Genomic DNA, 72,089 nt, shown 5'->3' on the forward strand with positions numbered 1-72,089 from the left:
AACACATGCTAATGAACTGATCATGAAAAAGTGACGTAGTGAATAGTAAATCTGTCTGCTGAAAACAATTTTTTAATAAAACTACAGATTTGAATATAGCTTACATGATGTACGGGCATATGAAACAGCAGAAACCAAGTCCCAAAGCTCGAAAATTCTTTATTAAATGCTTTATAACCTCAAATATACATGCAACATTTTACGTGCCCATCACGGTTTAGGCCAGGAACATCTTGGCTCAAAACTTTCCACAATTTCTCAGTCAGCACCTGCAACACCAAAAGAAACAAATAAACGCTTCCTTTTACAACCACACCGCAAACGTCAAGTGAATCTAAAATCACAATTGATGGTGTATTTTGTCCCATATATAGCTACATTAATATGTACACAAAAGTTAGTTTAGCCTGCTTTTGAACTATTCTAGCTGCTTATTCTGAATTTTTTTTTCTATGTGACACCAGAGATCCTTTGCTGATGCAGTCTTGTGTCTAAAACCTGCTTTAGTCCCTTCACACCAAACGGTATTTTTGACTTTTTTGAGAATTTGTACAAGGACAAATAATGGCTTACACTAGTAGGATTAAAGTTCTGAGCTAGACTGCTTTGATCTCTGATCTCATTAACAAACTGCACTGCCTTTCCTAATAGCTAAGCAGGCGCTTACAGTGTATCTGACAGGACAGCTGTCACGCAATGGCCATACAGGACAACTGGGTCGGTTTATCAGTCAGGAATTATATGAGGGGGCACTAGGCTGAGCCCCGCTCATCGCACCACTGCTGCAAAAACAAAGATTCTATTTCGGGGGTTGTAGGTGCCGAGGCCACTCTTGGGCTATGAAGCGTGACAGTGCTAGGTTCGATTCACGTTAATCCTGACATTTGGGTATCTTAACTCGCACTGAAATCTCCACACACGGGCGTTTTCGATTTTTTTCTTTTTGCCTTCACTAAAAAAAGAAAAAAGACCTTGGGCTCAGCTGCACAATGCTTTAGGAACTGCGGCTGCTGCTCAGGCACAAGTTGGAGCCATTACTTGACTAGGCACAAATCCTCAAGAGTTGAAAACTGATTTCAGCACAAAGCGGCAAAACAGCACTTTATTAAAAACAAGAGAAGTGGGAAAGACCTTATAACAACACTCGCTAAAGAACGCCCTCTTTGAATAAACACAGTGTCACTTTGTAAATCGTCAATGCCTGGATAGCATATCCTTCATGCACAAGCATACTTAGTTGCTCCTTTAGACCAACAACGATGGCCAGAAGAAGTCAGGCTGCTGCCTTGCACGCCTTGTACTTGCTGCTTCGCCTTTATATTACCATAAGTTAGGAGCCATGTATCTGAAATACCCATCTGTTTGATGCTTTGAACGTGCCGTGTAGGTGTTGTCGTGCAGTAATCCTCATTGGACGACGAGAACGAATGCAAATTAAATGACTCGCGAGCGAAAAATGACGTTACCAAAGTTGATCAGTTCACGACTCTTTCACCGCTTTACCATTGAGCCAATGCTGTGGACTTGTTTGTAAACAACCGGGCTAGTTGGTGTAGATTCATCTTCGCAGCACACAAATAACAGGACAAAAAGGAGGATAACACCGGACAACCACTGAACCAAAACCGAATTTTTATTGAAGAGACAAATATAAAGCCATCGAAGGTATAAAACAAAGAAAAACATGACACATGAACCCACTATAAGCAACTGTACAGACAAACGCTCTCAAGTACTGCTCTCTTCAAGATACGCCAATTCTGCATCTAAAAGTGCTAAAGACGAGCGCTAACACACGAGTCAGACATTTTTCGAATTTTATGTACTTCCACTATACTTCCCTCACCTTTTGTTCATCGTGCGAGAACAGTACCGTTGTATCATGAAGGAAAAGCGTACAACCACAATCTTTGCAATGGATGGGAAGAGGGCCAGAAGGCACTCAGTGAACTGGCCAACATCAAAGCGACCACAATTGAAAGGAATGCAATAAACCACGTTTAATCTACAAGGAACAAACTGTTTCTCATGTTTCACACCACAGCTGTTTGCTCGGCCCTTATTACTAATATTCTTTTCGATGGCGGGACAGCTGCAGTTTAACTTAATTTTGGCTGGAAACACCACATTGATGTTATATCTGCTTCCCACTTCTTTCAAGCGGTGAGATACATCGTGCAAGTACGAGATTACAACTATCTTTTCCTTCACAACATCACAAGCAGGAGACAAGTTTTCTTCACCAAATCCAACAACTGAAGACAGGCCAACCCAATGACTCCAGCACCGTAGCCAGCATTTTTGGGTCCAACTAACTGTTCACCAAAGCTAGACTCAATTAGGTGAAAACAAGACTGAAAACAAAACAAGATGGCTGACCTGAGGCAGTTGACACCAATCCCATATTTTGCAATCCTAGAACGTGCTGATGAAGAGTTCAGTAAAGGCTTCTTCGATCGTGAGCTATAGAGCCAACATACATGATTGAATTTTAACAACAGGTCCAAAAACTGGATTGTTCTTTCGTTTAGCGCCTTGGACATAAAGGTCAGCCTAAATGCGTGACGTTTGAATGCTTTTAAAATGTCTACCATTCTTCTTGGAGGGTCATAGTTTCCACAAAGTACTCGGTAATGGTCAACATACATGAAAATTTTAATTGCCGAACCCTCCAAGTCACGTTCCAATACACGGTCAACATGAGCCAAGAAAATGTCACTAACAAGGTGAGGAACTTTAGAACGTCTACAGATTCCAGATCTCTGCAGAAAGACACTGTCACACCATCCTACAATAGTTGATGCTAAGTAGAAACGCGGAAGCTCCAAAAAGGATTCCACGGAAATCCTGCAACTTTGCATAAACTTAACCTCGCCGTTGTACACGGTGATACATTCTTTCACAGAGACCAAAACTTGTTCATGCGGAAGGGAGTAGAAAAGGTTTCCAGCGTCAATGCTGAAAGCAGAGCACCAGCCTGGATTACTGCCCGCACAGTAACCTCATTTGTGTGCTGTGAAGATGAGGCTTGCGCAGCGTGCCCTATGCTGGTCCTCTTGCATTGCAACATCTGCTACATCAAACACGGAGCTGCACAGTGGACACCAGGTCGGCACAGAAATTTTGGCACTCGATGGAGCCCTCTGGCCGACCGTGCCACTTATGGTCGTCTCCCATCCCTGCGACCGCAGCACCTTCTGCGGCACTGACGTTGATGACTGGATAAGCACCTACGAGAGTGCGAGCGCTCATAACAGATGGGATGCAACCTTGGGGCTGGCCAACGTAATATTTTACCTCAAGGGCCCAGCCAGACTATTGTTGGTTTGAGACACACGAAGCAGACCTGACAAGCTGGGAAACCTGCAAATTGACATTACGTGAGCTGTTCGGAAAGCTTGTTGGCCACCAACTAGCCGCGAAGGAACTTTCTTCCCATGCCAAAACCTCGATGGAGTCATCCGTCGCCTATATTCAGGATGGTGTTGCTCTGTGTCACAAGATAGATGCCGACACGTCAGAAACTGGCAAAGTAGGCCATGCGCAGAAAGGAATTGCTGATGGCGCTTTCAACCTGCTTGTTTATAAGGACTGCACCACCACAGACGGCATCATTACAGAGTGCAGACCGTTTAAACATCTTGAAAAGGGCCTCGCAGCCTCTGGAAAATGTTTCTTTGGTTATCAACGTAACTAGTTGATGCATTTCTTTTTGTTATTCCCCCCACTGTAATGCCAACAGGCGCTGTGGGTACCAAATAAATAAGAAAGAAACAAGCGAAAGCTCACTGTATTGCCCCACAGTTCACTCGACTGCCTAACACGGGTCCCACATCCTATTACGAGTATACCACTCCACTGGAATGTGCCCTTCTTTGTTCGACGACTTAATGAAAATAGTACGCCGTGAGCTGGAGGCTACGGCTACGGCTGCCCTACTAGCCCCGACCCGTGAATCAACGTTCCCTTCCATCTCCCTAATCCATGCGATATACAGCAAGAGCTCGCAAGCCACACCATTCCACGTATTTGCTCTGTAGCTCACCCGAAAAACGCTTTCACTGTTCCTCGTGTCTTAACTGGTCCCCACCAATATGCCCCACGCCATTTTCAGACACAAAATTCCGAAGAGTGGAGTACTCCTGAAAATAAGCCAATATGCTTCCACTGCTGTCACGGTGGGCATGTGGCCCGCTACAGCTTTCGACATTGCCACGCTAAGCCTTCACCTCACCACAAGACTAATCAATGCAGCTCAAGGAGGTAATACTGCATCTGTGACCTGGACGACAGATCTTCTATTAACCAAGGAGTCTAAGCCCAATTTACTAGACGTTACTGTTGATGGTGTTGCAGCCCAGGCTCTCACTGACACAAATGCTCACATCTCTGTAATCAGCTTAACCCTCCGCTGGCATCTCCGCAAAGTTCTGACGCCACCCATGCAAACATTTGTTCCAGTTGCCAATGAGAGCACACCTTCAATTGCCGGAATGCGTACCGCCTGAATATGGATTGCCGACCACGATAGTGATGCTCTCTTCACCGTCCTTGAAAAATGCCCCCATGACATTATCCTCGGCGTCGATTTTTTCTCGAACCGCTCTCATTGACTGTTCTGCGGGACTTCTCTCTTTTGAATTTCCTTCTGCCAAAAATGCTCAAAAGCACCGTTGTCGTTCCACAGATTATGTCCATGTGCTGTCAAATGCTGTAACATACATGCCCCTGTGATCAAGCCCACCTGTTTCTCAGTTATTTCTCACCAGATTGTTCGACAAGCCGAGCGGAAGCTACTACAAGCACGTATCCTTGAGTGCCGCGAGAAGCTACGAGCTTTGGAGAAGCAAACCTTCTTTGCACGCCGGCAACTTGAGTATCTTATTCCTGAGGACTTCCCAGATGTGCAGCTGCACGCAAACTTCACCGCTAGCATGGGAGAAGGCCGTCATAGAACGTTGCAAGAGAGGAAACTGCAAGCACTCCAGCCGGACGTGCCACAATGCACCCAAGAGGTCATCAACCTATCTCCGTACACACCGAACTAAGAGGAGGCCAAGGTTTTGTCCCTTGGTTTGAATTTTAACACGGAAGCACCCCCGGAGCCAGGAAAGTTGATTTGTGCGGTCGAACGCGCGGTTGGCCAGCTTCCCTCTGAAGTACGGCAAGAAGCGCACACCCATGCTGTTGGTGTGCTCTCTGGTTTGCGAAGACATTATGCAAGACTGCATTTATCGGTAGCGAAGAGGCAAGCCATCAGGAGCCTGCGGAATAACAGCAGTATCGCAATCCTTCCTGCTGACAAAGGCAATGCCATGGTCTTGCTAGATAGCACTGACTACCACAGGAAGATGTTGGCCCTTCTCGAAGACCAGCAGACATACGCTCCTCTAGCCCGTGACCCAACTAGCAGGTTACAGTCCAAGCTTCAAGAACTGCTAACCAGGCTTTTCAAGCTAGTCCCTCCGCACCACAACGGCCTCTACTACAGGTTACTGTGCATGAACGGTTCAGCCCCGGCAATTTACGGTCTGCCTAGAATCCACAAGCCTGGCGTTCCTCTTCGGCCTATCGTCGACTTCTCGAGGTCACCGCTCTACCGACTATCAGGCTACCTTCACCAAATGTTGAGCCCTCTAGCCGGTAAGACGCCCACGCACGTCGGAAACTCGTCCTCTTTTGTTTCGAAGCTGAAGGACGTAACTCTAACTGAAGACGACGTCATGGTTTCGTTCGACGTCAAGTCTCTTTTCACTAGTGTCCCAGTGGATCTGGCAGTAGCCACGTGCAAAGAAGTAAACGCGGACATTAGTTTTCCCGATCGCACTCCCTTTGACGTCCCCGAGCTCGGTGAGTTGCTTATGTTTGGTCTGAGCAACACCTATTTTTCTTACGGGGGAAGCCTCTATCAGCAGACCCATGGCACGGCAATGGGTGCATCAATATCAGTTACTACGGCCAATCTAGTTATGGAGGCTTTAGAGGGGAAGGTAGTGGCAACCTTCACACCGGCACCGAGGTTTTTTTGCCGCTATGTCGACGACTGTTTTTGTATTTTAAAAAAGCAAGATGTCCCATGTCTTCTGGACAGCCTCAACGCCCAGAATGTGCATATACAGTTCACCGTGGAGTTCGAGCAAGACAACATGCTTCCCTTTTTGGATGTTCTTGTTCACCGCGATGCGGGCGCTCTCTCCTTCTCAGTGTACAGGAAGCCCACACACACGGGTCGTTACCGCAGTTTTGAATCTTGCCACCCTCTCGGCCACAAGACATCCGTTGTGTCGTCCTTGATAAAGCTCACCGTATGCATCTGCTCAGAAGACAGTGCACTGAAACGTGAATTAGGAACGATCCGCCGCGAACTAATCGCCAATGGCTACCCTAAGCGACTTATTTGCCAAACCAAGAATAAGATACTACAGCCAAGAATGGCCAACAACAGGACATTACGAGCACGCGCAGCCATCCCCTACATCCCAGGAATAAGCAAAGCATTGTCGCGCGTCTTTTCAAAATGCGACATGCGCATTGCCCATGCGACACGCGCATTTGAAAGAGCACCAACGTGATGTAAGAAATCATAATGACATGATGAATGCCATTGCAGAGCACGCGCACAAACATTCCCACAAGATTGACTGGGAGAACACCGCAATTTTAGCTAAGGAAAACAACACATCATCTCGGCGTCTGCTAGAGTCACTTTTTATGCGATCAACGCCAGCCACAATGAACCGGATGGATGGGACTTTGCCTCCCGTCTACGCATGCTCTCTACGTCATGTGCTGCCTATATAATTGACGACGACAGCTTGTCTAACGTAGTGAACAAGGAACCCGTATGTGGTTCCGAAACGTCAATATATTTTTATTCTTGGTCAGTGTTCGCTTTTCTTTTGCTAGTTATTATATGGTCTTCCCTATTACAGACGCGCTGCTTCTGTGAAACGTCACTCTGCCACACATCATCATTACTGTGGTAGAGAACCAAACCTGCTTCCCTTTCAGTTTTTCAACTTCAGTTTCACACCTCAAGTCCTTCCCAAGGAGATTTCGCTTGCAATGCTGTGCCTATTCTGGCATGAATGCTAGCACTCCTGCAGATTTACCTCCTGCAGTGCAGGCGTCCCATCAAGCACCATCAATCAAGGCAGTGGCTGCTTCAGACCTCCCACCGGATCATACCGCCGATCTCCCTCGTCTTCTGGATTCCTGCAAGGACATCGTCGACTTAGACAGCCATCCACCAACCCAAACTTCTGCAGTCACCCATCATATCAACACCAACGATGCTTCACTAGTGTACAGTTGGCCCTACTGCGTATCACTTGCTGAACGACTCGTCATCCAAAAGGCAAAAAAAAAAAATGCTCAGTAAGGATACAGTCGAACCATCTTCCAGTCTGTGGGTGTCTCCAGTCGTGTCGGTCAGAGAAAAAGATGGGACGTAGTGCTTCTAGAGGGATTATGTAAACTTAACTAGTATGAAGGAAGGCCTTATACAGTGGGATCTCATTGATACAATTCTGCATAATACGTTTTTCTTTTCATGCCAAGCCAAAATCCCTTAGAAATAATGCATTTTCGTGCATTTGATACGATCACATTTTTGCTAAAAATTGGATGGCACGACCACGAAAGTGAACCTTGACCATTTTTAGAAACCTTACATTTATTCTTCGGTATACTAGCTCAAACCCCATGTCAACAACCTGCATGGCAGCGCCGGTTCTGCGACGAAAACACTGCTGCCGGGCATGGGCGCTCTGTTCAATGAGGATGATATGTGAGGCGAGGCACTGTGCCGTCTAGTGAAACATATCATAATCATAGAGTTTCTCACTTTTATCATAATCGAAGAAGAAGGTTCCAATGCTCTTGGCAGTCGACGACTTCCCTCCCCAACTTCTCGCCATGCTCTGTGTTTCCCGCTCCGTTCTTTGTTCTCTTTCTGCGCTGTTCCTGTGTTCGGTGGTGTTGCTTATGAGGCTATTTTTGTTCTTGTTCTATCTGACTAGTCTTGTTCTCCTTAGGCTGCCTTGTTGCTGTGCGGGGTGTGCTGCCAGGCTTGTGGCAATGTCGAGGAAACGGAAGGCACTCAGTATAAAAAGAAAAAGTGGAAATTGTACAGAAATTGGAAGAAAACCCGAAGAGGAAATGCGTGGATTTGGCACAGAAGCTCGGTGTGCCAGTGTCAACGCTCAACACTATTGCCGGTCAGCAAGAGGAACTTCAAAAGAATCTGCAAGTTTCCGGCCCTGATGCGAAACAAGCACAAGGTGCGAAGCATGACCAAATGGAAGACATCCTGCTCACATGGTGGGAGGAAGTTAGAGCGGCAGGATGAACGCCGATAGGTCAGTACTACGCGAAAACGTTGACAACACTGCGCTCTCCTGGGGCATTGAGGACTCCAAAGCGTCTGGTGGCTGGCTTCACCAATTCAAGGCACAACGTGAAGTGGCATACAGAACAGCATCCGCCCAAGTGAAAAATACCAGCAGCTTTTTTTTTTATTTTTACATTTCGGGAGAATTTTCTCCCAGACTTCGAAAAGAAAGTGCAGCACAAATTTACCAGCTACTCCACTGTTGCTCAATAAAATGGAGTTCCTGTCGGAGAATGCAGATTTTTCTCGTTTTTTTAACAAACTCTTTGGATAATACGATTTTCACATAATGCTTTTTATTTCCCGGTTCCCCTGAAAAACGTATCAACGAGATTTCACTGTACATGATACATAGACAAGATGTGGCTGGCAACTTGTGAAGGGAGGTAACTTCGTGCAACCAAAGCCTGATTAGTCATGCTAATTCCTCCTATATTTCAATATGGTCTAATACCAGCTACCCCACTTCGGCAGAGCCAGTGGGGAACATTTCAACACTACTGTCACTGTGTACTGCAGAACGAACATCCATCCCGCATTTAAAAACCCTGCATACGAAGCTGCATCGCGCAAAGTTGTTCAATGGCCACTGAATGTCCTCGCTGAATGTCAAGGAAGCGTCCTCACCGACGGGCTTTGGCGTCGTCTATCAGCGGATTCGTATGTATACAAGCGTTTACAGCAAGAACGGTAAATATATTACTACGCCCTTCAAGCACACGTCGGCAAAATGCGATTACTTCGCCGCGTTCGCAGGATTGAGCCGCACAGTAGAGAACACAGTCGTAGCATACTAGCAGGAATGAACGCATCGTACGGCTTCTTCCACGTTTCGTCACCCCGTGACTACAGTTTACCTCAACACCAATTTATAACGCACGCCCTTAAAGAGCTTACACTCTAAAAAGCGCTACAACCTTTCTGGTAACCTTGAGTGAATGTAAAAGCGTAGCCACTGCGCACATCACGTCGTAGCTAGCGCCGACTTCAATGCGAACGCGGTCGTCGACGCGGTCGTCGACGCGGCTACGTGAACGTACCGCTGACAGCCTCAAGGAAAGTGTATTTGGGGGCTCTAGAACAACGTATTTAAATTTAGCCCATGTTTGCGAATACCAAATGATTCCTTGAGTGCTTTAGTTACATTGTCATTCAGAATGTGCCTAGCCAGTTATGTCCAACATACGGAGAGCGCACGGCGTTTGCAGTACACGGACAGGTATATAATTACCCGTCCCTCTTGATACCAGCCCTTAAAAAATATCTTACCTTTCGTTTATGACGCAAAAAGATGCCGAGGAGAAAGCAGCAGGTTTCGTTATCTACAAGAAATCGATGCTGGCTTGCGCTTTGAAACTCGTACACAACAGGCAAGTGGCTTCGGCTTGACGTGGCTTCACCAGTGTTGCTTTTTCCTTGTGCAAACTTAATTCAACTAAAAAACTCTGTCACACAACCGGCTAAATACAGCCGTTCGTGATCTGTTATTTGCGGAGGTAACAGAGTATAAAAGTTGTGTAACAGAGTTTTTTAGTTGAATTAAGTTTGCACAAGGCAAAAGCAGCACTGGTCAAGCCACGTCAAGCCGAAGCCACTTGCCTGTTGTGTACGAGTTTCAAAGCGCAAGCCAGCATCGATTTCTTGTAGATAACGAAACCTGCTGCTTTCTCCTCGGCATCTTTTTGCGTCATAAACGAAAGGTAAGATATTTTTTAAGGGCTGGTATCAAGAGGGACGGGTAATTATATACCTGTCCGTGTACTGCAAACGCCGTGCGCTCTCCGTATGTTGGACATAACTGGCTAGGCACATTCTGAATGACAATGTAACTAAAGCACTCAAGGAATCATTTGGTATTCGCAAACATGGGCTAAATTTAAATACGTTGTTCTAGAGCCCCCAAATACACTTTCCTTGAGGCTGTCAGCGGTACGTTCACGTAGCCGCGTCGACGACCGCGTTCGCATTGAAGTCGGCGCTAGCTACGACGTGATGTGCGCGGTGGCTACGCTTTTACATTCACTCAAGGTTACCAGAAAGGTTGTAGCGCTTTTTAGAGTGTAAGCTCTTTAAGGGCGTGCGTTATAAATTGGTGTTGAGGTAAACTGTAGTCACGGGGTGACGAAACGTGGAAGAAGCCGTACGATGCGTTCATTCCTGCTAGTATGCTACGACTGTGTTCTCTACTGTGCGGCTCAATCCTGCGAACGCGGCGAAGTAATCGCATTTTGCCGACATGTGCTTGAAGGGCGTAGTAATATATTTACCGTTCTTGCTGTAAACGCTTGTATACATACGAATCCGCTGATAGACGACGCCAAAGCGCGTCGGTGAGGACGCTTCCTTGACATTCAGCGAGGACATTCAGTGGCCATTGAACAACTTTGCGCGATGCAGCTTCGTATTCAGGGTTTTTAAATGCGGGATGGATGTTCGTTCTGCAGTACACAGTGACAGTAGTGTTGAAATGTTCCCCACTGGCTCTGCCGAAGTGGGGTAGCTGGTGTTAGACCATATTGAAATATAGGAGGAATTAGCATGACTAATCAGGCTTTGGTTGCACGAAGTTACCTCCCTTCACAAGTTGCCAGCCACATCTTGTCTATGTATCATGTACAGTGAAATCTCGTTGATACGTTTTTCAGGGGAACCGGGAAATAAAAAGCATTATGTGAAAATCGTATTATCCAAAGAGTTTGTTAAAAAAAGGAGAAAAATCTGCATTCTCCGTCAGGAACTCAATTTTATTGAGCAACAGTGGAGTAGCTGGTAAATTTGTGCTGCACTTTCTTTTCGAAGTCTGGGAGAAAATTCTCCCGAAATGTAAAAATAAAAAAAAAAGCTGCTGGTATTTTTCACTTGGGCGGATGCTGTTCTGTATGCCACTTCACGTTGTGCCTTGAATTGGTGAAGCCAGCCACCAGACGCTTTGGAGTCCTCAATGCCCCAGGAGAGCGCAGTGTTGTCAACGTTTTCGCGTAGTACTGACCTATCGGCGTTCATCCTGCCGCTCTAACTTCCTCCCACCATGTGAGCAGGATGTCTTCCATTTGGTCATGCTTCGCACCTTGTGCTTGTTTCGCATCAGGGCCGGAAACTTGCAGATTCTTTTGAAGTTCCTCTTGCTGACCGGCAATAGTGTTGAGCGTTGACACTGGCACACCGAGCTTCTGTGCCAAATCCACGCATTTCCTCTTCGGGTTTTCTTCCAATTTCTGTACAATTTCCACTTTTTCTTTTTATACTGAGTGCCTTCCGTTTCCTCGACATTGCCACAAGTCTGGCAGCACACCCCGCACAGCAACAAGGCAGCCTAAGGAGAACAAGACTAGTCAAATAGAACAAGAACAAAAATAGCCTCATAAGCAACACCACCGAACACAGGAACAGCGCAGAAAGAGAACAAAGAACGGAGCGGGAAACACAGAGCATGGTGAGAAGTTGTGGAGGGAAGTCGTCGACTGCCAAGAGCATTGGAACCTTCTTCTTCGATTATGATAAAAGTGAGAAACTCTATGATTATAATATGTTTCACTAGACGGGTCTCGCCTCACATATCATCCTCATTGAACAGAGCGCCCACGCCCGGCAGCAGTGTTTTCGTCGCAGAACCGGCGCTGCCATGCAGGTTGTTGACATGGGGTTTGAGCTAGTATACCGAAGAATAAATGTAAGGTTTCTAAAAATGGTCAAGGTTCACTTTCGTGGTCGTGCCATCCAATTTTTAGCAAAAATGTGATCGTATCAAATGCACGAAAATGCATTATTTCGAAGGGATTTTGGCTTGGCATGAAAAGAAAAACGTATTATGCAGAATTGTATCAATGAGATCCCACTGTATAAGGCCTTCCTTCATACTAGTTAAGTTTGCATAATCCCTCTAGAAGCACTACGTCCCATCTTTTTCTCTGACCGACACGACTGGAGACACCCACAGACTGGAAGATGGTTCGACTGTATCCTTACTGAGCATTTTTTTTTTGCCTTTTGGATGACGAGTCGTTCAGCAAGTGATACGCAGTAGGGCCAACTGTACACTAGTGAAGCATCGTTGGTGTTGATATGATGGGTCACTGCAGAAGTTTGGGTTGGTGGATGGCTGTCTAAGTCGAAGATGTCCTTGCAGGAATCCAGAAGACGAGGGAGATCGGCGGTATGATCCGGTGGGAGGTCTGAAGCAGCCACTGCCTTGATTGATGGTGCTTGATGGGACGCCTGCACTGCAGGAGGTAAATCTGCAGGAGTGCTAGCATTCATGCCAGAATAGGCACAGCATTGCAAGCGAAATCTCCTTGGGAAGGACTTCAGGTGTGAAACTGAAGTTGAAAAACTGAAAGAGAAGGCAGGTTTGGTTCTCTACCACAGTAATGATGATGTGTGGCAGAGTGACGTTTCACAGAAGCAGCGCGTCTGTAATAGGGAAGACCATATAATAACTTGCAAAAGAAAAGCGAACACTGACCAAGAATAAAAATATATTGACGTTTCGGAACCACATACGGGTTCCTTGTTCACTACGTAAGACAAGCTGTCGTCGTCAATTATATAGGCAGCACATGACGTAGAGAGCATGCGTAGACGGGAGGCAAAGTCCCATCCGTCCGGTTCATTGTGGCTGGCGTTGATTGGATAAAAAGTGACTTTAGCAGACGCCAAGATGATGTGTTCTTTTCCTTAGCTAAAATTGCGTTGTTCTCCCAGTCAATCTTGTGGTAATGTTTGTGTGCGTGCTCCGCAATGGCATTCGTCATGTGATTATGATTTCTTACATCACGTTGGTGCTCTTTCAGTCGTCGCGGAGCTCGCTGGTCGGTACATGGGCAATACGCATGTCGTATTTTGAAAAGACGTGCGACAATGCTTCGCTTATTCCTGGGACGTAGGGGATGGCTGCGCGTGCTCGTAATGTCCTGTTGTTGGCCATTCTTGGCTGTAGTACCTTATTCTTGGTTCGGCAGATAAGTCGCTTAGGATAGCCATTGGCGATTAGTTCGCGGCGAATCGTTCCTAATTCACGTTTCAGTGCACTGTCATCTCAGCAGATGCCTACGGCGCGCTTTATCAAGGACGACACAACGGATGTCTTGTGGCCGAGAGGGTGGCAAGATTCAAAACTGCGGTAACGACCCGTGTGTGTGGGCTTCCTGTACACTGAGAAGGAGAGAGCGCCCGCATCGCGGCGAACAAGAACATCCAAAAAGGGAAGCATGTTGTCTTGCTCGAACTCCACGGTGAACTGTATATGCACATTCTGGACGTTGAGGCTGTCCAGATGACATGGGACATCTTGCTTTTTTAAAATACAAAAACAGTCGTCGACATAGCGGCAGAAAAACCTCGGTGCCGGTGTGAAGGTTGCCACTACCTTCCCCTCTAAAGCCTCCATAACTAGATTGGCCGTAGTAACTGATATGGATGCACCCATCGCCGTGCCATGGGTCTGCTGATAGGGGCTTCCCCCGTAAGAAAAATAGGTGTTGCTCAGACAAAACATAAGCAACTCACAGAGCTCGGGGACGTCAAAGGGAGTGTGATCGGGAAAACTAATGTCCGCGTTTAGTGCTTCTTTGCACGTGGCTACTGCCAGATCCACTGGGACACTAGTGAAAAGAGACTTGACGTCGAACGAAACCATGACGTCGTCTTCAGTTAGAGTTACGTCCTTCAGCTTCGAAACAAAAGTGGACGAGTTTCCGACGTGCGTGGGCGTCTTACCGGCTAGAGGGCTCAACATTTGGTGAAGGTAGCCTGATAGTCGGTAGAGCGGTGACCTCGAGAAGTCGACGATAGGCCGAAGAGGAACGCCAGGCTTGTGGATTCTAGGCAGACCGTAGATTGCCGGGGCTGAACCGTTCATGCACAGTAACCTGTAGTAGAGGCCGTTGTGGTGCGGAGGGACTAGCTTGAAAAGCCTGGTTAGCAGTTCTTGAAGCTTGGACTGTAACCTGCTAGTTGGGTCACGGGCTAGAGGAGCGTATGTCTGCTGGTCTTCGAGAAAGGCCAACATCTTCCTGTGGTAGTCAGTGCTATCTAGCAAGACCATGGCATTGCCTTTGTCAGCAGGAAGGATTGCGATACTGCTGTTATTCCGCAGGCTCCTGATGGCTTGCCTCTTCGCTACCGATAAATGCAGTCTTGCATAATGTCTTCGCAAACCAGAGAGCACACCAATAGCACGGGTGTGCGCTTCTTGCCGTACTTCAGAGGGAAGCTGGCCAACCGCGCGTTCGACCGCACAAATCACCTTTCCTGGCTCCGGGGGTGCTTCCGTGTTAAAATTCAAACCAAGGGACAAAACCTTAGCCTCCTCTTAGTTCGGTGTGTACGGAGATAGGTTGATGACCTCTTGGGTGCATTGTGGCACGTCCGGCTGGAGTGCTTGCAGTTTCCTCTCTTGCAACGTTCTATGACGGCCCTCTCCCATGCTAGCGGTGAAGTTTGCGTGCAGCTGCACATCTGGGAAGTCCTCAGGAATAAGATACTCAAGTTGCCGGCGTGCAAAGAAGGTTTGCTTCTCCAAAGCTCGTAGCTTCTCGCGGCACTCAAGGATACGTGCTTGTAGTAGCTTCCGCTCGGCTTGTCGAACAATCTGGTGAGAAATAACTGTGAGAAACAGGTGGGTTTGATCACAGGGGCATGTATGTTACAGCATTTGACAGCAAATGGACATAATCTGTGGAACGAGAACGGTGCTTTTGAGCATTTTTGGCAGAAGGAAATTCAAAAGAGAGAAGTCCCGCAGAACAGTCAATGAGAGCGGTTCGAGAAAAAATCGACGCCGAGGATAATGTCATGGGGGCATTTTTCAAGGACGGTGAAGAGAGCATCACTATCGTGGTCGGCAATCCATATTCAGGCGGTACGCATTCCGGCAATTGAAGGTGTGCTCTCATTGGCAACTCGAACAAATGTTTGCATGGGTGGCGTCAGAACTTTGCGGAGATGCCAGCGGAGGGTTAAGCTGATTACAGAGATGTGAGCATTTGTGTCAGTGAGAGCCTGGGCTGCAACACCATCAACAGTAACGTCTAGTAAATTGGGCTTAGACTCCTTGGTTAATAGAAGATCTGTCGTCCAGGTCACAGATGCAGTATTACCTCCTTGAGCTGCATTGATTAGTCTTGTGGTGAGGCGAAGGCTTAGCGTGGCAATGTCGAAAGCTGTAGCGGGCCACATGCCCACCGTGACAGCAGTGGAAGCATATTGGCTTATTTTCAGGAGTACTCCACTCTTCGGAATTTTGTGTCTGAAAATGGCGTGGGGCATATTGGTGGGGACCAGTTAAGACACGAGGAACAGTGAAAGCGTTTTTCGGGTGAGCTACAGAGCAAATACGTGGAATGGTGTGGCTTGCGAGCTCTTGCTGTATATCGCATGGATTAGGGAGATGGAAGGGAACGTTGATTCACGGGTCGGGGCTAGTAGGGCAGCCGTAGCCGTAGCCTCCAGCTCACGGCGTACTATTTTCATTAAGTCGTCGAACAAAGAAGGGCACATTCCAGTGGAGTGGTATACTCGTAATAGGATGTGGGACCCGTGTTAGGCAGTCGAGTGAACTGTGGGGCAATACAGTGAGCTTTCGCTTGTTTCTTTCTTATTTATTTGGTACTAACAGCGCCTGTTGGCATTACAGTGGGGGGAATAACAAAAAGAAATGCATCAACTAGTTACGTTGATAACCAAAGAAACATTTTCCAGAGGCTGCGAGGCCCTTTTCAAGATGTTTAAACGGTCTGCACTCTGTAATGATGCCGTCTGTGGTGGTGCAGTCCTTATAAACAAGCAGGTTGAAAGCGCCATCAGCAATTCCTTTCTGCGCATGGCCTACTTTGCCAGTTTCTGACGTGTCGGCATCTATCTTGTGACACAGAGCAACACCATCCTGAATATAGGCGACGGATGACTCCATCGAGGTTTTGGCATGGGAAGAAAGTTCCTTCGCGGCTAGTTGGTGGCCAACAAGCTTTCCGAACAGCTCACGTAATGTCAATTTGCAGGTTTCCCAGCTTGTCAGGTCTGCTTCGTGTGTCTCAAACCAACAATAGTCTGGCTGGGCCCTTGAGGTAAAATATTACGTTGGCCAGCCCCAAGGTTGCATCCCATCTGTTATGAGCGCTCGCACTCTCGTAGGTGCTTATCCAGTCATCAACGTCAGTGCCGCAGAAGGTGCTGCGGTCGCAGGGATGGGAGACGACCATAAGTGGCACGGTCGGCCAGAGGGCTCCATCGAGTGCCAAAATTTCTGTGCCGACCTGGTGTCCACTGTGCAGCTCCGTGTTTGATGTAGCAGATGTTGCAATGCAAGAGGACCAGCATAGGGCACGCTGCGCAAGCCTCATCTTCACAGCACACAAATGAGGTTACTGTGCGGGCAGTAATCCAGGCTGGTGCTCTGCTTTCAGCATTGACGCTGGAAACCTTTTCTACTCCCTTCCGCATGAACAAGTTTTGGTCTCTGTGAAAGAATGTATCACCGTGTACAACGGCGAGGTTAAGTTTATGCAAAGTTGCAGGATTTCCGTGGAATCCTTTTTGGAGCTTCCGCGTTTCTACTTAGCATCAACTATTGTAGGATGGTGTGACAGTGTCTTTCTGCAGAGATCTGGAATCTGTAGACGTTCTAAAGTTCCTCACCTTGTTAGTGACATTTTCTTGGCTCATGTTGACCGTGTATTGGAACGTGACTTGGAGGGTTCGGCAATTAAAATTTTCATGTATGTTGACCATTACCGAGTACTTTGTGGAAACTATGACCCTCCAAGAAGAATGGTAGACATTTTAAAAGCATTCAAACGTCACGCATTTAGGCTGACCTTTATGTCCAAGGCGCTAAACGAAAGAACAATCCAGTTTTTGGACCTGTTGTTAAAATTCAATCATGTATGTTGGCTCTATAGCTCACGATCGAAGAAGCCTTTACTGAACTCTTCATCAGCACGTTCTAGGATTGCAAAATATGGGATTGTTGTCAACTGCCTCAGGTCAGCCATCTTGTTTTGTTTTCAGTCTTGTTTTCACCTAATTGAGTCCAGCTTTGGTGAACAGTTAGTTGGACCCAAAAATGCTGGCTACGGTGCTGGAGTCATTGGGTTGGCCTGTCTTCAGTTGTTGGATTTGGTGAAGAAAACTTGTCTCCTGCTTGTGATGTTGTGAAGGAAAAGATAGTTGTAATCTCGTACTTGCACGATGTATCTCACCGCTTGAAAGAAGTGGGAAGCAGATATAACATCAATGTGGTGTTTCCAGCCAAAATTAAGTTAAACTGCAGCTGTCCCGCCATCGAAAAGAATATTAGTAATAACCCAAGCAGCACAAGCCTGTACGGCTTAAAATCAGCCGAAGAACTTCAGCCGGGTAATTTCTGCCCGGCCTTTCTCCAGTCAAAGTGTAAAGCGCGCACTCAAAGGTGGGCCTCTGCCGTGTGTTTAAAGTTAACTGCTGTACACCCAATGGCCACTCTCCTTTTACCAATTCATAGCAGAGGGGTCCACAACGGTCCCCGGCCGTACAGCTTTGCCGCAGATCAGCCATTAACGTTTGCCCGAGGCCGGCTGTTCAACTTTTGCAGAAGGTCAGCTGTTGACCTTATGCCGATGGTCGGCCGTTGAAATGTGTCTAATCAATGGCCCATAAGCTTTTGCCGAAGTACGGCTAGTCAGCTCTTCCTGGTGAGCGGCTCTTGAACATATTTTGGTGCCTGGCTGTTCAACTTTAGGTAATATACTAGCCGTTCAACCATAGTGGACATTTTGCCATTTACATCCCGGCTGTCCAACCCCAGCAGCTTTCAGTTCGAATTGCGCACATGGGTTCCTAAAAATGGGACATGCTGTAAGTTCGTACTGCATGCATAAGCATTTGTGCCCTTTTAAAGAGCACTGTTTGCCCTTTCAGGGACAAATGTAGTGATTTACAAAGCCTGTGGTGATTAGGTTTTTTGAATTAATTTATTTTGCTCAGTTCATGCTGTCCAGTGTCTTCCGGTTCGTTATTTTGCTCAGTTCATACTGCCCAGTGTCTTCCGCTTCGTGCGGCCGCCATCCCGGTCACCGGTGGAGTATAGCCATTTCTTAATAACAGCTGCCACAGCGACCTTGTTTGCGTCGGGGTACCTGGGCTGTATCGACACTGAAAGAAAATTGAAAACAGACAAATAAGTAATATACTACACTGTAAAAATATCCACAGGCTTAGCAATGCCCTTCCTGAAAAAAAATTCAATTGATTATGAGGTTTAACGCGCCAAAACTACGCAGGTTATGAGGTGTGCCGTAGCGGAGGGCTCCGGATTAATTTCGACCACCTGGGGATCTTTTACGTGTGCTGAAATCTCAACACACGGGTGTCTGTTTTTCGCCTCCGTCAGAAAAACGGCCGCCGCTGCTGGGATCGAACCCGTGACCTTCAGCACAGCAGCACAATGCCTTAGCCACTAAGCCACCGCAGCAGGTGAAAAAAAAAACGTATTACAAGCTTGCTTAATGCAATGCCTCTAGTTTTCACAACGTACAACTATTCCAGAGAGCCAATATTTATTACGCATTATCAAACAGTATCCGTATTCATTCCTGTAAACAAGAACATTAAAAATAAGCTCTAATGGTCGAACAAATACACTGAAATAAAGTAGCCCCTGAAAATAATATAATGAATTCCTCGTGCATAAAATAAAATCAGGGCAGCTTACTAAGAACAAGAGACAATCTTGTCTAGCTCACAGAAGGCCTCTTTCGCCCCCTTGGACCCTGCCCAGCTGCAGGACAATGCCACTGGCTGCCCAATCACCATGCCCAACACCGTGCGGGCAGCCGCCTTGAAGTCGTAGCTACCCATGTGGCTAAAGTACTGGGCCTAACAGGAGAAAGGAAATTTGAAATACACTTGTAAGTTGAATGCATCGAGGCTGAACATATGACGCAAAAGTATTCGCCCCGAGCGCGAACACAGTCGGCCCCTGGCGGCGGCGGGACGAACCGCACCTAGTGTGGATGGCGCTCTCGCGTCGTCTGCTTTTTCACGTTGCGTGCGGCGCAAGACGCGTGCTGCACACGACAAAACAACCAATATGTGTGCTCGTTTGGCAGTAAGCAATGCCATAGTAACCTCTGCGTGCTCGTTTCCTCTAGAAACGCAATAATCAGCGGCCGTTGCGGGTTAATGCGCTGGTGTAATTCCACGAAACATCTTCGCTGTGGTCACCGCTTGAGTGTGAAACGTGTTATAAACATTGCTTCCACACATTGCACTTTTCGTATTGTTGAGTGCAGTCGTCTGCCGTTTCGGTAACGTCGAAGGGTGCTTTTTGAAGGTGGCGTGGCGATTATTTAAAGGATAAAAGTTTAGTACGCGAAACGGGTAAGAAGCGACAAGACCTGTGCATACGCGTGCAAATTCCACACCCTTGTAAAATTGCGCTGTGTCCTTACAGAAAGAAGAAACAAACAAAAACATTTACACTGCACACGACCCGTGCGCTATCGCCCATACATTACCGGACACGTATTTTACACCCGCAAGCGTCTGTGTGATCGTGTCCTTCCCGTACCTTTGCTAAAATAAATACCATTTTGTTTCGGTAAAATTAAGCAGTTGTGAGTTTGCGTCAGTCATGTGGCATTTTGTGTGTCATTTTCATATATATATCATTTTCAAATCCGACATGAATCACCTTGTCCAGAAACGTGTCTCACTCAGCATAACCAAATGCCTAATTTTGTCACGTCTTAACCTCTTAAGGTGGACCTAAGTTTAAAGAAAGAGGAGAAAACGCGTAATATATAATGCACGTTGTTGCCCACATGTGTGTGGGGTGTGTGCCATGACTCGCTGTTTTTTTTTTTTTAATTTCTTTCCGCAATGCTTGCTTTCAATACAATTTTGAAAAAGGCGTCCCACAATTCCTGGACATTCTCGGACCAAAGGGGGGTTAGTCATTTTGGAAAATACGTGTACTGCTTTTTCACCGCTACAGAACACGACGGCTAGTGTAGTTTCGATTGTAAATAATACTGATAACCATAGTTTGGCTTTTCGCGCGCGTTATTCCCTTCTCGCTGCTCTTGCAACGTTGGCAGGACCCCCCCCCCCCCCCCCTCCCCCTTCCCGAAAAAAAATGAAATCGCAGAATTTCATTTTTTTAACCAATCCTCAAGAATTAAATGCCAAGACAAAGGCGATATTCAGTTTACAAAACAAAGTAGTTACCGGGAACCCGTTACGCTGATTTGCAACGAGAAATAAAAAGGAAATGTTTTACTACATCTGCAACAGCGCAACTTCATTCGTCTTTAGGGTTCGTAAGCGACCTTATACGCAAGAATGCAAACACATCTCGCTGTTGCAGGCACCTGTTAGATTTTAAAAGGAACGCAAATCGTCAACAGAGCAGCCGTCACAGAAAATTTGTGCTCACTGTGAGGTCCCAGAAGCTTGGTTTGCACACTGTAAATCTGCTTGTCACTTTGCGAAAACCTAGCTAAACATGAGATGTTAATTGTACTGCGTGCGTTGACAATTCAATTCGCAAGTTCACTTGCGACGAAAGCCGTAAATAAGTGATCCGACACCGTTATTCATGAAACCTTCCTTCAGAGTCGCTAAAATTTCATTTAAAAGACCCGTTAGAGCGGTTACATTTATATCTGCGCTGATCAAAATTCAGTAATTTTATGTCTTTTGAACACACAAAAAATATCGTAAGCTCTTAGAATGAATTTCGGGGCAGTTAAGTAGTGTTACCATTTCAGAGCATCCACAAATGCAAGAATGCGTCATGCTACCAGTGAAAGCGATTGAGATTGCCGTTGGAAACTGAATTGCAGAGATCGAGGCTTCCTGATTTGTTTCCATTTATGCTTTTATTGAAGGCTCAAAGCCATAGTCTGGAAAGATAGAGCTTGCTACGACCCACAGCGTACAAGTTCATTGTCACAATTATGGCCATTCTGAGATTCCCGATGAGTCGTCGCGTTTTTTGGCGTAATAATGATAACTGACTGCCGCTTCCATGCTATACATTGAACGTTGAGTAACCGAACTACAGCATACCACTCTTGTTTGCACCTGTCGTGCGCACATACGGCGAGAAAAAGGCACGAAGCGCGCCCACAGTGTGCATTCTTACGGGCCGCTCAGCGGAGCATCCACACTAGCAGCGCGACGCTGTCGCCACCTACATGTCGAGCTCGCGGCGAATACCTTTAGCGCGAGCACATGAGAAAGCAAACAATTTGTTGTCGTAGATAACACAATCAGTTCTGCTGCCTTTTGGTTATTGCACGGCACAGAGCTCTGGCCTTTTCTTTTTAACAGCAGAGCTGTCAAGCTTGCGCTCCTCGGAGGGATGTTAGCAGGACAGCACACAGTCCGGCAGCCAAGTTTGCGAGGGGGAGGAGGGAGCAGAGTGGAGACGAGGACCGGTGCACGTACAAGGGTCCTTGTGCAAAAGGTTTAACCTTGCCGAGCGCACATGGTATGACGTTAGCAATGACATCAGCGTTCCGTGCATAACTTTCGCTAGGCTGTTTGCGACAGCAAAGCCACGCCTTTTCTCGCCTCCAGATCGTTTTCGCGGGTCTGCACCTTGTTTCCCGCAGCAGACTACTTCGATGGCGAGTCCGCCGGGATGAAAAACCCCGGGACATTCGTTTCCCTCTCGGAACGCGCTTCGTCGGGCCGCGCTCATGTTTAAGTTGCTCGGCGCAGTTCCGGGCAAATACTATGGCGTTGTCGAGGTAGACTAGGAAGGTGTGCCATTTTCTGAGGCTTCCCCTCAGCTCCACTGGTCACTGCTGTTTGCAATAGCAAAGCCACGCCTCAATTTTGTTCATAATGTTTTTGAAGTCCACATTCTATGAAAAAAATTCTACATGCGCAAAAAGAATGATCAAAGCGACGCAGATATGACAAAGTTATTCTATTTTTTAGTATAAAAATACAAGCACATGCAGTACTGGCAACGTCACACTTCAGGCCTCCGGATATGACGACAAAGAGCGGCGGCCCTACAGTTGGCTCAGCTTGAAAGTGTGTATATGCCATTATTTTGACCAAACGAGCCTATAGATGTTGCCTTACTGCTTGTTTTCTTTAAAGTAAGCATAAAAGCTTAACCGTGGGCTCAAAGAATACAAAAATCTATAGAGACAGTAACAGAGAGCCGCACTATGGCTCCGCTTCGAGCACGTGTGCCTTTCCATGGCGTGTTACGATGCACCACTGTTGACATCGCCTGGCGTCAGCAAGCGTCGCCGAAATACACGTGAACTCGTTCATTCGCGCCGTATGCTGATGTCTAATCACGGCAGATATTGGCATCGATGGTAGAGGAGGCGTGGTCAGGGAGCATAGCAAAAGTGGGCGGCAGCTTCCAGGTTATCAGTCCATCTCTATGTCTGGGGACATGTTTTAGCACTGGGAAATGGTTTCGTTCACTGAAAAACAGCAACATTTTTTTTCTCTAGCGGTGATTGGCTGCCTTGAGAAAAATTGAACCAAACTGTTTTTGTTGGCAAGCTATTATCCCTTGGAGACAGATAATTCTGTGTGGCATTCTGTACTTCGCTACCTTTGCTTGCGTCGGAGAGATTGCGATTGCGTGATGCTTGTCACGAGGTAAATATGAAAGCTCTAGCTACATTGCTTCTAGTATTAGCAAGATGGGGGTTGTCTGCAAGATTGGTGCGTGAGACACAAGCATTCTCACTGCCAGAATTTATCAAACATGACAAGAAACAGACACACCTGGCAATATTTGTTGACTATATAGCTCTGTGCTCAATTTTTGCAAGCCTCACAGCTTGTGTATATGGTCGAGAGGTAAGAATCTGAAGTACTGTTTTGCAAGTCAGTGGTTCTAATCCCGCGGATTTTTTTTTTTTTGCTGTGAGCATTCTATAAGGTTTTTTTTACCAGAATATGCAGCTGTTTCTTTAACCTTTCTTTTCACATGAAACCTTCACATGAAACCTCAATAGCAAGGCAGCGCTGAACATGGCTTCACACTAAATTAAAGAGAGGTAAAGATGGTACAGAGTTCAGACAAAGAGGCATAGCAACACCCATCGACGCAGCAGCAGGCACGTCACTTTGCTGGTCTCGTGTGGCTGCTTTTCCTCTCCTACTTTCCCACACGGTACCACCGAACGACAGCGTCAAGAAGCGCGGAAAGGAGCTTCCCAAGTCAGGCCACCATGGGCTTAAAACTTCCAGGATATATTTTTTGCCGCCCTCATTTGTCCCGCCGTATGACATCGGGGTCAGTGAGAAAGTGAGCAGCGGATTTCCGGTTTTCGAGGAGAGGGCAGTGCTCTATTTGCTTGTATTTTTAAATTTAAAATTAAACAACTTTTTTATTTCTACACGGATCTTGGCAATTTTTTTTTGCATCTATCTCTGCACGACACCAAGAACAGATGTAGTGCCCAAAAAGTACCTGAAAGAAATGTGCTTGAGAAATTCACGAGGGACAAACCCACACACAAAAAAAGGAAGCAGACAAAATGAGATTTGACAGACTAGCGATTGAATTTTAATCATGAGTGATAGAAAGATTCCACTTTCCTGCAAAATGTCTTATATAGGCAATTGGGGCGTTGCCTTAATTAAAGGTTTAAAGAGCACCCTGCGCAATGAGTTGAGGGAATGAGTATGTGCGATCTTGCATCGCACGTACCTTCCATCATAGCAAACAGATTTTCATGATTCTTGTGGGAGGTGATTGCTGGGACAACAGACTACCCCAAAATACATTCCGAGTAGTCAAGGAAAAGTGCTACGGGTCCCTTTGATAGGCAAGGGTGCGAGAAAAAGCCCACCAATGCCTACGCAAGTTGCTGTGTAGGGACATTGCTTATGAGATACCTCTTTCATGTGGAAAGGTCTGCATTGGGCACACTGGAAGGTGTGTGAATGAGCGATTGCGTGAACATGAACATAACCTCTCAGTTGAGAACTGCACAAGTGGGCATAACCCCATCCATAGCTCTGCAAGCGCATGCATGACGCTCCTAAAAAGCAAGTGAAAATTGTCCAGGGGCAGTGATACATGAGGAAGGGAGATACAGGAAGCTTACCACATAGGAAAGAACAGATGCGATTGTGTCAGTGACATTTCAACGGGTCGTCATATGAAAGAGCGTATTTATTAAGCTGTGATCTTTCCTTATCAGAATTTGTTTTGCATGCAAGTGGAGCCACGTAACTTTGGCCTGCAATTATGTGTTCTTACGCTGCCTAAAAGTTAGTTGCTAGTCATTGCCTGTTTTCACTAGCTACTTTCTGTGATTGTCAATATTTCGCGCCAAGTTCAAGTATCGTTAAGATGCACCAACTCGCCAAACACATCTTTCTAAGCTTGAAAGAAGGGATGAAATAACCTAAAACACAAAGCAATCACACTGTGCTTCATGGCTATGCTAAAGAACCCACCAGTAACTATTAACAGCAGGTATTGTCTAAAGCCTAATAAACTGCATGTCAATTTCCTCGATTTCAAGATGCAGAAATCCCACAAACCTTGTGAGATTAGCAGCTGTGGCGCACAGATTTTGCCCACTCTCATCCACAGCGTTTGTGGCAGGATCAGTAGCAAGGAGCTCATGCCAGGCACTGCAAAAAAAACAAGACCACACATAATATACGGTACTTTGAAAATGAAAAATGGACAAGCAGCCAAAACGAATAGAAAACCGGGCAAGCATTTTGAATGCTTGAGCGGGGTCACAAACTTACTAAATTGTAAAAACAATTCTTTCTTAAGATCTTTGCAGCAGCCATAAAAATTTTGGAATTTGTTAGCACCAGGAAACTGACTGTAAACAGGTCCTCTGACACAGGGGTTCAAGTGTTGCAACGTAATGAGAGCATGCTTGTCAATCTTCCCACGAAAACCTGCCTTGAGTTGTTCACAACACTCAGAAAGTTTCCATAGATGTCACCCATCCCTGTCACAAATGAAGGCATCTAGAACTGACAACCTTAGGTTGTCCAGTGCTTCATGTGCAGACGATATACAAAAATGCTATAAATCAGGGGTTGGCAACCCGCAGCCCATGGGGCAGTATTATGTGGCCCCCGGCACAATGGTAGACCCCTTCTCCTGTCACTTTCTACCTGAAGGCCGACATGGCAGTTTTGACCTCAACTGGCATGAAAGCTCGTGACATTCGTGCTGAAAATAAACATGATAAGGATAGCTATTCTAGTTTTGTACACTGCTTTCAATTTCCTCCCCAAAATTTATTTGCCTGCAAAGCACCCCTCCCCTCCCAACCAATGTGCCCTCCGGCCCCCTCCGTGTCCATTGCATTAAACCCGGCTCTCTGCCTGAAAAGCTTGCTGACCCCTGCTATTCAGCAAAAGTTGCAAATTTTTAACCTGTCACTGCTTGTTCAATTCGAAGTGAATGAAAATAAGTAAGATCTCTCCTTTGTATGCATCACGCAAGCATACAAACCCATTAAACCCTTCGTAATTTCAATGAAGGGCCCATGAAGACTTGCTAGGGTTGAGGCTAGGCCAAGTTGATTCTAAGTTGAAAAAGACGAGACTGCAAAATGGGCGAGATACATCAGACAAAGAAATGAGGAAAAACACAAGTGCTGTTGTTTCTACTTATTTCTTTGTCTTTTGTGTTGCCTGTTTTCGGCATTTTCTTCCTTTTCACCCAGGACGACAGCAGACATTTTTTTAAAGACTGGGCTGTAGCTCATGTCTCTCGACAATTGTGTTCAATAGAAAACACTGGCGCCATCACTGAAGGATCCGCGTTTTCTCAGAAGGATCAGGCAGAGTAGGCCACCTTGGATACGTCATGGGAGCCCTGACATAGGCAGTTTGGGGAGAGGCACACATGGCATCACACTGATGTCGGTGTCGAAAAGAAATCCATCCTTAACTTTTTCGAGCATGCACATATTAAAATTGACTTAAAATATGTTCTTCCGAACACTTAAAGGTAAACCTTCCTGAGGGGTATCTCTATTTAAAAAGAAAGCTTTTTATGTAGTCACCTGTGCTTTGAAATTTTGTGCCAGTACTCCTTTAAGAGGCAGATTTAAGTTTTCACTATTCCCCACACTATAATGTGGCAAAGGCCCTGTGACACACTGGAAGGCAGCAGCAAAAAAATGGGCAGTCAGCAAACTAGATTCCACACCATTGTGATGAAACCAAATCTTTGGAATCGCTGATCAAACAACCTTGCGGAGCTTATCAGTGTTTTAAGTGCTAAATGATATAGCCATGGTGTTCGTTCTTGCTTTAGGTGCTGACTCTGAGTAGAAGTAGGCAACCGAAGCTCACCTGAACCCTCAGGGAGTTCCAAGGGAATGCCAGGCATGATTTACATGATTTGCTGAAAATTCTTTCAACTTTAAAAGCTGCCATGCAGTTTAAGAGCCATCCAAAGAATGGTGCAACATCCTACCATTTGCAAAACAACTTTCTTTCATTTTATGCTGCTCTCCTCATGCAACTGCATTGCAGCTGTTTGTCCTTCTTGTTATCATTAGAAAATATTGTTAATTTTGACATGGAGCCCTAGAAGTTCTGGCAAAAAGTCAACACAACTGTTTTAATATTCAAATATTTTGGTTGTCCCCACACCATGCCTTAATTGAGATTAATACCCTAGTTACATGGCGGAAGTAACTGTAGTTACGTTTAACGGTGGTTACTAAATTTGAACTGCGGTTATCGCAAACTGCGGTTTTGGCTGTTACATGCGAAATTCCAAGTGTGTCGACAGCGGTCACTTGGTTGTGAGCGTAACAAAAATAAAGTAACAAACTTTTAACCTCACGATAAAAACCAAAGGCGAAGCAGTGTAGACAAAAAATATCGTTAAACAGTTGCTTCAGACCCAAACGCGACGCACTTGCGCACGCCGAAAAAGGGGCTTCCCCAGCAGCTCGCGACCGGCTTGTTCTCGGGTCGGTTTGGTGTTGGGAACTTAGGATCGCGGTCGATATTTGACCGGTGCTATCTCTACAACTGCGAATTACAATACATGGCCCAATTTTTAACCTTTATAATATCCACTTTGTCGCATGTGGAACTTCTTTACCGCGATCAGATTGATTTCGAAGAGGGGCGACAAGCTGTTGCTGCCGTGGTCCGGGCTGGTTCGAGCCGCTTTCAGTGCCGTGCAGACAGACGCCCTGGCATGTTTGCAGGAACGGCCGACATGCGCACGGATCGTTTCCGAGTGCTGAAAGTGCTTCATGATTGCCTGCTTTGTCTCTTTTTTTTGGAAAACTATCAGTGGAATTTACAAATTTAGGCTTTTCTCATAGTTGATCGAGTGGACCGGGAAACGAGCTGCTGTTCACGTGCGGTCGTGCTGACTGCGAGAGCGACGCAAAGAGCACAAGCTCCTCTTGGGGGCAGCTTCGGGGGCTCCCGCTATTTGAGGCCTTCGTCTTCTGCGAACGCCAGGTGATTTTTTTCACCTAAGCTGATGCGCCGCCACTTGTGTGCAAACTGAACACTGCGGCAGCGGCAACTGCGGTTAGCGTAACCGAACTGAGGTGGCCAAGCTCAGTTTGCGTTAACCATGGTTAACGGGGTAACTGTGCCAGTGTAACTAGGGTATAAGTGTCCCAGTCCACTCTGGGAAACTAGCAGGCGAGTTTTACTCATTACATAACCAACTGAAGTGTGTGTTAAAATAGGCCATTTCAATATCTCAGTTGGAAAAACAAAGCCCATGAAATGGGTATTTTGAGAACACTTATTGATACAGTTCTGTCATTATTAAGCATCATGCTACATTTCCCCACCTGTAACTTTATCAAATTAAAGCAGTGCATCTCAGCCGTGCTGCAGTACATTAGCATTTATTCGAATAATCACTAAGATCAAAAGCCTCATAGCAGCCACTGAGTAAAAATGTTTGTGCGAATGACGGGAAAGGAATGCTTCAATCATGAAAATACAAAACCTGGACCTCGTACTTATATTATTGCACTTTTTACAGCCTACATACCGTTGGCTTTATTTCAGTTGTCTCAATTACGGCATAGTACCGTATTTCCTCTTTAGTCTTGTGTAATAAAGCGAGGATATTGCAAGCACACGTCGCAAATTCTGCGCATAGGTGTCCTCGCAGTGTTAAACCTCAAAAAAAAAAAAAAAAAAGCACACGCAATAAGAAACAAACAGGCCCAATTTTTTTGCACTACGGCTATGAATGGTCAGTTGCCTAGATTGTAAAGCTCTGCTGCCCCAATATTGTTGAGGCCACGGAAATGGCACGGGACAAACTCAGTACGCTCGCACAAGCTTTGCAGCCACAGAAATTGCAGCGTGCAGTCGTAGCTGACAAAGAAAGATGCCAAAAAAGGTGCGTATGTGTGTGCAGGGGGGGGGGGGGGGGGAGGAGGGGGGCATCAGTAGTTGCTCACTAAAGCCACTAGCGCTTGTCTTACAACTAAAGATAGAAAAACTATTTTCTGCCAAAAAAAAAAAATAAATGCGTGAATGCATTTAACTACTCACTGTTTAGCCGTACAGCACTTTCCAAGCTCACTGACGACTTATTTATAAGAGGTTCACAGCACTGTACAAAGCCACGGCTTCTTTCTTAATAACTAAGACTGCTCTAAAATTACAGCCAGGCCGCATTCTGAACTTCTCTACCAGAAATACTGTTTTGCGAAGAACAAACTATTTGCCGCAGTGTTTCACTCAGCATCATCTTTACTGCTTTCAAAACAGCGGTTTATTTGTACTGCAGAAACGGCTTCCTCTAATGTTTCTTTTTTTATATTAGCTTTCTAAGGAAGGTTTGCAACCTCCATTTAAAGGTTAGCAGTGTACTGTGTTCGCAATGGGGAAAAAAAAGTCGGCAATATTCACGTCTTTGCTGCGGTGCTCACAGGATAGCGGCGGCCCATGCACTAGCCCAAAGCTGGGAAGCATGCACGCACCACCGTGTGCAAACAAAATGCCTACAAGCTCCTAGAGCAAAATCTTCTGAGAAATGTCATCACATTCAAAAATACTTTTTTCCTTTCGTGCAAGAAAATGCACTACAATTTCCTACTATCTTAACTGGACCTTTACAAACCGATACCTACCTCGACATCTTAGAAGCTCTTGATTGAGGTCTGTATTGTGATAATTGCTTAACGTTATCTACCTCAGCACTGATTCATTACTTCAGGCACCCCTGTCTCCAGGGACCTGCCAGGAGAAATGCACACATGGCTTTTTCCACATCGGCATAGTGAATGGCAAAAAAGCCGCTGCCTCTTGAGCTAGTGCCGCAGCACTGACAGGAACATTGTCAGCTTGTTCTTTTCCACGGTTATTAACACAGTAAGCTTCTAGCCAACAACAGAGGTTAGAAACTTGCACAGGATACTAAAAAAACTGAGCAAGCCTTGTCTATACAGTACGAGAACTTCTGAACTTGTGCTTGGTTGCTGCAGTGAAGTTTCTGAGGAAGCATAAATAAATGCTGCTTAAAAGACAAGACGAATTTCTGTTGAATTTACATTGGCAATATTTAGTTCTTTGTTATGATTATAATTTATGTTTCATCCAGCTGCCTCCAAGTAAGGAAGTTTTTAAGCGCAGACTCGATTTCAGAGCACACATCGCGAACTTGTGCGAGAAGCTGCATCTTTCACGGTTTTCAATATTGCTATGAACTTTCTAAAAAGAAAGCACCGATGAGGTTAGATAGTGCCATTACCATCAAACAGTGCTTACTCAATTGCATTCCAGACGGTTTGTGTCAGCACCAAGGTTTTGGCAAGTACAATTTTATTCAACGAGTCAGCACCCTACAGTTTAACAGTGCACTAGAGAGCGCACTCATGGTGAGCGAGAACTAACTGCACGGCGGGTTTGCCCATGCTGTGCACAGGCTGCAAATGCACCGTGTCGCATGTTGTCTTATCAGATTCATGGCCTCTGAGTGGTATATTTTGTCATGGCAGTCCTCTTGAATATAACAGCTGTACCCACATTTTTCAGACTTTTTTTTTTCTCCAGCATGCAGGTCGGCATGCCTTGGGTGAAAATGTGCAAAGGCTGCTTGTTTGAGCGTTACTGCACAGTTGTTGAGTACATAAAAAAATAACAAACACAAGATCGTTATGCATTAAAAACTATAACTAAGATTTTGGGGGTCCCCGAGTGCTTCCGCAAATAGATTATCACGCCCAATTGAACATATTTGAATGAAGCACCTTTGCAACAATACGCGCTGTCGTACGCTGTTTTTAGAGCCCACTTATTGATTCCAATCCCATTATCTATCGCTAATTTGTGTTCCCTACAGGTTAGCAGTGTTCATTTTATAGATGAGAAACAAACAAAAATCAACCCTTTTCTAGTGGTACAGATAAGCTCTGCGGGGACGGTGAGACGCACAGCTAATTCGTAGGGTATAGGAGTCGGGTGCAGCAATTGACTGGAAAAAGTGTGGCACAGAGAAATATAGCTCCACAAACCGCGATTTCGGTGAGAACCACGCACAGCATGGTCCATTTACAGCCTGTGTACAGCATACGCAATCCTCGCATGCAAATAGCTTTCACTCGCCTTTAACCCACTTTCTACTGCACTGTAAACTGTGGGTTGCAAACTGTTGAATATGAACTTACCAATTTTCAAATCAGATTAGGTGTCCGAATCAGCCACACGATACGCAGTCCAATGCGGCTGGTGGCATGTGGCTGTGGCCATGGCTGCTCCCGCTGTCCCCCGGGAAATGCCTGCACAGCTCCACACCAATCCCGGGCAAATGACGCCACCCTGAGAAGATTGGAAAATTGTGGTCTATAGTCAGGGCGCCTACCAAACTGATGCGTCAAAATTTCCCAAGTTTTTCAAAATTTCAATCAGTGCTTCAGCAAATTGCCATGAGCAACATGAGTTCATTCATCTCTAGGCAGTCTGAAAAAGTCACATGATGCTGTCATGATCAAGTATGCTGAACAATCAAAACAATAGAGGAGGTGAACAAATACATATCATACATTTCTTAAATTGAATTTAAATAGTTAAATACAAATACGAATGTTACTGTATTTAGTCGATTATAACACGTTTTCTTTTTGCAACCTGAAGTCAACCCTCGCGTTACAATCTAATACTGCAACTGAAGTTGCCTAAAATTGCAATGATGCACCCAATTGTCATCAATGGCTAGTTTTGACCATCTCGCAATCTATGTCAGCAAGTTGTGTCAGAGTTGTTCGGGTCCACTACAAGCTAAGATCGACTTTTTCCGTTTCCTTGCTTTTTTTCTGTGGTGGTTGACAGTGTGTGCAACTTTTTTCCTTTGTTTTCGCGCCGTACTTTCGTATTGAGGCATAGGTAACTTTCATTGCCCTCGTGTTTCAACACCGCTTCAGCTCCCCTTGTTACGGCAACGTGTTGCACTCAGTATGACCCATGCTATTTTAATGGCTCAAGAAATCGAGAATTCGGCAGCTCCCCGAAGAGTCAACATCGACCGTCTGTGGATGGCAGCTACTGCGGGAGCGCCTTTTTATATGCGAACCCTGCCCAAAAAGTTTCCGAGGGCCTTGCTACAGCTGCCACGTCAAATTACAAAAGGGTGTTGCTGATTTCGTCACCAAACAGTGTAACCGCCTTTTGGCAGTCAGTGTTGAGCTGATACAGCTGAAAACAAGTGATATCGCTCGACAGATTGGCTTCCTGCGAAGTTATAAGTGTCAAAGGTGGGCGCCTAGCCAAAGTGTTTGAAAAATAAATGTGCTTTTCCATAATTCCACTGGCCTCACGTGAGTACTTTGGTGGCTCTTCTTTTGTTTTTCTGGCACGACAGAAAGTTACTCCTTGAGTTACTTTAAAGGTTTTAATTTTTCTTTCTGGATGCGATGAAGTCACCCCTCACGCTACAATCGTGGTCACATTACAATTCAGTAAACACGGTATGGGGTTGTCTTTGGCATTATTATTGGAAGGGCAAAATTCAAAATTAGCATACGCTATGTTCTCTGCTTTTTTTAGACCGATCTTGATCAGAAGAGCAAGACTATAAGCAACAACGAAATGAAATCTTATTTGTGCCCGATCATCAATGAGAGAAGCTTTTGAGGTATTAAAAAATGATGAAGGACTGTTTCAGGTACCCCTGCTTGGTACACAGGGGGGTTGCGGCCAAATCATTAGGGAGCATTGCCTTGCTGCCCCAATATCTACCTATAGTAGACCATGCAGGAGCCCAAGCCAGCATGGGCTACTTTAGGTAAACCTAACCATCCGTACCTGCCGCAGTGGCTAAGTGGCTAAGGCATTGCGCTGCTGAGAGCGAGGTTGCGGGTTCGATTCCCGGCTGCTGCGGCCGCTTTTCTGATGGAGGCGAAAAGCAAAAACGCGCGCGTGTACGAGATTTCGGCGCACGTTCAAGATCCCCAGGTGGCCAAAATTAATCCGGAGCCCTCCACTTATCGCCGGCGTTGCGTCGCCGGCGTTATCGTCGGCCTTATCGCCGGCCTTATAGCCTTATCGCCGGCGTTGCGTCGACGCCGTTAAACCCCACAATCAATCAATCATCATCATCATCTACCCATCCGTACCATTGATGCATTTTATTTGCCAGGGCTATCAACAATTGCCCCCTCATCCCACCAAAAGGCTCTTATAAAAATCACGCGATTACGTTATGCCGTCGGATTGACTGATTGCAGGGTTTAACACGCTGAAGCTGCACATGGGCTATGAGGCGTGCAGTAGTGGAGGGCTCAACATTAATTTTGAGCACCTGGGAAACTAACTTATGCTGAATCTCGAGACAAGGGTGTTTTCGCTTTTCGCCTCCATCAGAAAAGCAGCCACCGCGGCCAAGATCAAACCTGCATATATGGGCTCAGCACCACACCTTAGCCACTGAGCCTAGCTGCGGGTGCATTATGCTGTCAGTGTCTCAAGCTTGCGAATACAGTAAATGCTGCTTAGGTACTAACATTACCCTATAGCGCAAAGAACCAAACTTTTGACTGCACTTAATTTACATTGTTTTAGTACAATTTCTTTTTTTCACGTCCTTCGCACACTATCTAGCCAAATATATGTTCAATATGATGACCAGGCGGTTGATGCCTTGCCAGAATTACCACCCCATCAACATGTGCGGTCACTTTACTGGCCTGAAAGAATCTAAATTGTCTTATGATTCAAGAAAGCGAATCATGATCTTGAGTAGCATGTGGCTATGCCTCATTTAAAAACAGAACCCAGCATGTAAACTTTTGTCTGCACACATTTAGAGGCACTAAAGCCATTTTATATAGATGAAAAAAATATATATTTTTAATTAATGAGCAAGAATAAACAAAATATGGCAAAGAAAGCCCAACGGTTCGTTTTGCTTCGACAAAAATCTATCTGGTTGAAATGATTGATTGATTGTAGGGTTTAACGCGCCGACACAACGCAGGCAATGAGGCGCACCGTAGTGGAAGGCTCCGGATTATTTTGACCACCTCAGGATCTTTAACGTGCGCTGAAATCTCATACACACGGGCATTTTTGCTTTTCGCCTCCATCAGAAAAGCGGCCGCCGCGGCCGGGAATCGAACCCGCAACCTCGTGCTCAGCAGCGCAACGCCTTGCCACTGAGCCACCGCGGAAGGTTATTTGGTTGAAATGAATTTGAACTCACACAAAAACTGAGCCTGTGCGCATAATGTAAGCACTGTGCTTACAGCATTTTGAGCAGTCACAGTATGCAGTCGACATAAAGAAATGAAGCATAAATGATGATTGTGAGGTTTAACGCGCCGACGCAACGCAGGCGATGAGGCGCGCCGTAGTGGAGGGCTCCGGATTAATTTTGACCACCTGGGGATCTTTATCGTGCGCCGAAATCTCGTACACACGGGCGTTTTTGCTTTTCGCCTCCACCAGAAAAGCAAGAAATGAAGCATAAAGATGCCTCACTTCAGGTGCCACCAACAGTGCAGCTCAGTAGCATAGACATGATCTTATTTCAGAGAAGGGGGTGGGTGAGCTTGAATGCAAAAGGGAAAGAAATTCAATTGACAGATCAACTTACAACTCCAGTTCACAAATAACTTCGGGACCTTGCACGCACACCCAGCATAACCTCCCCACTGTTTTTTTTTATTTTGCTTAACCCATTGCAAAACAGCCGGCTGATTAACTGACCACTGACAAGGAAGCCATGTAAATTCAGTGCATAGATAGCGCCAAAGGATGTCAGGAGTCTGTATTCACGGAAAAGAACATTGCCTTCCTGTATCTGCAAGAGATTCAGCTTGACTAGCTCACAGTCACTGGAAGCATGCAGGCTATGCTGCCAGAAGTGTCTGCTGACAGCACCATCACTCCACTGGCGCGGCATTTAACATCCAATGCATAATGCTCAGTGACACGGTAATACAGAAGAGTCCATAGGTATAGAGGGGATATTGTGGCCGATATGCATGTGTATAATATGATATGCTGCTGTCAGTTACCGCTGGTGCAGCTACACAGACCCGAGTTTGGCCCCAGCTCCAGCATTCCAATTACTTCTTGCGGCACTGGGACTGCACCTGCAAGACCTTGTGCTTACTCACATTACTAGCATTATGACATAACAGCTGCCCAGCCTCAAGCAGATGTTGAAGGACTCTTCACCCAGAAAACCTGGTTTGCACAGGCACTACATTGTGTGCAAAAGAAATATAAAACAGGAATTCACTTTCTGCACGTATAAAAAGCTACATTCAACATAATTCAACTGTCCTAAACACGCAGAGAATCCTACCGCTGAAAGGGCTACCTACTACTATTATTCCTGTGGTAATGCAAGAATAAACAACTCCCACAAGTTAGGTGGGCATAATTCCTGCTGTAAAGGCCCCACATCACTCAAACGCATACTTATAGGTCCAGTTTCTATTTCTGAGTTCCTATATCGGTCACATAAATGCAGTACGTACCTGCTATTGCTTTTCATCTTGCCAGACAGCCCCCGTCCTGAAGCTCCAGCCACTTTTAAATGAAAAGGTTGCAAAGAAAAGTTACATAAGCACAAACGTCGTTACCTGCCAAAGTTAAAAGCTCACAGTACACTACACATTCCGAGAAGTAAGAACACTCACTCAATGATTGTTTTATTATCAAGACAGTTATGTCAAAAGACCTAACCACAGAATTGATGAAAGGTGCTTAAAACCAATGCTATGTAAGCGTAGATAGCGTTTACAGCAATGTGAAATATACTCCGCCTAGGTGCTCCTGAACTACAAACTGTTTGAAGAAAACAAATAGTTTCCAAAGAAAGAGAACGCGAAATAAGGTCAGGAAAGGTTTTCAGCCAGTAACAAGACGATAAAAAAAATATCAAAACACTTTTATTGCCAAGTTAAGATTTTCAAACTATTTCCGGTTTTCATTTTTCTCATGGGAAGTTTTACGTCCGATAAGTTAAGCAGTCGCACATTGTATTTTGCTTTGTTCAAAGTGGCACAGCTGTCGAAATAAAACAAAAGCGCGGTGAAACCGCACGGCCGCATACAGAAATAGACCGAATGCGATTAAAACCGCATACGAAACAAAACAAATCGATTCCTCACGATGTTATCAAGAGCACCGGCAATTATTTCAAGCTTCCTAAAGCCCTCCGCTGCGCACACCACCTGTCCGTCAGCAACGCTAGACATATCGAGCAGCGCCAGCAAATTGCATTTAGCTTGCACGAACCACAGCGTGAGACTGACGCGGAAACGAGAAATCAAGCCAATAACACGTTTCTGGCACCGAACCTTAGTCGCGCTAGAAAAGGTCCAGCAGAAAAGAACTTACCGAACTTCTTTGTCCGGGCACAGGAAAACGCCGCCGTTCTTCGATCGTTTGCCGCTGTATTTCAGCTTATCCTTAACCGCACGTGTTTCCAATGTGGCAAGCAGGCTTTATCCACAAAGGGCGAACATATTTTACGACGGTATATCGCACAAAAAACAAGAATAACAACACGGACAACGCGCAACCACAGTCGAACCACAGTCGAGCACTTGTTGATTACAAAAAATTACATCAGAAACGACCGCAGCGCCGAAACCTGCCGAAACGGCCAAATACATGAGCAGAGTTACGACCACGTTACGACTTTATATTTTCATTCAAAGTGATCATACAACGCTGCCAAATTTTTCAGTCTTCAAAGAATCATTTATTCAAAATTGTCATTGCTTTTGGTGTTCACAAGTATTTCAGGTTAAATAGAATCCTGATCGGAAGCGACTGCAGCGCTGAACACAAGAGCAGAGTTCCCTCTTTGTATTTTCATGCAAAGTGATCACACAACATTGCCAAATTTGTCAATCTTTAAGGAATCATTCATTCAAAATTATTATTGCTTTCTGTGTTCACAAGTATTTCAGTTTTAATAGGCTCCTGATTGCAACTTTCCCGATCGCTGCCTTCTTGCTCCCGGTCTTTTCCGATTGGCTGCCAGTTTTGGCCAGAAGATTTAAGCCAATCAGGCTGTATTTTTGGCGCATGGCAGCGCCCTCAAAAAACCTTGAACGGGGATGATGATGGCGAGTAAAAGTATTTGGATCGGGGTGACGGCATGTTCCATTTCACCTGTCTTAGCTATTTATTTTACCTCGGACTTGTCTTAGCTGCCGCTATCTCTGGCTCTGATTCCCTGCGCCGTACGCGGTCTCGTGGACTTGTCGCGGTCATAACCAGACAAATAAAAATTCACGTGTGCCTTACAATGCTTTTCAGCTCGGACAAAATTTGGCGTTCGGCCTGCTTCAGCGCAGGCTTGCACGGGTGTCCTGAATCATTCGGCTCGCGCGTTTGCAGATCGTGATGTTGCATCAATCATTTGAAGGTGTGATCTGAGACTTCAGGGTGCGTAATCATTACCGAGGGAAATCTCTGTCGCAGGTGTCGTTCGCCTTACGCTTTTTCAACCACTTGGTTGGTAAATCTATAACTTCTCGTAAAAGGTACAGCGTTTATGTGAGTCTTTACTGTACTCGCACAGGACTATTCACTAGCATTTCTTTTTTTGTCGGGTGTTTTCTTCGTAACTTCTGCGAGGAAAACTGGGAGGGAGGAATACCTTCATGATACTGAGAAGTAAGCCTGGAAACAAGATGGCTTGATGAATGAAAATGACAAGGAATGAATACACCAGCACAGAAAAACGCACACATACACTATCAGTACTCTAGAAACGCAAATCTGAAAGACGCACAAACGCGCACACAGTGCAAACGTTCACAGAATTTTCTCAAAGCGCGGTCACGGAGAAAGGCAAGGCCTTCGCAGCCCTTGTCGCAGACGCAGTTGAGTGCTGTTGAGCCTATGCTAACGCTGAGTTTCAGCACACAGTGCAGGTTCAATGTCCTAACGAACACTACAAGAGTGACAGAGAGGTGATACTCGTCTCTTAAGCATGCAGGTAGTCGTTGGCGAAAGCGATGTTGAGGCTTCCTCACGTTTCCGTAGGTCATGCTAAAGTAACTGGAACTGGTCCATGCAGCATTCGGGAAGCCCAGGCGGGGTCATTTCTGTAGTGGTCGGTTGGCAGTTGTAGCTGCAGCGGCGGCTAGCTGTGGCTTTTTGTGTGTGCGTGACAGCTTACTCATTCCGTAATTGCGTATATTAGGTAATAGACCCCCAAACGAACGAGTTCCTCTAAACAATTACCTTTGGTTAAAGCTAGTTTTGTGTAAACGAAGTTATATGCTGTCAATCAAAAGTATTAGAAATCAAAGATAAAGAGCTAGCTCTTCTGAAACGTTGAAACTGCATTGCTGACGCCGTTATACAACTATACTTCTGATGGAGGCCAAAAACGAAAACGCCCGTGTGTTCGAGATTTCGGCGCACGTTGAAGATCCCCAGGTGACCGAAATTAATCCGGAGCCCTCCACTACAGCGCGCCTCGTCGCTTGCGTATCTATAGCGTCAGCGCGTTAAGCCACATACAGTCAAACCTCGATATATCGAACACGGGTATATCGAATTATTGCCTATATCGAACACTTTCTATATCACGCGGAAAATCCCATGCATTTTTTAATTTTTAATTCGAACTGGGACGGACATGAAATGGGTATATCGAACTCCGCCACCCCAGACTGCCCAGACCGCTCGCGCTCTGTTGACAGGCGGCGAGCTATCCCGCAGTACCCTGAAGGATAGCGGTGGCGCGATGGGCGTTTTTGACTGCTGCGCATCGGTTGCACCGAAGCAGAATTGGACGGTGCAAAAGAAGAATGCGAGCTTGAAGAAACCTGGGGCCACCTGGAGCGCTTTGTTGGTGCTGAGCCACGAAGCATGTGCATTGATGACTTTGTTGGCGGTGACGACAGCACCGGAACGACGGCGGATCTGACGGATGTGGAGATCCTAGCGGGGGTTACTACTGAGCGCACAAACGAAGACGCTGCCGAGGTTGTACCCGCAAGCGCTGATAGTGCCCCGCTCCCAACTTCGACCGAGGCTTCAGAGGTTTTGGCCCTACCGCATCCCTACTGCAGCGCTATAGAAGGCACCGGCCTGTCGCTTGTGGAACGTTTGGACTACGTTGAGGAAGTCGTGTATAACACGCCAGGCTACCTTGCTGCAGTACTTTAAGCCAAAAGAATAAATACTTTGAAGCACCAAGTGAGTATTTACTGCACAATTCGTTCATTTATTTATTTGTACCAGTTTATGACGCGTTTTTTACGTGATTTTATATATCGAATTCTGGTTATATCGAACTATTTCGCGGGTACCGCACTGTTCGATATATCGAGGTTTGACTGTAATAATAAATCAACCAATCACAGAAGTTTACGTACCAGTTTATTTTTTTTTTTCAGGGCTATAACAAAATACGCTCAAATTATGCACCGTTCTTTCTGGTCACGTCTGAGGGGTTGTAAAGATAAGATTGGGACCACTTCGCCTTCCACAGAAACAATGAGGGAACTAAAATTTGGGATGTCCACGTGGTCTAATTAATGAATCGTTGCCTTCATATTTAGACTGCTATCATGGCTTCGGCTGGTGTAATCCTCGTTTTCTTGACGCGTGAAAAAAAAATGTTATCTCTAACCTGAATTTCGGCAATTTTTTTAGTGGGAGGTCTTATCGGTACATAGATCTGCTGTCATGTTTAGCGTCCGCCGAGTGGCACATTTGTTTGCATATAGCTGCTGGCCTTTTCTCAGTCCAGGAAGCCACGAGCTTTCGTCGCTGTTCGGGCCCATGTTAGTGCATTTCTTGACTGCTACTTAGGTGCTAAAGCCTGGAGCTCGTTCAATAGCACATACGATTTTTGCTTCTTTCCATCAACACAGACGGCGAATAAAAAGGGTTGCTTGATGGCACGACATGGGCCAGTTGCATGTAATTACTGCTATCGCGATGAATGCTCCAAAATACAGATTCTATAGAATACATATTTCCACATAGTAGTATTAGGTCGCTTGTACGAGCAAGGAAACTTGCTGACAAACGTTCTGCGTACAGTGATTTTGACGTCCCAAGGAAAAAAGAATGCCAAGAGACCGCCAAAAGGGCGGTCTTTTTTACTCTAGGTAATATGCGTTGTGCTCCCGGAGCATTGATCCTTAACCTCCTCGGCGTCGCGATTCGTCACAAAGCTTACGTTTTTAACTTGTATCCAAAATTGCAATACCAATGAGGTCAGCGTCTGTACCAATGCGGTCAGTGTCTATGCAGGCTGGCAAAGCACGAGTTGTTTTACGCGCACTTCTTCTTTAGTCCAAAAAAGTGACATTTCAAACAAAGTTAAAAACGTGGCGCAAACTAGACGGGACAAGAGAGACAAGAAACACAGATACATGCTCTTGTCCTGTATCTGTGTCCTCTTGTCCCGTCTAGTTTGCGCCACGTTTTTAACTTTGTTTGAACTATGTACCAACTAGCTCAGCAACAAGTTTTGTCAAGTGACATTTATTTTTGGTTTCAAGTTTAAAGAATTGCCTAAAACGTATAATGGACAAAATGAAACGCGAACACGAAAATATGAACCGGAACACACAAACAGCGCGATTTCTTTCCATGCAAATGAAATAATCGCGCCGCTATATAACAGTAACAAAGATTGAAAATGTGTCTTTCCAAATATACCACTAGCGAGCCATTATTTTGCATTCACTATCCATATTCTTTCCTCTAGAGCGTTCCGTTTAATATTTTCGTGTTTTCATTCATTAGTCCATGAGTGTACATGTATATACAGCACACTGTGTTCGGTGGCTAAGCGCTAGCCCACGCATGACCTTCGGAATTCCGGTGATTGGGCAGGGGCGGTGCTAGACGTGTGACAGACATCAGCCGTTCACCTTTCGAAGAGCAGGAGCGTGAATATTTGGTTCCGAATGGATCAATGCGATCGGGAGCCAGACGTTTTCTGGTCGACTTTTGAACATTAACTGCCATAGGAAAAACGAGTACTCGGCTACGGCATCATAGCCGTTCATCTTTTATACTCCGGCAGGCGAAAAGAGGTTGGCCGCTCGGAAGACGGGTACCTGCTGCTCATCTTTTGATGACCGGCTTTCAAAGAAAAAAAGAGTACTCGGCAGCCGCAAGCTTGCCGCACGTCTTCTGATCAATTTTGCGGGAGCAAGCGCCGTTCCTCGGCGGCGGGTGACTTACCAGAGAATTTATAAGCAACCCGCGCCGGGGAGAAACCGTGGTTACGGCAAACTAGTGAAAGGCGACCAACATATGAGCATTGGCTGCCGAAAACTTTCCGAGGTGACGGCAGCCGGATTCGTACCGTCCATTTTATTATCAACGGCAGCCAATTCGTTGCCTCTTGCCGAGCATTCCGGAGAACAGCCATAGGTTGGCCGGTCAAGAAACGGACTTTCCGTGCTACCTGGGAAGGGCCGAGCAAACAGCTGTGGTGTGAAACATGAGAAACAGTTTGTTCCTTGTAGATTAAACGTGGTTTATTGCATTCCTTTCAATTGTGGTCGCTTTGATGTTGGCCAGTTCACTGAGTGCCTTCTGGCCCTCTTCCCATCCATTGCAAAGATTGTGGTTGTACGCTTTTCCTTCATGATACAACGGTACTGTTCTCGCACGATGAACAAAAGGTGAGGGAAGTATAGTGGAAGTACATAAAATTCGAAAAATGTCTGACTCGTGTGTTAGCGCTCGTCTTTAGCACTTTTAGATGCAGAATTGGCGTATCTTGAAGAGAGCAGTACTTGAGAGCGTTTGTCTGTACAGTTGCTTATAGTGGGTTCATGTGTCATGTTTTTCTTTGTTTTATACCTTCGATGGCTTTATATTTGTCTCTTCAATAAAAATTCGGTTTTGGTTCAGTGGTTGTCCGGTGTTATCCTCCTTTTTGTCCTGTTATTTGTGTGCTGCGAAGATGAATCTACACCAACTAGCCCGGTTGTTTACAAACAAGTCCACAGCATTGGCTCAATGGTAAAGCGGTGAAAGAGTCGTGAACTGATCAACTTTGGTAACGTCATTTTTCGCTCGCGAGTCATTTAATTTGCATTCGTTCTCGTCGTCCAATGAGGATTACTGCACGACAACACCTACACGGCACGTTCAAAGCATCAAACAGATGGGTATTTCAGATACATGGCTCCTAACTTATGGTAATATAAAGGCGAAGCAGCAAGTACAAGGCGTGCAAGGCAGCAGCCTGACTTCTTCTGGCCATCGTTGTTGGTCTAAAGGAGCAACTAAGTATGCTTGTGCATGAAGGATATGCTATCCAGGCATTGACGATTTACAAAGTGACACTGTGTTTATTCAAAGAGGGCGTTCTTTAGCGAGTGTTGTTATAAGGTCTTTCCCACTTCTCTTGTTTTTAATAAAGTGCTGTTTTGCCGCTTTGTGCTGAAATCAGTTTTCAACTCTTGAGGATTTGTGCCTAGTCAAGTAATGGCTCCAACTTGTGCCTGAGCAGCAGCCGCAGTTCCTAAAGCATTGTGCAGCTGAGCCCAAGGTCTTTTTTCTTTTTTTAGTGAAGGCAAAAAGAAAAAAATTGAAAACGCCCGTGTGTGGAGATTTCAGTGCGAGTTAAGATACCCAAATGTCAGGATTAACGTGAATCGAACCTAGCACTGTCACGCTTCATAGCCCAAGAGTGGCCTCGGCACCTACAACCCCCGAAATAGAATCTTTGTTTTTGCAGCAGTGGTGCAATGAGCGGGGCTCAGCGTAGTGCCCCCTCATATAATTCCTGACTGATAAACCGACCCAGTTGTCCTGTATGGCCATTGCGTGACAGCTGTTCTGTCAGATACACTGTAAGCGCCTGCTTAGCTATTAGGAAAGGCAGTGCAGTTTGTTAATGAGATCAGAGATCAAAGCAGTCTAGCTCAGAACTTTAATCCTACTAGTGTAAGCCATTATTTGTCCTTGTACAAATTCTCAAAAAAGTCAAAAATACCGTTTGGTGTGAAGGGACTAAAGCAGGTTTTAGACACAAGACTGCATCAGCAAAGGATCTCTGGTGTCACATAGAAAAAAAAATTCAGAATAAGCAGCTAGAATAGTTCAAAAGCAGGCTAAACTAACTTTTGTGTACATATTAATGTAGCTATATATGGGACAAAATACACCATCAATTGTGATTTTAGATTCACTTGACGTTTGCGGTGTGGTTGTAAAAGGAAGCGTTTATTTGTTTCTTTTGGTGTTGCAGGTGCTGACTGAGAAATTGTGGAAAGTTTTGAGCCAAGATGTTCCTGGCCTAAACCGTGATGGGCACGTAAAATGTTGCATGTATATTTGAGGTTATAAAGCATTTAATAAAGAATTTTCGAGCTTTGGGACTTGGTTTCTGCTGTTTCATATGCCCGTACATCATGTAAGCTATATTCAAATCTGTAGTTTTATTAAAAAATTGTTTTCAGCAGACAGATTTACTATTCACTACGTCACTTTTTCATGATCAGTTCATTAGCATGTGTTGCGGGTTTTTTTTTTTTAGCAATTGATGCAGAACTAGCACACATACTAGGTAAATATTTATAAGGCTTAATGTTATGTTTCAGTTTTTCAGTCAATTTGAGAACCTGTATTTGCTGTAAACTTAAGTGCTTTTGTGATCACATGCCTTGAAGCATGCTCCAGCGTAAGAATACTGGATACCAAAGCCCCTTGTAGCTAGTTTTGGTCAGTGTGTGTGGACAAACGTAAGTCATCAGTGGAGGCTTCATAGTCCAACTCGCAAATAAATGTGGGTGCTAGCACCATTGGGGCTTGCAAGCAAAAAAGAAAAAGACCCATGAACACACGATCGCGAAGAGGCGGCGGTGCAAAGGTAGTCCTGCGTGTCTAAATCTAAGAGGCGAAGATCAGAGCAGGAGTATTTGACAGTTTTAATTCTGTCTGGGCAAAACTTTAGTGCCAACTGCCGTTTCGTCTGGGCGGAGCGCTAGATACGATAAAGAAAAAACCAAAACAAGCAACCCGGTTGTTTGTACCATCGCATAAAAAGCAGGGCACAAAGTGCAACCATCATGACAAGGTTGAAAGCAATCGTCAGAAAATATGAGTACCAACATTTTCAAGGTGGGCGACAAGTGATTATACTTATCGCGTATTCCCAGCGTGACTTAGGCCCAACTTTATGGGGCATTAGGCTAAATTTCTATTTGTCACACTCCAGGAATTCATTCATAATAAAGGTTGACTTTCACAGCGGCGGCCGATCACAGGGTGAACTGTGGATGCACGCTCGCGTAGCAACCGTTCACGCGACTATTTGCGAATGCTACACTGCGATTGCAAAACAGCACGGATTACAAAGTATTTAGGTAATGTTACCTAGAACACTGTTGCAGCGTAAAACATAATCAAACGACCCGGTTGAAGCACTTCGAAATGCACAGCGGTGGGTATCACAAGTCAGAAGCGGACGCGAAATCCAACACAGACACAGTTGAAGCACTTTTAACTTCGTTAAAATATACAGATCTAGGAGTGTGGTTGAATAACAGCGCAGCCGTCCCAGAAGGCGAAATCCAACGCGCGAATGAAACACTTGCCGCTTCACATGGAGGAAAGAAATGGGTATTCAGTGCCGGCCGGCCGCCGGGCCAAGAGCGGGGAGTGTGTGCGCCGGCAGAACAGCCCCGCAACCCTTCGCCTTTCCCTCTCGCACTCCTCCTTTTCTCCCTTTCGTGGGTGATGCATCGCCGAAACCGGAATACGCTGCGGCGCAGCCGTAGTGGGGGCTTCTCTGCGCGGCATGGATAACCGGAGTGTCGCAATCATGGCAGCGCGTGGAAAAGGGTCACGCAACTCTTAGCTCCCTGCGGGAGTTATATACGCCTCGAGCTTCGCGATCGCTGCGCCGCCTGCCGCCGCTTCTCCGCGGCGTTGACGGGATTTGCGCTGCGTGGCTGATAGGGGTTCGGGCAGTGTTTTGATTCTGTTTTGCTTCTTTTCGCCTTTCCGCGCCCCAGAAAAAATTGTTATGGTGACGTCTATAAGCAAAGAGTACGTTTAATTCACATAAAGAGCAGCTGCGTCTTCGTAGAGTACGCAAGCGCCTGAAAGAGCTACCCGGGGACGCGGTTCTGCGCACTTCGTCGCCGCTCTTGCGGGCGTCGGCGACGGTAGCAGCTATCACCACTGTCACCTCCAAATACGTCAAGCAGAAATGAATTCTACTGTCGCCTCGTTTAGACCTGATACTGGCGCAGTGATCGGTTAACTTCATTTTGCAGCGTGGAGTCGTGGACAACGTATGCGGCTTCGTTTCGAATATATACGTACCAGAAAAATATGTTTCGGGGATATGATTACCCAATCCCGGACAATAACTTATGCCTTTTATAAGAATATAAACCATGCGAAAATGTTAAGTATATTCCAAGCCTGTGCGTCGTTAAATATTTGCCCACACACGCCTTATAGCAAGAACCAAGGCAAGTTGATGAAACCACGGAAAAATAAATGCTGTGCAAGTGCGGAAGAAACATAATAGCTCTAACGGAAAGGGAAAAAAAAAATAAAACAGTGCAGCTTCTGACATGCTAAAGACGTTCGTCGAAACTTAAGCCAGGTATGGTTCACCAGACCAACTATACGCGAAATGCACTGCTATTTCGCGAAACATAGGTGGGGGAAGGGGAGGGGGACACTGCGTACAAATGCTGAGCGGAATCAAGCAATGAACGTTTTAGTAATCACACACAAATCTCGCGTTCACTGTCGTTTTGTTTTTCGACTTCAACGAACAGCTGATCATTCGGCGGACGCATTTTTGGAAGTATACAGGCTAGGCAGTTCACAAGCGATGAAAGGTGTCGTTGGAAGAGTGTGGTATGTGATAAGGCCCTCTGATTTCAGTTTCTCCTTTATTCTGCAGGCTCCCTGTGCCATGTGACGATATTTCGGAGAAGCGTTTAGTCGCGGACACCGATTATATTCTAAGCCCGTCTGCGCGCTGCTCGCAGAGGATATATGTAGCAGATGAATGTTTGCGGGCGCTCACCTCATGACAAGACGACTCTGTCGTGTGCTGATCCCCGAGTATAATTATGCATTGTCCATCGTACTTTCTTGAATATTAACACAGACTTGCTTGTAAATGATGGTGATCAATATCAGAGGTATAATATTGGCAAACGTAACTGGCGTGCTGTCAGGTATGAGTGCTCCGCTGAATATGTAAGCGCACAAAACTGATTTACATCGTAGTGTATACCCAGCATGAACATCTGAGGAACCGCGCTGGTTACGGAGACACTTGCTAGTAAATTCAGGGCAGTGTAACTACAATCGGCTCGATCATACGCCGGTTCCGCGACGCTGGCCTGTGACACACACCTGGCGCTTATACAGACCGAATATACCACACTAAGATCGCGTCAGAAACATTGACACTCTCGTAAACACACCCCATTTGCGAACAGAGTGACTGCTCCACATAAACATGGATTTCAAACGCCCGCAAACGGTAAATCTCGATCGTGAACGAGCCGCAAAAGCAGCGGCGACAATAGGGAGCGGAACGCGGACTCCCGCGGCTGCTTTCGAAACGGGCCGCTAGGGGATTTCAGTGGCGCCCCTACAGGCCGCGCTCGAGGCGTATACAGGAACTCTAGGTTAGCTCGCTCGTCGGGCTGAGTCGGCGGGCCGCGGGGAGCAGAATACCGTATTTGCGCGGTTCTAACGCGCCCCCAATCGTAACGCACGGGAAAATTCGAAAGAAAAAAAATGTGACACTGACGGTACTGCGCAGATGGAAAAGACATGCCACCACGTACCTAGAAGAGGGAGATTTTATTTGGCATGCAGCTCTGGAAGCCAAAAATGAATTGTGCTTCACAAGGTTGCTTATCCAGCTGCGGCTGGAAATAAAGTTATAGCGGGGAACACTGAAGTTGCTTGCGATTTCAAGTGCCTTGATCTTCATAATTCTAAGCTTAGGGGCTAAGCAGAAGCACAAAAAAATGTGCAACAGCTGACCAGGGTATGCGGCATGCCATTGAGGAATCAGTGCGCCGAAATTCACTCACGTGGTGTTGACGGATTTTTTTATTGGATTGAGTTGGATTTTGCGGGTATTTCGTGTCCGTTGCGCATGGCAATGCTGCTGGTCGCTTTAAAGCCTATTTCGGTTTTGAGCCCGATTGTAACGCGCACACAAATATTAAGCTACCTTTTAGCAAAAGAGGGTGCGCGTTAGAATCGTGAAAATACGGTAGCCCCTTTTTCGTGAACCCCGCCGCTCCCCTCACCTCGATTCTTTGGACGGGGTTCATATAAACTCGGACTCGTCGAGGTAAGCTGAACCCGCCAGTCAACTCACCCCGCCCCCGTCGCGTCAATGTACACGGGGCTTCAGTGGATATGACGTTGTGCTGTTGAGCCCAAGGAAGCGGGTTTGATTCCCGGCCGCTTTTCTGATGGAGGCGAAAAGCGAAAACTCCCGTGTGTTCGAGATTTCGGCGCACGCACATTAAAGATGCCCAGGGGGTCAAAATGAATTCGGAGCCCTCCACTACGGCACCCCTCATCACCTGTGTAGCGTCGGCGCGTTAAACCCCCACAATCAATCAAATAAACAATTTCAAACCTAATCCAATGCCTAGTGGTGTGTCCTACAGTGTGTACATAAAGAAATCCTCCAGCTTTGCTATTGTTCAAGCCTTGCGTGAGGTAGGGCAAGCATTGCCAACTGTTTTTTCTATTCGCAGACTGAAAGTGGGGGTGCGGGTTGTACGCAAGGGCAGGTTATACGCGCGAAAATACGGACGTACACGACCTCAACACCCCTGACGATCAGCACTTCAAGAAGTGCAGGTCGCGCTGACCTCTCCACCTCCCCCCCCACCCCCCCCCCCCCAAAAAAAAAAAAAAACAGGTCTTTATGGGCACCTGCTGATCATACAATCCTCCACACGCCCACCTAAAGAGCCTTAACGAATTTACCATAGTAGAAACTGGCCTCAGACCGACTTTCAACACCAATTTCCGGTCAGGGCTTCTAGGCTTTCGTTCACACGGCCGGGGTGTAACGAAATCCATGCGACGAAAAGGCGCCTTGCACGAGAGTTCCTGTCTCGAGATGGCACTGTACCAAAAGGCCGGTGTGACGAGTTGGCCTATGACAAGATTTTCGGTGACGAGTGGGCTTGTGACGAGTGGGCTCGGTCCCGTCCGGGGGTACTTCATAAATATCCACCGCTTCAAATCAATATTTAGTTCATTGTGAAGGATAGAACCGCATGTTACACAACAAATACAAGAAAATGAAACACGAAAAGAGACGATGTAAAGCTGTGGAGCTTGACCCTGCGAACGAAGCCATAGAGCAGTGGACGAAAGAGACGCAAAACGGAGGAGAAGGATGCAAAGCGGACCAAACGTTAAAGCGGACGACGCGACTGGTGCCCTCGCGGCCGAGAAGAGGCCAATCACAGCGGGAGAAAAAAATTTATCCCACCTCCCCTTGCGGGAACCCCTGTGTAGATGCGACGAATAGGGGGTTCCGTTGTTGTTTCCGTTAGGTTGATTCTCCCATCGCGTGAAACGTGCCGTGAACCCCCTGCCGCGGCTATGACGCAACGTGGCGCGGCTATGACGCAACACAATCCAACACAATCCACTTTAATCCAATCCAATCCAAATCCAATCCAATCCAGGCCAAGCCAAGCCAAGCCAAGCCAATCCAATGCCCCTCGCGATAGAGTGTTCGCTATCGGAGAGGAGAGGGGGTGAGCGGCGGAGAGCGCGGCTCGCACGGCGAGAAGATTGCGGGAGGGGTGTGGACGGACAACAACAACGCCGTATGGAGGGACAAGGCGAGTGAATGAGATGCAGTCGCATCTAAAAAATGGTTTTTTGAAGAGAACTGCTGGCTGTACTGACAGGCTCTGACAGTTCTTAGTCGTTTACGAATATTTAAAATGATTGGTTGCTGAAGGATTGGAGCCGTTTAAGAGGGAGGAGTCTTCACCTATAAAAATGAGGAGCCTCACTGCTGTCATCCGTCAGCAACGCGATGTCCGCGCCTCAAGGCAATAGTCTGCTTGATAAATCTGCCGATACCGAGGTAAAAGTCGGCGTACGGTGTTCGTCATTGGTGTTCGACGAATTTGACGCAGCTTTACGAAAGTTCCAAGTTAGGAATAACGCCGTATACGTAAAAAAAGACTACGAAGTCAGTAGACGTCGCAAATGCGCACTTAGTATCTGGGTCGGTAAAGCTCAAAAACAAGCTGAAGTTTGTCAATGCAACGTTTATGTGCAAGCATGGAGGCCCCCGAAGAACAACAGGCACAGGGATCCGCCCGAACCAAAGGTAAGACTTTTTTTATTTCATGATTACCAACTCGTTTCAAGTTACGCCCTACTGTTTAATATAAATGCTTTTCGCAAATAAGAAACCAGCACGCCTTCGATAATTATCTGATTGATTGTAGGGTTTAACGCGCCGACGCAACGCAGGCGATGAGGCGCGCCGTAGTGGAGGGCTCCGGATTAATTTTGACCACTTGGGGATCTTTAACGTGCGCCGAAATCTCGTACACACGGGCGTTTTTCCTTTTCGCCTCTATCAGAAAAGCAGCCGCGGCAGCCAGGAATCGAACCCGCGACCTCGTGCTCAGCAGCGCAACGCTTTAGCCATTGAGCCACCGCGGCGGGTGCGCCTTCGATAATTAGGCGCCGCTGTTGTTTTCTCTATTTGAGTAATTAGCGACAAATGGACCATGCTTCAGCAGTGCGGTGGAGTAAACGCTGAGCCGCATGACACGTCCATGGTTGCGAATCACGCGCGTACCCGCGCCAACGTTTCCGGTTCCTGACTAGCGTGCCAATCAGCGTATGCGTATACGTGAGGACCTCTCAAGGCTGTGCGAAACATTTGCAAAAAATTGTAATTTGCTTTCCACCACATCTGCACGACGTCACATTTCGCCGTCTCCCTGCGAAATTCATCTAAATTGCTAACGATATCATTTAGCTCATTTTTCATGGTATGCGGGCGGAACTTCGTTTACGCGAGGTACCATTACTGCAAAAGGTAACGAGCTGGATATATTCAGCTAGAACCGTACGGTTGCTCTCCGGAGAGATTTCACCAACGGTTATGTAGAGAGACTTATTTTATACTCATTTCCCATTAGCTTCGGAACAACACCCTCCCCGTCTGTTTGAAGGATTCATTCAATTGAACCTTAAGGGAGAAATTCGATATGCGCTTTGCATGCTTTTTGTTCCAGAACCGAACTGCTCGCACGTTTTTACCAGGGTTTTTTGCACGCGACTGCAGTGCATGATCTGAGCAGCCGCGTTTTTTGTTTGTTTGTTTGCTTGCTTTTGACGCGGCTGCTACTGCCTCGGCGCGGGCCTGGGCACGGCCGGACTAGAGGAGCGGCGAGCGCGCACTTTCATGCCCGCCGCTCCTTCAGCCCGATCGTGGCCTGGGCTAGGAAACGACGCACGGCGCGCCGCAGATACTTGCGCCAATGGACCTTTTTCCAGTAGCGATCTGCGCATGCGCAGCCTGCCGGTCCGCCATTCTTGGCAAGCGCCTCGGGCAAAATAAACAAAAGTGCGCCCCTCGATTTTATGTTTAGGGAGAGCGGCTCTAATCTGCACGTTTTCTTTTTTTTTCTCTCTCTCTTTGGACCCCTCGGGGTGGGTTCCTACGTGCATACAATAATGGCTTTCTAAGAAAAGGGGCGAAGACTCTTGAGACTGACCACGCTGCCAGCACATGGCTACCAGTGAGGGGGTAACGAAAATGAAAAAAAAAAAAGGGGGGGGGGTGCTTCGAACACGGCAGATTAGTCACGAGAATGTTCGTCTGCTACCGTGACATTCATGTGAAAGGTGCGGGTGATGAGTCAGTACGGGAGGGGCTGCAGGACCAGGATATTTTGTGCACGAGTTCTCCGAAAGCCAAACTTTCTTAGGGGTGTGCCTTACTGCCATTTTTAGTTGGCCGTGGCGGCCGCTAGAGGGACCGGTACTGGAAAAAGCCAATCGCTCCAGTCCTTCAAATCCCTACCGTTTCGGGACACGCGCGCGGTTCGGTACGAAAACGAGTTCAGGCGAGTGTTTCGGGCACCAACATGCGCGCATTGTTGACGTGGAACTCGTAATTCTGCATTATTTCAGGCCAGCGGAAGGTTATGCGGTCTTGCCAAAAAAATGCCTATGTCATAATACTAGCCATAATATGCCCAGCTTTCTGATGGGATTGTTCATTTTTTAAATTCGGAGCATTTCTTAGGCTCGCGATGTCACTCGTCGATGTTGTCGGCGCCGTCCCCACGCTCCCTCTGCAGGTGCGCGTCTTTCCCCCGTACCCTCCTCGCTCTCAACAGCTCGGTCTCAACAACAGCTGCGGCGGTGTGGCAGGAGCGCGTCTGCGCGCGCATGCGTCGTAGCTGCCCCGTGCGCCTCGTCGCTCTCAACAGCTGCTGGGGCGGTGCGGGAGGAACGCGTCTGCGCGCGCATGCGCAGTAGTTAGCCCGTGCGCTCCGTCGCGCTCAGCAGCAACTGCGGCAGGTGTACACGTGATAGCGGCGTGCCAGCTGCGTGATAACAGCGCGGGGGGGGGGGGGGGGGGGAGGTGGAAAGGGCGCGCGCTTGTATACGGAAGTGTGCGCATGCGCGTCTCTCCCCCATACTCCTCTCCCGCGAAGCGGCGGAGCGGCCGCTCGGAATTCAGTCACCTGCGCTAAAATATAATAATAATCACAATACCCTCACCTGTCCTTCCTGTGTCCCAAAATCAACAATAAGAATAATAAAGACGAAACCCTCCCCACATCCAAACGGTAACCACAAACTACCCAATTACGCAACGTTCGCGCAATGCAATCACCCCTATGCGACGCATTAGAGAGTTTTAGTATTCGCCCCGAGCGCGAACACAGTCGGCCCCTGGCGGCGGCGGGACGAACCGCTCCTAGTGTGGATGGCGGTATCGCGTCGTCTGCTTTTTCACGTTGCGTGCGGCGCAAGACGCGTGCTGCACACGACAAAACAACCAATATGTGTGCTCGTTTGGCAGTAAGCAATGACAGTAACCTCCGCGTGCTCGTTTCCTCTAGAAACGCAATAATCAGCGGCCGTTGCGGGTTAATGCACTGGTTTAATTCCACGAAACATCTTCGCTGTGGTCACCGCTTGAGTGTGAAACGTGTTATAAACATTGCTTCCACACATTGCACTTTTCTTATTGTTGAGTGCAGCCGTCTGCCGTTTCGGGAACGTCGAAGGGTGATTTTTGAAGGTGGCGTGGCGATTATTTAAATGATAAAAGTTTAGTGCGCGAAACGGGTAAGAAGCGACAAGACCTGTGCATACGCGTGCAAATTCCACACCCTTGTAAACTTGCGCTGTGTCCTTATGGAAAGAAGAAACAAACAAAAACATTTACACTGCCCACGACCCGTGCGCTATCACCCATACATTACCGGGCACGTATTTTACACCCGCAAGCGTCTGTGTGATCGTGTCCTTCCTGTACCTTTTCTAAAATAAATACCATTTTTGGACAGTCGTTGGTTATACTCAGGAGGAGGAATAAACATTTATTCAACTGTATCGAGTTGCTAATTTCACGTATTATTTAAAATACGTTTCTATTGATGCGCAAGAGTATTTAGGGGGAATGTTTCGGTAAAATTAAGCAGTTGTGAGTTTGCGTCAGTCATGTGGCATTTTGTGTGTCATTTTCATATATATAATTTTCAAATCCGACATGAATCACCTTGTTCAGAAACGTGTCTCACTCAGCATAACCAAATGCCTAATTTGGTCACGTCTTAACCTCTTAAGGTGGAACTAAGTTTAAAGAAAGAGGAGAAAACGCGTAATATCGTAATATATAATGCACGTTGTTGCCCACATGTGTGTGGGGTGTGTGCCATGACTCGCTTTTTTTATTTTTTTCCCACAATGCTTGCTTTCAATACAATTTTGAAAAAGGCGAGCCACAATTTCTGGACCATCTAGGACCAAAGAGGGGTTTTTCAGTTTTGAAAATACGTGTTAAAGTACTGCTTTTTCACCGCTACAGAACATGACTCCAAGTGTAGTTTCGATTGTAAATAATACTGATAAACATAGTTTGGCTTTTCGCGTTACATGCGTTCTCTTCTCGCTGCTCTTGCAACGTTGGCAGGACCCCCCCCCCCCCTCCCCCTTACCGAAAAAAAATGAAATGCGCAGAATTTCATTTTTTAACCTATCCTCAAGAATTAAATGCCAAGACAAAGGCGATATTCAGTCTACAAAACAAAGTAGTTACCGGGAACCCGTTACGCTGATTTGCAACGAGAAATAAAAAGGAAATGTTTTACTACATCTGCAACAGCGCAACTTCATTTCCGTTTTTAGGGTTCGTAAGCGACCTTATACGCAAGAATGCAAACACATTTCGCTGTTGCAGGCACATGTTAGATTTTAAAAGGAACGCAAATCGTCAACAGAGCAGCCGTCACAGAAAATTTGTGTTCACTGTGAGGTCCCCGAAGCTTGGTTTGCACACAGTAAGCCTGCTTGGCACTCTGCGAAAACCTAGCTAAACATGAGATGTTGATTGTACTGCGTGCGTTGACAATTCAATTCGCAAGCTCACTTGCGACGAAAGCCGTAAATAAGTGATCCGAAACCGTTATTCATGAAACCTTCCTTCAGAGTCGCTAAAATTTCATTTAAAAGACCCGTTAGAGCGGTTACATTTATATCTCTGCGCTGATCAAAATTCAGTATTTTTATGTTGCCTTTTGAACACACAAAAATATCGTAAGCTCTTCGAAGGAATTTCGGGGCAGTTAAGTAGTGTTACCATTTCAGAGCATCCCACAAATGCAAGAATGCGTCATGCTACCAGTGAAAGCGACTGAGATTGCCGTTGTAAACTGAATTTCAGAGATCGAGGCTTCCTGATTTGTTTCTATTTATGCTTTTATTGGAGGCTCAAAGCCATAGTCTGGAAAGATCGAGCTTGCTACGAGCTACAGCGTACAAGTTCATTGTCACAATTACGGCCATTCTGAGATTCCCGATGAGTCGTCGCGTTTTTTGGCGTAATAATGAAAACTGACTGCCGCTGCCATGCTATACATTGAACGTTGAGTAACCGAACTACAGCATACCACTCTTGTTTGCACCTGTCGTGCGCACATACGGCGACAAAAAGGCACGAAGCGCGCCCACAGTGTGCATTCTTACGGGCCGCTCAGCGGAGCATCCACACTAGCAGCGCGACTCTGTCGCCACCTACATGTCGAGCTCGCGGCGAATAGCGGAAAGCACCACTTTAGCGCGCCCATAGCGTTAGCGGGCACGCTAACCGTAGCATAACGAGGCGCTATCCGTTCGCGATTGCGGCCCGCAAAACGTTAACGATACAGCTAAAACGCTATACTAAAACTCCCTATTTACTCGTGTTCCCCCCGTGGGAAGATGCGGGCGGGCTTTTTAGTTGCTTTTTTTCTAGCGACTCATTATCGCCAATACTTCATGTAACAAATCAGTGAAAGTATCATCGTATACCCCTCGTTTTCTTTTGTAACTGTTTATTACCACCAGTTTGTTTCTTTTTGAAAAATCAGCGACAGTAATCTTTTTTTTTTTTTTGCTACTTTCCGGAACCCGCGGTAACAGCTGCGTAATTCGTACCAAACCGCGCGCGTGTCCCGAAACGGCCGGGATTTGAAAGGTAGGCGTGTTCCGAAGCGCCCGTGTTTCGCCCTGAGCGTTTTCTCAGAAAAGGCTCAGGAAAGAAGTGTGACTGTCGGACATCGCCACTGGCTGCCGCGGACAACACGTGCTCACACAAAAACGTGCTCCCACGTGGAGAGAAAAGACCACGCGCGCGCGGAACATGCGCCCCCCGCGTATTCGGAAATGTTGACCTGGAAGCGCCCGGAAGGCTTGCAGGGTGGCGCGCCCGCACGCGGGGCGGTGACCGGCCGGTTCCCAGTATTCCCCAACGAGCGCGTCCTTGCCCTCCCTGTACGCAACCCAGAAGGCGAGCGAACGAGGCCCCCGGACTCTTTCTCCCGACTGGGCACGATCCGGCCAGGCCAAACGAGGAAGCCGCCCGGGCCGAAATTGCGACGAGGGGACCTCCGGCTTCTGAATGTCCCGAACTTCGTTGACCAGCCAGCCAACGGCCTCATCTCGGGACTGCGTCCACGGTCCAGCGGAGTACGGACCACCTGCGCTGCCCGGCACGAGAGTTCCGGTACCCACTCAACGGCCCAGCCGAGCACGTGTACACCAACGCCGCATGTGAAAGAGTTCCCGGCTCCACGACCCGGCGCCAGCCAACCACCTGACCCACCTCTACCGAGTCCCAGCCTCTCAACGGGTGAGCGCACCGGCACCAGCACTTATTATTGTTAATTCAATGGTATATTTGAGCCTGCGTTGGTAGTTGGTAGCGTGACGCCATCTCCCTTTCGGGGAGCGTCACAGAAGTTTATAAATAAAAAAGTCCTTATTTATAGTTTCTGCGGGATGAAAATGAGTGTCTCCGCGGCCGATACCTTTTACTGTTCTTGGAGACAATTTTTTTGCCTGGCTTCTAAAAGCGAGTTTCTAAAGCTGACTAAACGGCCTTTACACCTAAATTCCTTTCACTACTCTTGATAAATCGTCAAATAATGGACCTTTTTCCAGTACCGGTGCCTCTAGCGGCCGCCACGGCGAACTAAAAATGGCAGTAAGGCACACCCCCAAGAAAGTTTGGCTTTCGGAGAACTCGTGCACAAAATATCCTGGTCCTGCTGCCCCTCCCGCACTGACCCGTCACCCGCACCTTTCACATGAATGTCACCGTAGCAGGCGAACGTTCTCGTGACTAATCTGCCGTGTTCAAAGCGCCCCCTCCCTTTTCTTTCATTTTCGTAACCCCGTCACTGGCAGCCATGTGCTGGCAGCGTGGTCAGCCTCCAGCGCCTTCGCCCCTTTTCTTAGAAAGTCATTATTGTATGCACGTACGAACCCACCACGAGGAGTCCAAAAAGAGAAAAAAAGAAAACGTGCAGATTATAGCCGCTCTCTAAGCAGAAAACCGAGGGGCGCGCTTTTGTTTATTTTGCCCGAGGCGCCTGCCAAGAATGGCGGACCGGCAGCCCGCGCATGCGCAGATCGCTACTGGAAAAAGGTCCATTGAAAGGTAAAATACAGATACAAATATACACGTATAATATAATAACAGAGAAACAGATGAGGACCTATGTTCGATTTTTTTTTTCAACCTTACCGCCTACAGATTTGGTTTCCGCATGTCAAAGGGGGAGTGGAAAGGAAAGGGCTGAAGCCCCTGTAATTCCTCGCCCTCTATACGCCCTTGCCTGTGTGGTGCTTTGCGACTGTAGGTTATTACGGGATGCTTATTATACAGGGTGTCCCAGCTATCATGCACCAAGATTAAAAAAAAAGCAATGGCGTTACTCGTAGAAAACCCAGTGCATGATGTTTGCAGTATAGGCTCCGTGCGCTGGTATGGTGGCGACACAAGCGCCTGAACAACCAGCGCCATCTACGGCCACTGGAGGCATTTATCGGATGTTGTGGTCGTCGCTTGCGCCCTTCCCCGTACGCCCGTGCTACGCTCTGATGACTGATTGCTCAAACCAGCGCGCTCGTTTTAACGTTTTTGGAGAGGTGGGAGATATTGGCTCGTTTTCTTTTTTGTCTAAGAAAACTTCAAAACGCGGTCGCCAGCTACACGCCGCAAACGATGTTTACTGCGTCCGGGAGGAGCTAGCGAACGCAACGGACCCGTCCGATGTTTCCAGCAATGGCGCGGGGCACATAACAGGCGTGACCCTGGGCTGCTACTTTTAGTTAAAGGCGGGTACAGTGAATGGTTATGAGTTCTGTTGTAAACACGCGGCTCACGCATCTCTGCACTTTATTATGAGTTCAGTGAGTCTAAGCGAGGTAGGCGGGGGAAGCTGCACGCGCAAGGCCGGGTGCCACGGCTCGCGTAAACATGCTGATGCAGTTGCTATGTACGTCAACTCATAAAGGTGAGCACCGGGCAGCTATTGCCAAATTCTAGCGCCGGTGTCAACGCCGGTGTTCCAGCTCTGTCCGAATCAGCAAAATGTTAGTCGTATGGAGTTGGCCGCGATATCTGCGTCAAAGCAGCGGCCGAGGCCGCACGGGCAGAAGCTCCGCGCGTACACCTAGGAAAGGGTAAGCAGCGATGAGCACCATAATACAGAAGAGGAATAAACGATACAGATTGCTAAAGCATAAGCAACACGTAATGCTAAAATGCCGAGGAGGCATAAGCTCAGCGACAAAAAAAAAAAAAAAAAAAAAGAAAATGACCGACTCCGTCACTGCTTCCAAGATGATTGACGCGCCCATTCGTTTCCCTGCGGCGGTTGCCTGTGAGGGATGACTGCAGTTTCCTGTCAACCGTTTCGCTGCGTCATATTCCGTAGCACTCAGGTAAGATTGGTGGGGTGTACACTGGCGCGCTGAATTGTTCCCGATGAAGTTCGCGTTGCCTATGCAAGTTTCGCGGGGACCGGCTGTCGCAGGTCGCCCCCCCCCCCCCCCCCCCCCCCCCGCGCGAAGTTGATTGCAGGTGTGCTCAGAAACAAGATCCTAGAGTATAAACCACATTCATATAAAACAGCAAAACGAACGCTTATGGTCAGAAGTCGATCGGCGTTGTTCACATTGCTCGTCGCACTGCGCGGGTTCATCGCTGTCGTCTTTCCGCTTCATTTCAAGGGAACCGAGATAAACTATTTTTTCGTCAGCCTCCTCGCAACCTTGTTAAAATGTTGCGGGAGCCGTAGACCCAGCAATACATACAGAAATACGCTCTACTAGCTCGACTTTTTCACAACGACTGCGGAATCTCTGCCCGGTACAGCCGCTCCTTCGGGCTGACCAACATCCGATTTCTGACGGCGCCGCTGCTCGGCGGCGCTGCGGTCGCGCTCGAAACACCAGCGCACGGAGCCTATTGCGGAGAAGCTGACTAATTTTTTCGTGAATGAGATTTGTAGGACTGCTGCCGCCTTTGGGCACAGCGGTGGAAGGGAGATTGAGAAATAAGATGCGCGGGCCGAGCGGCCGCGCGCATTGCCGCCCTCACTTCTCTTAATGGCCGCCGCCATAATTGGTTTTTCTTGGGGGGAAAGCGGCTTCCCTTTTTGGACGCCTCTGAATGACGCGCCCTTGAGTGCTTCTGAGGTCACCGTGTCACTTTCACGGTGCCTATGCCGGGACTGCGTCCTTTGTAAGCGCCACCCCTGCCGCTCTTTGTGGCCGCTGGCCTAGTTCTGAAGATCCCGGCTCCCGTCTTCAGATGCGCCGAAAGGGCGCGGCCAATTAGGGCAGTAAAACACCGTTTTGGGGTTGCGTGCCTCGGGGCCACCGTGTTACGCTTGGAGCGCGTAAGCCCGGGCAGCGGCTTTTGAGGGTGCCATGGCGCCTAATGGCCACCCTGACCGTGGCAAAGCTGCCCCGTGCACGCGTACGCGTCTTCCCGCGTCCGCTCCGTCTGGGGAGAGGAGGGAAGTGCGCGAAGTTTGAGAAGGCGGCGTTTGGCCCGACGATTGGTGGGAATCGAGATGTCTCTCTGGCCAATCAGGTGTACTGTCCGGATTACAATGGACACGAGGGATTATAGTCCCGGACAGAACGGCCAGCGCCAGACTTAGCTGAGACTTAGCTTTGGCTGGGGGACCAGCGAGCCTCCGTGCTTAGTGCACGTAATCCTGGCCGTCTAGGGCGTAACCCAGAGTCGATCGCTAAGGTATGGCACCTAGGACGTAACTCGGAGGGTCGATCGCTAAGACGGCCATGCTTAAACAACCCTGTAATAAACTTTCTGTAACCAACTCTTGTAAATAACTGTAAATACAGTTTTTGTTCGTCATCATCTCTTCGTCCCGTCATCGTCTTCTCATCTCTTCTGCTTCACCGCCAACACCGCCGAATTCTTCAAGCGAAGGGTTCTTTCGCCACCGAAAACGAACCTGAAAACCTACCAACAAGGTTTAACTAGACTTGACTAATTAATTGTAATTAATTATGTAACTAGAGAATTACTGTCCTGATCACTGAACTGTCAATAAGACACTTGTAGGTACACACGAAGGGCATCTAACTGCAGTATTTTCAGCGGCGAACTAATTACGTACTCATTTATTCTGAGTGATAAATAAAACCCGCGAAATACGACAAATACCACGTGACGGCGCTTCTGCGCGCATTGTAAAGCAGCGTCCCCAAATAAGTTGATTGAAAGCGACTGCGTCGCCTGCCACCCGACCGAAGAGACAGCGCATCACCTTGATAATGGCATGCATGTAAGGAGCAGCAACAGCAAGATTCGCTGGGCGCGTGTGCAGATGAGGCACAAACTCGGTCGTGATTTATTCTTTCTTTCTTTTGTTTATTTTATTCTGGGTAACTTAGAGGCAACATGTTTGAGCATTGCTGTAGTATGCGCGCGGAGGCGCCGTCACGTGGTATTTTTCATATTTCGCGGGTTTTATTTATCAGTCAGAATAAATGTGTACGCAATTAGTTCGCCGCTGAAAATACCGCAGTTAGACGCCCCTCGTGGGTACCTAAAAGTGCCTCATTGACACTTTAATAATTACGACAGTACTTCTCGAGTTCGGTAATTAATTATAATTAATTAAGTTTCATTAGCGAAAAAATGATGCCCGATTGTTCACAGCACTGCAAACATAATGCACTAGGTTTTCTTCGAGTTACGCCATTACTCTTTTTTTTAAATCTTGGTGCATGATAGCTGGGACACCCTGTATATTATACCCCTGTCACACGGGCACTTTCAATCGTGATTGAAGTGAGTCGCGATCGAGTTTTTGAGCGCGCTCGACGTACTGACGCTGCTACACGGCCCGTTTCAATCGCGATCGAGAAGTTGCACCGGTTGCACTTGTGTACGCCAGATGGCGCTAACAATGTACTTGCGGCCGGCGTCTGGTAACTTCGCGCGGTCGTAGGTATACGTAACTATGGAAATATTACCGCACGCTTGTTTGGGTCAAGTTATTTGACACAATTTGTGGCATTAGTTGAAGTTTTCACCCACCCGCCGCGGTGGCTCAGTAGCTAAGGCGTTGCGCTGCTGAGCACGAGGTCACGGGTTCGATTCCCGGCCGCGGCGGCCGCTTTTCTGATGGAGGCGAAAAGCAAAAACGCCCGTGTGTACGAGATTTAGGCGCACGTTAAAGATCCCCAGGTGGTCAAAATTAATCCGGAGCCCTCCACTACGGCGCGCCTCATCGCCTGCGTTGCGTCGGCGCGTTAAACCCTACAATCAATCAATCAATCAATCAATCAATCAATCAATCAATCAATCAATCAATCAATGAAGTTTTCACCTTCTGTGTCATTATTGAGCGGGGACGAGAGTATCGCCGCTTTCGTTCGATCGCGCTTGGAAGCCTCGATCGCGCTTGAGAAACCAGGATTGAGTTCGAGCGGGATCGAGCTCGATTGCGATTGAAACTGCCGCGGAGAATGCGCCCGATCCGGATTGAGCTCGATCCGGATTGACTCAATCGCGATTGAAAGTGCCCGTGTGACAGGGGTATTAAGAATCCCGTAATAATCTACAGTCGCAAAGCACCACACAGGCAAGGGCGTATAGAGGGCGAGGAATTACAGGGGCTTCAGCCCTTTCCTTTCCACTCCCCCTTTGACATACGGAAACCAAATCTGTAGGCGGTAAGGTTGAAGGAAAATCGAACATAGGCCCTAATCTCTTTCTCTATACGGATTATAACGGGTGGGCGAGGAAGCGCGTGAGTGCGTGTGTATACTGCACAAGCATCAGGTCAGCCCCCGAACTGAATTCGAGGTTATCACACTGAATGCAACGTTGCTTGATATTTAGAATGCTCCGGTGCACTGCAGTGAACTAACCACTCGGGCATCTAAGCTGGTCATACTAGTGGCAGAGGAAAGTAGTGCTTTTGGAAGAGACAAGTAGTTTATGAGCCTTCACTTATGCCCTAAAAGTTTTCCATGCCATTGGTTCCTTACATTCTAAAGAGGTATTGCGATATTTGTTTTTTTTCTTTCTTCTAGGACAATGAAAAAGGATTGCCCTGCCAAGGTCGTGATTGCAGCTAGGCGTGCTACTCAGGAATTGGAAATCTCATGCGCCAACCTGGAGCACAACCATGACACCACACCAGATATGTTTGCTTCATACCCAGAAAATAGCCGGCTGAATGACGAACTAGTTGCATTCGTCAGGCCTCTAATTGACATGAATGTGCGGCCAAGATTGATTGCTCGAAAGCTGCAGAAGGAAACCGGTAAGTTAATCCTTAGACTAAACCAGTGAATTACCACTAAAGCCCTTTTTGTTTTTTCTTTAACTGTCCCCACAGGCAAGGTTATCATAACCAAAGACTTGCAAAACTTAAAACCAGCAAGAGAGCAGATGATGCGCAAGAGTTGCTGGAGTTTATCAGTGAGCTCCGTGAAAAAGAAAATGCTAGGGTTGTGGTAACGGCGGATGAAAACTGCGAGCTGCAAATCCTGCTGGTGCAAACAAATGAAATGCAGAGAATGTTTGAAGGCTACCAAGAGGTTTTGCTTTTGGACGCCACATACCGCACAAACAAACATAAGATGCCTCTGTTTGTATTCATGATTGAAGATGGAGCTGGGTATGGAGCAACAGCATATCGTGACGAAGCTGTTGCAAACATTTGTGACAAACAATCCAAAGGCATCAGAGACAAGCGTGGTAATGGTTGATAAAGATTTCACTGAGATTGGCGCCATTAAAGAAGCCTTTCAATCACAGTCTGCTATACAGTTCTGCCAATTCCATGTCATGAAAGCCTTTATGGCAGCTGCCGGACAAGTTTTGAAGTCTTCTGAGGAAAGAGACTGCCTCTACAAAAGCTTCAAAGAGATGGTGCATGCGCCGACACCTCACGCATTTGAAGAGGCCAAAGCAGACTTCTTGAGGTTTACCAAGGACAATGCTCGAAGCTACTTGGAGAAAAACTGGGCGCGCATTCCACACATGTGGGCACGACACCTCTGTGACAGGGAGTTTACTGCCGGAAATAATACAACAAACGAAGCCGAGTCGTAACATGTAAAAATCAAACAGATTTTATCATCATCGGTGAAATTGCGCGAAGCCCTTAGAGGAATCCTAAACATGTCAAGCGCACAGACACGGGAAAGCAGGCATCATGCAAGCACCCTGAAAACATCAACGTTTTACTCATATCATGCATCAAGCAAGCTACAAGCACTGTGTGCCAAAGATCTGACTCCATACGCCTGTACTACTATCAACAAGGAGGTAGAAATTGCCAAAAAACATGGCTTATAAATAAGGAAGGCAGATTCTTCTACCTACGCTGTGGCATCCAGTTTCAGCAACTCATGGCACACCGTGTCAACAGCGCCGCACAAGTGCAGCTGCAACATATACTCCAGGCTGGGACTTCTTTGCCACCACATTGTGGCCGTATGCCAAAGTACTGGGGCTGAACCTTACCCGCCCAAGGTTGTGAAAGCCCGTTGGTTTGAGTCATATTACCTTTCCTACGTGTCCACAGACATTTCAAGCAATGAATATGAAAGAAATCCTCAAGATGCAGATGAAAGTGAAGAGATCCTAACTATGCCTGGACCAGAATTCAGCAAAATGAACCGTAACCAACGGTTCAACTTTGCCATGAGAACACTGAAGGCAATTGCAGACAACTTAGCTTTTTGCCACCAGATGGTTTTCGTTCAACGCTAGAAGTCCTCGAGGATCTCCATGCAAGCTGGCTTACAGGAGCATCCTCTACATTTGTTTGCACCACTGCTGACGCAAGACCGGAAGGACATCTCGGAGCAAGCAACATCACAAGCAAGCAGCTGCAAGAGGATTTGTGCAACAAAAATAACAATGGCTTGGAAAGTGTTGCCAGCTATTCTTCTCCCGATCTATGTGACACTAAAGAAACTGTCCTTGATGTGAAACCAAGCACCTCATCATCAGCCACTCCTTGTACTGCAGCAGAGCCTCACAAACAGCAGCTCAAGCTTCCACTTGTGAAGCCAAGGGGGCGCCCAAAGAACAAGCCAGTGCAGAGGAAAAATGCCACAAAGAACAGTCTAAAAAAGCCTGCGTGCCCTATGTGAAGCTCGGTATAAAGAATCAACACAAAAGTAAGTAATGTTGCATTGAATTTGTGGGCAAATGCTTATCTGCTGCTTTAATTTCAGTTCTTATGACTGGTATTGTTGGACAAGACACCTGCTGCAAGGCCCTAAATGATGGCTATATCATAGAAGAAGCCGATGGTGAGGCACGACCTGAGCTACTTCCAAGTGCACTGCTGGACCACAGAGTTCGCTTGCGGCAACTGCGTCCTTACTTCTCTAATGATGCCTGGGAGCTGCTGACGTCTGCAGGTAAACATTACGGTAAAGTTCATCTGTGCAGAAAATTCAGCAAGCTTGTTGGACTCACAAATTTTCAAATGCTACTGTGCTATGTTGCATGATAATGTATAAAACTAATGTTATCAGAATTTGCAATGCAACATTATTTCGTAGTGACAATCAAGAGGAAAAATAAAATGTGGCTATGCGGTCACTGCCAAGAAGACAATGGAGCAATCAAAATGGCTGGTTGTGACCACTGCCTGGAATGGTTTCACTGGTTTGAATATTGTACACGAGAAAATATATTTCACTGCTTTGTAAACATATAAACAATTTACAACAATACAAAAGCGCAATCCACTGTTATTTCTTCTGATGAAATTTGTTGATATTCATGTAGGAAGCAGGTTTCATAGGCTTGAAATGCATGCACGAGTTCAAATCATGGCTGAGGGTGAATGATAATGCTGGACACCATTTTCAACTGTTACTATTACCGAGTTAAAAAGGACTGCAAAAATAAGCAATAAATAGTTTGGCAGGCATTCACATACTTCTTAGCAATAAGACTATGCAATGCTGGTAACAATACTCCAAGTCACTATTATCAATGTTTGGAGGCATTGGAAGCTTGCTCATCCTTCCTCTGCACTTTACTTCAGGAGGGGCTGGTAAATAGGCCGTGAGCTGTAACAAAGGAGCCATTAACCTCTTAAGATTCATTTCATTAGGCTCGATAATTAGGAAAGTTGAAGGTAGGCTGGGTGGCCTCTCAAGGTATTGTACTACTCATTGTCTTCAGGAAACACCATGGGGAGGATACTGATCTTGCTAATCATCCAAAATGAAGATAATTCCGAACGCCAAACGTTCACAAAGAGTTGTTGCACCAACGAACACACACTAGTGGCTGCAGTAATCTTTCTTACACTTATGCTAGCGACATACATAAACCACGGCAAGCATTTGCAGCAGGACTTCGGCTATTCTGATGACCTGCGTCAGATCGGAAGCTTCGTTTTTTACCTGCTATGCCGCAAAATACCAGTTGAAAACGAATGGAGTTTCTGTGTGCAGCAGAGAAGACGCCTGACGTTGAGAGGGAATTCTGGTTCTGCAAGGCTTGCACAGGTTGAAGCCCACTACAGAATGCACAGGACCTGGTCTGTAACCGTGGATTACACTTCAGTTTCGATACGACCATGTTGGCAATGGCAACAGCAGGAGGGCGCACCAAGAAAAACTGGTGGTTTTCAAAGTTTTGCAAAATAAAGTGTTATACAGAATTGAAAAATTGTGTGACTGTGGAATATTACTTCGCGCTTTGGCGATCCCGGGAGTACTGAATACACAAAACTAAAACATTCAAATAAAAAAAAACGACGCGGGCGTTCATGAAAACATACAGCACTAGAGCACTGGTTAAGTTCTAGCCACTGGTAGCACTGTACCACTGGTAGGCAAGCAATATAAGCACATTAAACGTACCCTTTTTCAGACTTGACGGCGCTACTGACAAGCACAAAAAGGGGCAGAAAATACGGTGTTGCATGCATTCATCCGTTGCGGCGACGAAGGACACAACTGCCCGTAGTAACGTACATACATGCACACGTTGTTGATGCATGCCTGTACCGTCTGCGACTCGCTCCGCTTCTGCCTGGCGAGAGCAGCCTCGAGCTGCTGGACGGCTAGAGTTTGTGCGGCCAGGTCCGTCGAATATACGGCACTCGTTATGGTGTCCGGCAGCCGGCCGTAGAGGTCGGCAGCTTCCACGGGGTGCACTGCACAGTCCCACAGGATGTGGGCCAGAGTTGCGCGATGTTGCCCGCACACACTACACACGTCACTGGCGTACACGTCCGGGCACACGTGACGCGCGAGCACCGGCGTGATCACTGACTGTGTTTGTAGTTGGCGTAGTAGCACTGCCTGCTGTCGTGTTAGTTCCGGGTGGGGCGCCGGAGCGGTGCGCCGGCCGAGCCGGTACCACTCCAGCACCTCCCCGTACGTGAGGAGGGGCTCCGGGTCCCACTCCACGTCGTCGTTGTCGTCTTCGTCGTCGTCTTCGCGTTGGCCTCCCTCTGTCGCGGAGCTCGGCAGTGGGGAAGAGACCGCCGCCGCGCGGTTGGTCAGTCCTCGCGCGACTGCGTCCGCCGTCTCGTTGCGATTGGGGAGACCGTCGCCCACGTTGCCTCTGATGTTGGTGTGCGCCGGGAACCACCGAAGGTGGGTGGCCGGCACCGCTCCACTGATCACCGCACTGCACTTCACCGCACGCACGGCACTTTCACAAACGTTGTTCTTGGCGTAGTTCGCGATGGCCGACCGGGAGTCACTAAGCACTGTGGTGCACTGGGAATCCGTCAGCGCCAGCGCGATCGCCGTCTCCTCCGCCTGGCTGGCGGACGGCACGCGGACGCTGCAGGCGCTGTATATTTCTCCCGTGGTAGCGCGGACTGCCACCGCTACGTAGGCGTCGGGTCGGTCGGTGTACCGGGCGGCGTCCACGTACAGGGCGCCCGTGTCGTTGGTGTGCGTTGCGGCGAGAGCGCGGGCCCTCGCCTCTCTGCGACCACGGTTGCGGTCGGGGTGGACGTTGCGGGGCAGCGGGAGGATCCGGAGTCGCCCCATCACCTCTGGCTGGAGCTGCTGCCGCTGCTGTTGCTGCGCTGTCTCGTTCTGCTGCGACGACGTGCCCGCCAGCCCGAGGCGTTCCAGGATACGCCTGCCCGAGCTCGTGGTGGCGAGGCGTTCGAGTTGCGCCGTTCGTTGGGCCTCGCTGATCTCCTCGAGGGTGTTGTGCACCCCGAGCTCGAGCAGCCGGGCCGTGCTGGTGCTATTTAGTAAGCCCAGGGCCGTCCTGTACGCCTTGCGGATGGCCGCGTTGATGCGATCCCTCTCCTGGCGCAGCCAGAAGTGGAACGCCCCGACGTAGGCGACGTGGCTCATCGCGAAGGACTGGAGCAGGCGGAGGAGGCTGGCCTCCTTCATTCCATTGTGCCGCGTCGACACCCTCGGGATGAGTCGGGCCGCCGCGCCGATCTTGGTGACGAGGCGGTCCACCGCGGTCTTGTTGCTTCTGCTGGCCTCGATGTGCATGCCGAGGACCCGGAGAGTGGCGACCCTGGGGATGACTGTGCCGTCCCTCGTTCGTATGTGAATGTTTGCCGATTCTTCTGCCTCTTTCTTGCGGTACCTGCCCGGCGGTGGTATGATCAACAGCTCCGACTTCTGCGGCGAGCACCGCAGTCCCGTGCCGATGAGCTGGTCTTCGATGGCGTTCACCGCTGTCTGCAACGCGTCGTCGATGTGGCCGTTGCTGCCCCCGGGGACCCACAGCGTGATGTCATCCGCGTAGATGGTGTGGCGGACCTGCGGGATCTCCGAGAGCCTGCGCGCAACGCCTATCAGGACTAGGTTGAAGAGCAGCGGTGATATCACCGAGCCCTGGGGGGTTCCCGTGCTCCCTAGCTTTTTGGGCGGCAGCTGTAGGTCGCCCGCGTGTATTGTGATGGTTCGTTCTGAAAGAAAGTCCCGAATATATTCATAGGACCTTCTGCCCATGCCGAGGCTGCTGACCTGCGCGAGGATGGCGGAGGGCTTGACTTTGTCAAACGCACTCTGGAGGTCCAGCCCCAGCACGGCCCTGTTGTCGTGGGTGCCTACGGACGCGTCCAGAATGCCGTGTTGTAACTGAATCATTGCGTCTTGTGTGCTCAGTCTCTCCCGGAAGCCGAGCATGGTGTCCGGGTAGAGTCCCTCCGATTCTAGGTATTGTTGCCACCTGTCGTTCAGTATGTGTTCTAGGATCTTCCGCACGCATGACGTTAGGGAGATTGGGCGCAGGTTTTCTATGCTCGGCGGTTTGCCCGGCTTCGGAATGAGTACCGTCTTCGCCGTCTTCCACTGCTTCGGTAGTGTTCCCGAACGCCAACAGCGGTTGAAGTATGTCGTCAAGGACGCGATGTCTCCGTCTCCGAGGTTTCGTAGGGCCTTGTTCGTTATCCCGTCCGGTCCGGCCGCCGACTTGCAATTGATGCTCTGGAGCACAGCCCGGACCTCCCACTCCTCGATGTCGCGGTCGAGAGCCGGGTTGTCCACGCCCGCGTATTCGCCGTGTAGTTCAACGGGGGTGCTTGGGAGGTACTTGGTATCTATGCGATTTTTCGTCTCTTCTTCTCCCAGCGCTTTGGTTGCCGCGTGTATGACCTGCGCGAGGCGGTGTTGCTGGTAGCCCTTGGTGCCGGTCTCGTCCAGGAGGTGGCCGAGTAACTTCCACGTTCTCCCCGTGTGGAGTTGGCCGTACGCTTCGTTGCACACCGCGTGCCAGCGTTGGGTGCAGAGCTCCCTGCTGTACTTCTCGATTTCGCGGCCGAGCGCCGCTATTCTCTTGCGGAAGCGGTGGTTGTTGCGCCTTCCCCGCCACCTCTTCTGCATCGACCGGCGGGCTTCCAGCATGTGCGCCAGGCGGTTGTCCATGCCGGGGCAGTCCTCGTCTACGTCGTGTTCCGTCGTCGCGTCCTTCGCTAGGCGAACGACGTCGCTGGTCCAGTTCTCGATGTCTGTGATGTCTCGTGCGGACCCTTCTTCTTCGACTCGCGCGCGGAAGAGATTCCTATCCGTAATCTTTTGTCGGCGGCGATCGCGCTCGTCTCGGTGTCGTGCGGACGTCGGCAGCTCGATCTCTATCACGAAGTGGTCGCTGCCCAGGTTCTGGCCCGTGGAAACAGTCGAAACTATTAGTTCTTGTTCTTTCGGTAAAATACGCCTTAAACCGCGCATCATGCGAAACTGCGCCTGCTGCAAATTCGCGGACCTTTCGCGACGCCGAGAGCCGGGGCAATTTTATGTTCTATTTTGCTTGTATTTTGCGACAAGAACAGCCGCCATTTTCAAGCTGCTACGTAAAATTACGTTAATTTTACGCAGCTGAAGTTGGCAATGTGTGACGTAATATTTCGCGCCAACTGTTTAATTTACGTCATGCCTTCTCAGCCAATCACAGAGAGGGTGTGTATTACAAGCAGTATTCTTGTTGAATAGCAAAGACAGGCTTACGTTGTCATGTCCGGTGCATTTAGTCTAGTTTTTCATTGCCGGTCAAGAATTATGCGCTTTCAGTAAAGCGAAATAAGGCAAACTTTAGTACTGGTGCCCGTAAACGTCATGAAACGTCAAAATGATGACAGCACACAACCGCTTTGTCAACCCGAAGCACGTGAACAAAATTGAAAGCCAATCAGAAAATACTTTCGGCAAATTGCCGGCAAACATGGCGAATTGCGGGCAATTTGTGCAGTCGAGAATAGGGCCGTAGGGACCGAAGTATATATTAGTATGAAACTCTATTACCTTCGGCGCCGCGAAATGTCCGTCAATTTGCAGCAGGCGCAGTTTCGCATGACGCGCAGTTTAAAGGATGGTTTCTACCTAAATAAATAGTAGTTTCGACTGTTTCCAAGTCAGCAATCACGGAGCATACAAATAACGGGCAGCATCTTGCTTTTATGTTTGGCAATAAAATAAAAATTATTTGTTTGGTGTCACCGCAACATAAGAGGGCAGTACAAGCCTCTCCATAACAAAGAGAACCCAATGCATGGCATTTGTCCACACTCGTCCTACAAAGCTGCTGGGTCACATGATCGAAATCAAGAGAAAAATAACCATAGAGTTTCATACTGACATATACTAGAGGGAAATCTGTCTCTGCAGTCGCGGGCAGCCGTGGGCGGCGCCATTGCCACTACCGACGTTCCTCACCTGCTTGGCTTAGCTAGCTATATGGCTGCTTTTTGTCTCAAAGCCAAAATCAACCGTAAAGTGCAGCATTTTGTTCTTGTTCATCGTGCATGAAGCTACTACATAATCACTGACAAATTAATCCTTATGGAGGTTCAATTTTATAATAAGAAAACAATATTGTTGCTGTTTCGCAGCCAGAGGCAACTTTTCAGCCTGTTCGTGGGCCATGCCGAGGACAAGTGGAACGTGCCTGGCCAGTACATGACGGAACGCTAGCCGCAGCGCGGCTCCCCTAGACAGTGGCGCCAGATTTCCTTCTAGTATATATTAGTATGAAATTCGATGAAAATAACAAAGAAAAGTGACTTCTTTGTTCATTACAGCGCTGAGTGAAGTTGAGATTGACGAATGAGTGAATCGGTACGCTCCGCGGTTATCGGGCGTAGCGCTTCGCTGCTCTTATGCGTCATACAAGCGATGGTCGCGGCCAGTGGTCGCGGCCGTCTTTTTATGTGATCCCGCCATAAACTTGTAACATAGCAACAGACGATGGCGTGGTGGCGGTAGCGGCCGTGTATGTGATAACCCATGGTGATAACGTAACAAAGATTGCATTGAAGCAGAGAGCCCAACTATGCTACTAAAAGCGATTGAAAGAAATAAATAGATACGACAAAAAATTGTGTGATGCTCAACATCCCCATTTCGCTCGCTTTTGGATCAACGTTACTCGATCGCCTTGTGGTGTTGACGCCAATTCTGACCTGCGAAAATGTGTTTCCCTTGCCAACCTCAGCTACCGTCTAAATGTTTACAATACATGCCAAAGGTTTTTATATATTTTATGGGCAATATTTGATGCCTTAGTTGTGATCTTTATGAGTGAAGCGTCAAATTACACTGCATGTCGTCAGAGCTATACCTGCATCACGTCAATGATTACTTACGTTGGCTTATGCAAAAACAAAACAAAACAAAAAAAAAACATGGCGAATTGCGTAAGAATTGGTGCAATCACGATCAGCCCCATGGTGGTTGAACGATTGCAGCGCCAGTGTCCCCTCTAGCGTATATTAGTATGAAACTCTATGAGCCAGCCAATCGCCCAAATACATTCAGCGCACCATAACTATCATCATCATAATCATCGACCCAGGATTCCTTTGCTCGCTGTTAGATTCCATCATACCCCAGATTTTTTGCTCCCGATTTCCTGAGATCAGTCGCTGCCGTAGGTGGACGTTCAAAGTAAGGCTCACGTGGGTGGTTGCTAAGCCCTGTCAGTCAATTTATGTCCTCCCAGTGCACTCATTCTGGCCCCGGGTTTCTTTCCTTTACAGGTTTCACTAACGTCGGGATGGCAGGCACGGCTCCGGTCACCGTTTACATTGAATACTGGTCAGTTCAGTTTCACTCTCGTTATTCTATTGTCGTTATTCTCTCGTTATACGCTATTACTAGAGAGGAAAGTGAAATAATTAGATCATTTGAATTCGAATTGAATTCGAATAGAATTTTATTGACCAAGCGTGAACATGAAACGTGAACGGGTACAGAGGCACTGGGAGGTCCCACGGTAAGAACCGCAGGCGGGACCTCCCGCCTGCGGATAACACAATTAAAACAATTTTGGCTGAATCTAGATGAACGTCGTCGTGCTATCCCACCTGAATGGCTGTACGCACGACTACTTTATTTTCCGAAATAACACACAACTTTTATTACGTGGCCTGCTTGCACGTGTTATTGACCCAGCGACCGCATGCATCTTGGCAAGGCGCGGTCTTTGTGCTCTTAAGCGTGAGACGCATGCACGACCAGAGCATGCGATTGAGATGCGACTGATCGTTACGACGCTCGTACAGGACCGGTTTTGGCGTCGCACGCTGGTCGGAGGAAGCGACGCCAAAAGCGGTCCTGTGCGACCGTCGCCACGATCAGTGAAAAACGAAGAGGCGAAGGTGTCGAGCTTTCGGCGCACGCTAAAGATCCCCAGGTGGTCAAAATTAATCCGGAGGTGCCATCGACTACGGCGTCTCAAGTCCAAGGTGTGGCTTCAGTGCGTAAACCCCCATAATTAAAAATATCAAATTACGTGAAAAGCAAAGCTTGTAAATAGTGAACGCATGCACCTCAACGGCCAGAACTGTACAAGTTTGCTTATACATGTCCCGAATCACCATTTTTAACAGTGTGTACTTTGAACGTCCGTGTAACAAAGCAAAGGCGAAAAGGGGTACCTGTGTAATTACAATAAAATACCTTTCTTTTGCTTGTGCCACTGATGTTATGTTACGGTATGCTATCTCATAGTATACGATAAAGTTTACCCGAGTTCGTGATCGTGACAGTTTGGCAAGAAAAGAAGGAAATGAGCCCGTATAGCTACTAAAGCTCCATTTAGCTTGCTGTGCGGTTTAAATCGAAGCCGTCGGGCTATAATTTCTATTTCCTTGAAAGAAGTAACTTCCACTCCACACACCATTGTTTTCTCGCCACCAGCATTGTCCTCGCGCGGGGCTTCTGAACTGAGCGACATTGACTACATTCTCGGTTCTTTAAGTAGCGCGCCATTAATACGTGTAGTTTGTGGCAGTTGGCTGGCTGGGAAGAGCGCGCAACAAAAGCGAACGCATATCGCCAAAGCAAACGCATATCGCTGCATGCGTGAGAGCTTTGCGTCTCTCTGAATGTATACGTAGTGCGCGATGTCTGGTAAGGCGACCAAGCGCTCGTGCCGCTTTACTCCCGCGTCGTCTCTGATGCCGGAGCCATCGGTGAAAGGGCACCATCACTTGCGAAACAAAATTAAATAGACGAAAAGTGATGATTAAAAACACAGTACAAACTGTCTCTCTGTGTAGTTACACAAACAATGTGGAAAGTAATCACCGTAGTTACATAGAATGAACATCGGTATCTTGAAACCACCATGAAGATAAAATGCAAGTCTGGTTCATTAAAAAGACTGCTTCGTCCCGATAGGAGTGATTCCAACTTTATCTTAAACTTGTACAAAATAATCGACATGTAAAAAAAAAAGAAAACATGCGAAGCAGTGGCGGGTCTACAGGCACATTGCGGCGAC

The 72,089-nt window shown here is 47.4% G+C and overlaps 3 long non-coding RNA genes across 3 annotated transcripts in view; 1 reads left to right on the forward strand and 2 right to left on the reverse strand.

The window, feature by feature from the left end:
- Positions 1-142: 142 nt before the first annotated feature.
- LOC144137709 (uncharacterized) lies at positions 143-9,780 on the reverse strand. The gene is made up of 3 exons (XR_013315714.1): positions 9,662-9,780; positions 7,113-7,215; positions 143-269 (listed from the first exon to the last, which is right to left on the reverse strand). It is a non-coding gene; the product is annotated as an uncharacterized LOC144137709 (long non-coding RNA).
- Positions 9,781-17,749: 7,969 nt separating this feature from the next.
- LOC144137700 (uncharacterized) lies at positions 17,750-36,378 on the reverse strand. The gene is made up of 5 exons (XR_013315709.1): positions 36,188-36,378; positions 35,323-35,374; positions 31,009-31,159; positions 24,908-25,000; positions 17,750-18,520 (listed from the first exon to the last, which is right to left on the reverse strand). It is a non-coding gene; the product is annotated as an uncharacterized LOC144137700 (long non-coding RNA).
- A 33,941-nt stretch (positions 36,379-70,319) lies between these two features.
- Positions 70,320-72,089, forward strand: part of LOC144137710 (uncharacterized) — an 11,052-nt gene continuing 9,282 nt past the window's right edge. Inside the window, exon 1 of the long non-coding RNA XR_013315715.1 lies at positions 70,320-70,399. This is a non-coding gene — a long non-coding RNA (uncharacterized LOC144137710). The remainder of the gene's footprint in view (positions 70,400-72,089) is intronic.

This window comes from Haemaphysalis longicornis, unplaced genomic scaffold, assembly GCF_048455015.1.
Source record: "Haemaphysalis longicornis isolate Haplotype H1 unplaced genomic scaffold, Haemaphysalis longicornis Haplotype H1 scaffold_47, whole genome shotgun sequence".
Taxonomy (NCBI): domain Eukaryota; kingdom Metazoa; phylum Arthropoda; class Arachnida; order Ixodida; family Ixodidae; genus Haemaphysalis; species Haemaphysalis longicornis.